Source organism: Aegilops tauschii, chromosome 5 (genome assembly GCF_002575655.3).
Source record: "Aegilops tauschii subsp. strangulata cultivar AL8/78 chromosome 5, Aet v6.0, whole genome shotgun sequence".
NCBI classification, from domain to species: Eukaryota; Viridiplantae; Streptophyta; class Magnoliopsida; order Poales; family Poaceae; genus Aegilops; species Aegilops tauschii.
Genome location: NC_053039.3, coordinates 430,917,018 through 430,989,106, shown reverse-complemented (window position 1 = coordinate 430,989,106; position 72,089 = coordinate 430,917,018). Strand labels below are relative to the sequence as shown.

At 47.1% G+C, this 72,089-nt stretch overlaps 1 protein-coding gene across 1 annotated transcript in view; it reads right to left on the bottom strand.

The window, feature by feature from the left end:
* Nucleotides 1-1,181, bottom strand: part of LOC109778138 (dolichol-phosphate mannosyltransferase subunit 1) — a 3,836-nt gene extending 2,655 nt beyond the window's left edge. Inside the window, exon 1 of the mRNA XM_020336696.4 lies at nt 716-1,181. Coding sequence (XP_020192285.3) covers nt 716-831 — 116 coding nt within the window. The 5' untranslated portion in view covers nt 832-1,181. The remainder of the gene's footprint in view (nt 1-715) is intronic.
* Between the last annotated feature and the right edge of the window lie 70,908 nt (nt 1,182-72,089).

Sequence of the window (72,089 nt, the reverse complement as noted above, 5' to 3'; positions counted from 1 at the left end):
TTCAATCTCAAAATAAGACGGTGTACTGTTATCAACCAGTTGATATGGCTAATAAAATACGGTTTGCAGCAATCGATCAAAACTAGCCACAGATGCACTATGATGAAGGTCAGCTAGGGTATAAACAGTGCTAAGTGCTACGTAACAGAAAACAGCTGCACACACTGTCAGGACCAGACATACTTTGGATAACTCTGGAAAAATGCCTTGTCTTGGAGAAATAACATGAACCGGAAACTATTTCAAAATAGACATATAACACTGTCACCTTTGATCTATGTCCTTTGAGAGATCTTGTCACAAGATCAAGTGGACAACAGGGACTGAATTCAGCTGAGCACGGCACCACTAGCATTTGGCAGCTACACATGATGAGATGCGATGGTGATCAACTGATCATATCTCATGGCCTGAATCCAACGTAATAACTAGTTCCAAAGGCGTGCTATACATTTGCATTGTGGGAGTGGAGAATTGGAGAATCCCAGAGCCATTAGCAGTAACTTGTAAACAAAGATTTCGATTGCTGTCAAGACAACGCCCAAAGTTTATCTACAAACAGGAAAATCTGAGCCGGCTCTAAACCTATCTCGAATTCTGGATCACGAACGCCCTCCGCCCTACAAAGATAACGATCTCAACTACCTACCGGGAGAAATAAAAGAGGATGAGCAGATGGGCAAGCAAAGCAGGTGGGTAAAGGCAGGGGGGTTACGGCAGGTGCTTGAAGATGAGGTAGACGATGAGGGCGACGTTCAGGCGCTCGTTGTAGGTGGGCACGATGATGCTGTACTCCGGCCTGCCGCCGCCCGCCTCCGCTCCATTCTCCATCGCCGACCGAGCAGAGCAGCGCGGCAGATCTCCCTCCCACCCAGGATTCGGGCCGCTGCGGCTGGTTGTCGCCTTCGCGGACAGGGGAGAGCTGGGGTCGAGCGAACGGCGGCGCGGCGCGGAGAAGCGGGTCGGGATCGCGCGGTGGAGGACGTGCAGGGGGGAACGGGCGGAGCGCGGAGGACGACCCCGCGGGCGCCGGACGGGAGAGTGGATGTCCGGCGGCAGAGGAGCAGTATTTTTTTTTTGGAGGGGTCGGCAGAGGAGCAGTCGAGCGGGCTAGCGAAACAGCACATCCAAACCTTACCAATTGGGCCGGCACGGCCTGGCACACGCCTAAACAACATCGCAGGCACGGCAGGGCCCGCATAGGCATGTTTATAAGTGAGCGGGCCGTGCCCTCAAGCCAGCCCGCGGCAGGGCCATTATGGCCCAAATACTTCGATTTTTTTAGGAAAAAACTGAAAATTTCAAAAAAAGAATTAAAAAAGAGGCAAAGTATCACGTGGGATAAATTTTGAGCTTTATTAGTGACTCCCTCATGAAAACGTTCCATCCTTTAAAAGAAAAAAAAGAGTACAAAGCCACGCTCTAAATTACAGAAGAAAAAGGAAATAGGAGGATAAGAAAACTACAAAAGAATAAGAAAAATACTCCCTTTTCTTCTTCGTGAATGGAAAGATTTTTCCAGTTCTTTGTTTTTTGTAATGTGTTGGGCTCTTATTCTGGCTAGTTCCCATGTTTCAGAGTCATTAGTGTTCTCATCATAACGTATTCTCCTAACTAGACTAAAAGCAGACTCCAAGACGGATACTTATAACACATCCTGTGCTGAAATCACCGGATATGTAAGCTTGTGGCCATGCCACTACTGCAACATGTTGAAGTCCTCCTCGTCCTCTTCATTGAAGCTCACTTTCTCGTTGTTGGGGTATTTCGCTAACTCCCTACCATCTGCAAGCACACGTGTTGATGCTCCTATTGAAGAGCTTGAGGCACATGAGGAAGAACCAAATATCTTGCTCTACACTCCTTTCTTTTTTCCTGGAGTTGGTGCTGATGGAGGTCGTTGCATCCGAACTCTGACATACTTTTGTTTGTATTTATCACAAGTTTCAGAAAGCTTATCACGAACATCAGTGAAATAAGCAGAATATTCGAAACTTTGGACACAACTAGTTTAGTGTGTGCATTAGCAAACCCATCAAGTTTAGCCCTAGGATCCAAGATATGTAAATGCATACAACATAGGAATTTCGTACCAATATTTCAAATATTGAAGTTTCATGCGAGCAACAACTCGAATTAATAATTCATCATTTTCGTATGCTTTCAGGTGAATAGCAATGCCTTATGCACCATTAAAGGGGATGTGGCATAATAAACCTCAGTTAAAGAAATTGTTGCGTCATAAAACATCTTCAAAAACTTAGTCAATATTTCATTAACATGCCAAGTCACATGAGTGAGTAGTTGTGATTCGTAATTTGCATTAGTGAATTCCGAGAACACATCTTTGTCTCAGAGAAGTGACTTAAGCATCATATATGTAGAGTTTCATCGTACATGCATGTCTAAATTATAATTATGAGGAGTTGCTCCTACCGCAATGCAATATCTCTTGTAGCTTGCAACTCATTGATTACAATATCTCTACATGCCAGGAGGGATTTTGGCAAGCCTTTCTTTACTGAGGTGGTGTTTACTGCTTCTTGGAACATCTGGATCATCATGAATGGAAAGTTTTTTTAGGAATGAAAGGCCTCTGTTCAGACTTTGGAGGCACAACTTTATTCATGACATGACCCTGTTAACCCATAGGATCAAATGTAAGCTTAAGGATAGTTACTTGGACTGGTTGTCTACTCTACCGTAGTTAGTTTCTTAGGCTAACTTCCTTTTGTGTAAGTATTACTTTGTAAGTATCTCTCTCTTTATTTAGTTTGCACATGAATTTGTTCTGTTTGTTTCAATAAAGAGAACCGTGAGGCTTTTTGCCTTGCAATATATAGTAAAAAAATGCGTGATTTGCATCTCTTAAAGCAAATTTAGCAATAAGATTAATTATATGACAAGCACAATGTCGATGCAGTAAAAAAGATGCAACATATACGGAAAATAGAGGAGTGGGGTCATTGTTTGCAGTAGTATTTGATTTAGTATTATCCAAAGTCAATGCAAAAAATCTTGTTGGTCAGACCAAAATCTGTCACAACTCTAACTATAGCTTCATCAATGTTCACACCAGTATGTGCTTTGTCAATTAATTCAAACCCTGATTCTATTTGTAGTTCCCACTTTTGGTTAATATAATGAGCGACCACACTAATGTAGTATTGTTTTGCTTGACTACTCCAGATATCATATGTTAAAGAGACTGAAAATGCATGTAGTAAAATTCTTTTTTTACTTTTGTTAGACCAAATTTGCATAATTTCTCATATCCCTAGTTGTAGTTTTTCTAGAAACTGGTCCGAAATTACGAGTATGAGCATCTTGAATATATTTGGAAAATCCCTCAGATCCACCAAAACTTAATGTTAAATCATTAGAAGCAATTAAATGACGAAGCGCTTCCCTGCGAACATTAGCACCATAGATGAAATTACGTACCGAACTATCAGGGTTGAACTTGAGTGTGCTCTATCTTGCCGCGGACTCTCCATCCTTCATGACACGGGAGTCTCTGTGCCTCCTCGGGTGTTTGGTTCTTCCTTTACCCTCACATCTTTTGCACTTAGCTTTAATCTCGTGGATACTGCATCAATTGTTTCTTCATTGAAGTACTCCCACACATCGGAGGTTTTTCGATGAGCCCTTTTTGCACCGGTGGTGGTGGAGGAAGCGCTGACACTAGTGGAATTGGTGTCAGCAGATTGTGAAGGTGGTGGATTGTCATCGAAGCAAGAATAGGTGGTATTGTGGGCATTGGGATCGGCATAGTTGGGTATTTCAATATCACAATCACTTTGTTGGAAGCTAATGAACTGGTTGGGATCATCCATGTTTGAGTGTGGGAAATGAGAGGGGTGAGCAGCCATTTTTATATCAAATATTGAAAATTTTGGGACCAATTTGGCCCTCCAACGGCCATATTTAAAAAAAACTGTCAAATTGACCTACACAACCCATAACCATCCCTAACCCCCGACAACACGCCCTCCCGCTCCTCCTCCCAACGGTTTTCTACACGGGTGTTGGGCCGTTAATGTGCCGACCCGCCTCCTAACAATATTATGCCGGGTCGGCAGGCGGCCTAGCCTCGTAGCACAAGCACGACCCAGAGCGTGCCGCTTGCCAGGCATGACCTACTTAGAGACGTGTCGTGTCGGCCGTCACTTTTCGAGCATGCGGGCTAGTGGTCCGGCCCGCTTGGCCCGACCTAGGTGGATAGGTTTTGACACACCAGGCCAGCAGTCTACAAGCAGCCCAACAACCCAGCTAAATAGCCATGTTCTATTCTAGCTATAAAAAGGTTGTAAATAAACTTAACACCGCAATACTTCCACTTGATTCCATTTTTTTCTTTGAAAGGCCTAAGGTTCTTACTCCTTACAAATACACTCTTAAAAAAGGAAAATACAATCAAATACTTAGGGGTGTCTGATACATCTCCATCGTATCTACTTTTCCAAACTCTTTTGCCCTTGTTTTGGACTCTAATTTGCATGATTTGAATGGAACTAACCCGGACTGACGCTGTTTTCAGCAGAATTGCCATGGTGTTATTTTTGTGCAGAAATAAAAGTTCTCGGAAAGACCTGAAACTTCACGGAGATTATTTTTGGAATAAATATGAAATATTAGCGAAAGAATCAACCGAAGGGGACCCACCACCTGTCCACAAGGGTGGAGGGCGCGCCCTCTGGTCTAGTGGGTCCCACGAGGCTCCACCGACCTCAACTCCAACTCCATATATTTACGTTCGGGGAGAAAAAAAATCAGAGAGAAGGATTCATCGCGTTTTACGATACGGAGCCGCCACCACCTCCTGTTCTTCCTCGGGAGGGCAGATCTGGAGTCCGTTTTGGGCTCCAAAGAGGGGAAATCATCGCCATCGTCATCATCAACCATCCTCCATCACCAATTTCATGATGCTCATCGCCGTGCGTGAGTAATCCCATCGTAGGCTTGCTGGACGGTGATGGGTTGGATGAGATTTATCATGTAGTCATGTTAGTTTTGTTAGGGTTTGATCCCTAGTATCCACTATGTTCTAAGATTGATGTTGCTATGACTTTGCTATGCTTAATGCTTTTCACTAGGGCCCGAGTGCCATGATTTCAGATCTGAACCTAATATGTTTTCATGAATATATTTGTATTCTTGATCCTATCTTGCAAGTTATAGTCACCTACTACGTGTTATGGTCCGGCAACCCCGGAGTGACAATAGTCGGGACACTTCCCAATGATGGCCGTAGTTTGAGGAGTTCATGTATTCACTAAGTGCTAATGCTTTGGTCCGGTACTCTATTAAAAGGAGGCCTTAATATCCCTTAGTTTCCAATAGGACCCGACTGCCACGGGAGGGTAGGACAAAAGATGTCATGCAAGTTCTTTTCCATAAGCACGTATGACTATATTCGGAATACATGCCTACATTATATTGATGAATTGGAGCTAGTTCTGTGTCACCCTATGTTATAACTGTTGCATGATGAATGCCATCCGACATAATTATCCATCACTGATCCATTGCCTATGAGCTTGTCACATATTGATCTTTGCTACGTTACTTTTCTGTTGCCACTGTTATGATTACTACAAAACTGCTACTGTTACTTTTGCCACTGTTACCGTTACTTCCATACTACTTTGCTACTAAATACCTTGCTGCAGATATTAAGTCTTCCAGGTGTGGTTGAATTGACAACTCAGCTGCTAATACTTGAGAATATTCTTTGGCTCCCCTTGTGTCGAATAAATAAATTTGGGTTGAATACCCTTGAAAACTGTTGCGATCCCCTATACTTATGGGTTATCAGTGTCGAAGTCTGCTTCCTCCCACATCCATCGGTGATTTTGTCGTGAGCAAAGCTTGTTGATAACTCAGGGATGCCATCTCAGCAGAGCAAACTTTTTTAAACCCATAACCTTGTAGACTTGAAGACTGAAGACCTGAAGACGCTGAAGGTCGTGATCCGTGTAAGAAATCGCCGCCCCAGAGAAAAAACGCCAAAAAGGACCGACAAATACTCCAAAGACCACGAGTGTCGGCCATCACCCTTACGACACGACCAAGAAACACAAAGCGCCTGCTCGGATCTGAAAGAATCCATGCGACGCAGACACTACCTCCCAGATCTAACACTAATAACAATGAGAGCCACCACATCTAACGAAGATATAGAGGAACACCATTCGTCGTCGCCACGGGCACTGCTAGAGCCAAAGCCATGGACAACCAAATACCCTAACTGAGTAAACCTAGACTATTGGATAGAGGCTGGACAAAATCCTAGAGTTCCACTCCCTCCCGCCACCGCCGGAGTAGCAGGAGGAAGTGAGGGAACCCCGGTAATGCAGGTGGTCGCGTCGCCTCTCTTTTCTCCTTTATCTAGTCAGGTCATGGCAGCTAGCTAGGGAGGTATAACGGATAGTAAACCTATCGATTTCTTATTTATGAAATGTTTTTTGTGGGAATATACGAAAATACTTTTATGACTCATACAAGAGAAACTATAACGGACTACACTAGGGTGAGATACCGTATTCTAGTCTTACCATGCAGTGGCTCCCTACCACCCATCCCTTGTGATGGCTAATTATTTTGATACTTTTTGATAGGTATTTCTTTGGTTTTCTGAAGGGATTTTGCCGCTTCTCGCCATTTTATTAACGCTAATAATATAGAACGAAGAAAGCTTGTTTTCCTACTTGATGTGCAGGATCATATACTTTTTGAAGGAAATCAATCAATACCCAAGTCCATGGAGCAAATTGGGGCAACTTTGTTTTTGGGAAATTGTTCACCTAGCGCACCAGAGAAGAAGATGATGTCTGGTACAAGCGTGAGTGCTCATACCGGCGGTCGTACCAGCCGTCGCCGCCTCCCTCTTATGAACACCGACAATTTTAATGAAGGACGAAGGAAAGTTAGAGGAAACCAGCCGCCAGAGAGAGGAAAATTCCACATCTGAAGAAGGTCAAAGAGATCCGGAAAAGAAGAGCTTCACTTAGATTCATTTCAGGCTTCTCCGATCTTCACCCCATTTCACTCATTCATTAGCAACACCACCATTGAGAGAGTTGTACCAATTTGTAAGACCGGGGTTTGAAACTCTATTGATAGTTCTTTCGAGATTGCGATCGGTTTTGATCATTCATACTATTGTGGATCTTTTGCGATATTACCGATATAGTTTCTCTCTATTTAATATCGGTGTTAATTGGTTATTCCCCACTCATGCGCGAGTAATTCCCCATGGGCGTGGGAGATGAAGGGGATTGGGGAGATTAATTTTGTGCCCATTCTATATATCGTTATTTGAGAAAGTACTCCTATGATTGATTATTAAGTTGTTTATCTATGGTGAGCACAATGTGTGTTTTCCAATTTAAGAGACCATGCAGCATGATCTATAGATCTACGCTGGTAACACATATCATTCAGTGAATTTGTGGCCTCCAGGTGACAGGTTTTGATACCTACAAGGATCAGAGACGATATGAGGATAACATGAATCCACGACACTTACATTGTTGGTTAGGTATCGCAACCTTAGTTGCTAAGCAACCATCCATATGGCAACGTTGATGCAGGACAATGAGGAGAGCAATCCCTGCATAGAGGAGTTCGACTATTCAAGGGTGAACCGCCTACCGAACATATCGACGAAGTAGAATCACTTGAAAAGGTAAGTGGTATTACTGCTACACTGACACACTTGATTTATGATACGTCCATTTTGCATCATGCTTTATATTGATATTTATTGCATTATGGGTTGTTATTACACATTATATTATAATACTTGTGTCTTTTCTCTCTTATTTTACAAGGTTTACATGAAGAGGGAGAATGTCGGCAGCTGGAATTCTGGACTGGAAAAGGAGCAAATATTAGAGACCTATTCTGCACAACTCCAAAAGTCCTAAAACTTCACGGATAATTATTTTGGAAAATATAAAAAATATTGGGCGAAGAAAGCACCAGAGGGGGCCCACCAGCCATCCACAAGGGTGGGGGGCGTGCCCTACCCCCTGGACGCGCCCCCTACCTTGTGGCCCCCCTGGCAGGCCTTCGGTGCCCATCTTCTGCTATATGGTGTGTTTTGACCTGGAAAAAAATCAGAAGGAAGCTTTGGGGACGAAGCGCCGCCGTCTCGAGGCGGAACTTGGGCAGAACCAATCTAGGGCTCCGGTGGAGCTGTTCTGCCGGGGAAACTTCCCTTTGGGAGGGGGAAATCGAAGCCATCGTCATCACCAACGGTCCTCTCATCGAGAGGGGGTCAATCTACATCAACATCTTCACCAGCACCATCTCCCCTCAAACCCTAGTTCATCTCTTGTATCCGATCTTTGTCTCAAAACCTCAGATTGGTACCTGTGGGTTGCTAGTAGTGTTGATTACTCCTTGTAGTTGATGGTAGTTGGTTTATTCGGTGGAAGATCATATGTTCGGATCCTTAATGGTAATTAATACTCCTCTGATTATGAACATGAATATGCTTTGTGAGTAGTTACGTTTGTTCCTGAGGACATGTGAGAAGTCTTGTTATAAGTAATCATGTGAATTTGGTATTTGTTCGATATTTTGATGAGATGTATGTTGTCTCTCCTCTAGTGGTGTTATGTGAACGTCGACTACATGCCACTTCACCATGATTTGGGCCTAGGGGGAGGCATTGGGAAGTAATAAGTAGATGATGGGTTTCTAGAGTGACAGGAGCTTAAACCCTAGTTTATGTGTTGCTTTGTAAGGGGCTGATTTGGATCCATATGTTTCATGCTATGGTTAGATTTAATCTTAATTCTTCTTTCGCAATTGCGGATGCTTGCGAGAGGGGTTAATCATAAGTGGGAGGCTTGTCCAAGGAAGGACAACACCCAAGAACCGGTCCACCCACATATCAAATTATCGAAGTAACGAACGTGAATCATATGAGCATGATGAAAAATAGCTTTCCCATGTGTCCTCGGGAGCGCTTTGCCTTATATAAGAGTTCGACCAGGCTTGTCCTTTGCTACAAAAAGGATTGGGCCACCTTGCTACACCTTAGTTACTCTTGTTACTTGTTACCCGTTACGAATTATCTTATCACACAACTATCTGTTACCGATAATTTCAGTGCTTGCAGAGAATACCTTGCTGAAAACCGTTTGTCATTTCCTTCTACTCCTCGTTGGGTTCGACACTCTTACTTATCAAAAGGACTACAATAGATCCCTTATACTTGTAGGTCATCAATGTACACCATGATCCAAAATTCCCCCGCACCTAACCTCTCTACTGCAGTCAAACCAACCTTTTATTTTCACTTTCAATCGTTTGCAACCAACTTCAAATACCACCCTCGTATATCAGTGTTTGTAAAAAAATACTAATCCCTGCAGGTTTTCAGACAGTTTAATCCACACAACACATGTGACAACTTGTGTGTGAAAGAAAGGACAAGATTAATACTCTCATCCGCTCCTCGTTGGGAACGATAACTAATTGGATACTTACACGAATTTTACTCGACGATTTTGTGTGTCTTGCAGGCCATCATCTTGCATGATAGTACATATCCTTTTGATTTTGTGTTAAAAAAGTTTTATCTCCCAAACCGTTATCTCGATTGATGATCCGCTTTCATCATTGGCTTTCTTGCGACGAGATCTTCGTAACTAGATCCCATTTTGGCATGTTTAGACCCATAGCATGTTGTACTGCTTTCTCCATCACCATGAACTGTTGGGGAACGTAGCATGCAACTTCAAAAAAATTCCTATGATCACGCAAGATCTATCTAGGAGATGCATAACAACGAGAGGGGAGAGTGTGTCCATGTACCCTCGTAGACCGAAAGCGGAAGCGTTAGTTTAACGCGGTTGATGTAGTCGAACGTCTTCGCGATCCAACCGATCACCGAACGTACGGCACCTCCGAGTTCAGCACACGTTCAGCTCGATGACATCCCTCGAACTCTTGATCCAGCAAAGTGTCGAGGGAGAGTTTTGTCAGCATGACAACATGATGACGGTGATGGTGAAGTGATCCGCGCAGGGCTTCGCCTAAGCACTACGACAATATGACCGGAGGAGTAAACGGTGGAGGGGGCACCGCACACGGCTAAGAAACAATTGATGTGCTTTGAGGTGCCCCCCTGCCCCTGTATATAAAGGAGGAGAGAGGAGGAGGCCGGCCTAGGGGGCGCGCCAAGTGGGGGGGGGGAAACCCACTTGGACTCCTAGTCCTATTCGACCCCCTTCCTTCTTTCGGAGGGGGAAAGGGGGAAGGAGAGGGAGAGGGAGAAGGAAAGGGGGAAGGAGAGGGAGAGGGAGAAGGAAAGGGGGTCGCGCCCCTCCCCTTGTCCAATTCGGAATCCCCATTGGGGGGGGGGGGGGCGCCACTCCCTTGTGGGCCGCCCTCTCTCTCTCCCCTATGGCCCATGTGGCCCATTATTTCCCCCGGGGGGTTCCGGTAACCTCCCAGTACTCCGATAAATACCCGAAACACTCAGGAACCATTCCGGTGTCCGAATACCATCGTCCAATATATCAATCTTTACCTCTCGACCATTTCGAGACTCCTCGTCATGTCCGCGATCTCATCCGGGACTCCGAACAATCTTCGGTCACCAAAACACATAACTCATAATACAAATCATCATCGAACGTTAAGCGTGCGGACCCTACGGGTTCGAGAACTATGTAGACATGACCGAGACACATCTCCGGTCAATAACCAATAGCGGAACCTGGATGCTCATATTGGTTCCTACATATTATACGAAGATCTTTATCGGTCAAACCGCAATGACAACATACGTTATTCCCTCGGTATGTTACTTGCCCAAGATTCGATCGTCGGTATCTTCATACCTAGTTCAATCTCGTTACCGACAAGTCTCTTTACTCGTTCCATAATACATCACCGTAACTAACTCATTAGTCACATTGCTGGCAAGGCTTATCATGATGTGTATTGCCGAGAGGGCCTAGAGATACCTCTCCGATACTCGGAGTGACAAATCGTAATCTCGATCTATGCCAACCTAACAAACACCTTCGGAGACACCTGGAGAGCATCTTTATAATCACCCCGTTATGTTGTGACGTTTGATAGCACACAAGGTGTTCCTCCGGCATTCGGGAGTTACATAATCTCATAGTCAAAGGAATATGTATAAGTCATGAAGAAAACAATAGCAATAAAACTTAACGATCATTATGCTAAGCTAACAGATGGGTCTTGTCCATCACATCATTCTCCTAATGATGTGATCCCATTCATCAAATGACAACATATGTCTATGGTTAGGAAATTTAACCATCTTTGATTAACGAGCTAGTCTAGTAGAGGCATACTAGGGACACTCAGTTTTGTCTATGTATCCACACATGTATCAAGTTTCCGGTTAATACAATTCTAGCATGAATAATAAACATTTATCATGAAATAAGGAAATATAAATAACAACTTTATTATTGCCTCTAGGGCATATTTCCTTCATGAACAACCTTTAGAGTTAGCCTTTTTCTCTCCTAAGCTTGCTCTGTGTAGGCTCTATATTCCACTGTTCATGCACAACCCTAGAGAAATTCTTCATGCTCATGTTCTCATCAGCCCCGAATGAGTGAATGTACTTCTTTGCCATGTATGGTGTTGTGGAATTCTTTACCAGACATTTCTTGCTGCAAGTGTGTTTGCCCTAATGTCTATTGACCATGAAAGATTTTGTCTTGTTATTGGAAGTCCACATATACTAGAGGCACCCCTCTTCACACTTTGCATAAAGGCTTACCTTTTAAATTGTTGGCATCTTGGTGTCAAATCTCTTCCTGCATGAATACTCTTTAATAGCCTTGCTCAATAGCTTAACACTTTTATCGGTATCAAAACCGGTAGACCTCGGGTAGGGGCCCCGAGCTGATAGATCGGATAGATGGATAATGCTACCTCTTGAGCATGCGTTGGTTTCCCCTTGAATAGGAAAGGGTGATGCAGCAAAGTAGCGTAAGTATTTCCCTCAGATTTGAGAACCAAAGTATCAATCCAGTAGGAGATAACACGCAAGTTGCCTAGTACCTGCACAAACAATCAAGAACCTTGCAACCAACACGATAAAGGGGTTGTCAATCCCTTCACGGCCACTTGCAAAAGTGAGATCTGATAAAGATAATAAGATAAATATTTTTGGTATTTTTGTTGTATAGATTGGAAAATAAAGATTGCGAAACAAAATAGATAGTAAACTAGAATTGTAGATCGGAAACTTATATGGTGTAAAATAGACCCGGGGGCCATAGGTTTCACTAGTGGCTTCTCTCGAGATTGTTGGGGATCGTAGCATAATTTTAAAATTTTCCTACGTTCACCAAGATCCATCTATGGAGTATACTAGCAACGAGGGGAAAGGAGTGCATCTACATACCCTTGTAGATCGCGAGCGGAAGCGTTCCAATGAACGTTGTTGACGGAGTCGTACTCGCCGTGATTCAAATCATCGATGACCGAGTGCCGAACGGGCGGCACCTCCGCGTTCAACACACGTACGGTGCAGCGACGTCTCCTCCTTCTTGATCCAGCAAGGGGAAAGGAGAGGTTGATGGAGATCCAGCAGCACGACGGCGTGGTGGTGGATGTAGCGGGATGTCGGCAGGGCTTCGCCGAGCTTCTGCGAGAGAGAGAGGTGTAGCAGGGGAGGAGGGAGGCGCCCAAGGCTGTAATACTACTGCCCTCCCTCCCCCCCTTTATATAGGCCCCCTGGGAGGGGGGGGGGCGCCGGCCAAGATCCCATCAAGGGAGGGGGCGGCGGCCAAGGGGGGATACTTGCCCCCCAAGGCAAGTGGGGCGCTCCCCACCCTAGGGTTTCTAACCCTAGGCGCAGGGGGGAGGCCCATGGGGGGCGCCCCAGCCCACTAAGGGCTGGTTGCCCTCCCACTTCAGCCCATGGGGCCCTCCAGGATAGGTGGCCCCACCCGGTGGACCCCCGGGACCCTTCCGGTGGTCCCGGTACAATACCGATAACCCCCGAAACTTTCCCGGTGGCCGAAACTTGACTTCCTATATATAATTCTTCACCTCCGGACCATTCCGGAACTCCTCGTGACGTCCGGGATCTCATCCGGGACTCCGAACAACTTTCGGGTCAATAACCAACAGCGGGATCTGGATACCCATGTTGGCTCCCACATGTTCCACGATGATCTCATCGGATGAACCACGATGTCGAGGATTCAATCAATCCCGTATACAATTCCCTTTGTCAATCGGTATGTTACTTGCCCGAGATTCGATCGTCGGTATCCCAATACCTTGTTCAATCTCGTTACCGGCAAGTCTCTTTACTCGTACCGCAATGCATGATCCCGTGACTAACGCCTTAGTCACATTGAGCTCATTATGATGATGCATTACTGAGTGGGCCCAGAGATACCTCTCCGTCACACGGAGTGACAAATCCCAGTCTCGATCCGTGCCAACCCAACAGACACTTTCAGAGATACCCGTAGTGTACCTTTATAGTCACCCAGTTACGTTGTGACGTTTGGTGCACCCAAAGCACTCCTACGGTATCCGGGAGTTGCACGATCTCATGGTCTAAGGAAAAGATACTTGACATTGGAAAAGCTCTAGCAAACGAAACTACACGATCTTTTATGCTATGCTTAGGATTGGGTCTTGTCCATCACATCATTCTCCTAATGATGTGATCCCGTTATCAATGACATCCAATGTCCATAGTCAGGAAACCATGACTATCTGTTGATCAACGAGCTAGTCAACTAGAGGCTTACTAGGGACACGTTGTGGTCTATGTATTCACACATGTATTACGATTTCCGGATAACACAATTATAGCATGAACAATAGACAATTATCATGAACAAAGAAATATAATAATAACCATTTATTATTGCCTCTAGGGCATATTTCCAACAGAGATAGCATATATTACGGTGGGTGAACAAATTACTGCCGAGCAATTGATAGAAAAGCACATGCTGCAAAAACAAGTTAGACGTCCTCTAATTGTTGTTGCAAGTTTTTACGTGGTTTGTAGGTTTCTAGCAAGAACGTTTCTTACCTACGTATGACCACAACGTGATTTGCCAATTTCTATTTACCCTTCATAAGGACCCTTTTCATCGAATCCGTTCCGACTAAAGTAGGAGAGACAGACACCCGCTAGCCACCTTATGCAACTAGTGCATGTCAGTCGGTGGAACCTGTCTCACGTACGCGTACGTGTAAGGTCGGTCTGGGCCGCTTCATTCCACAATACCGCCGAAACAAGATACGACTAGTAGCGGCAAGAAGAATTGGCAACATCAACGGCCACAACTGCTTTGTGTTCTACTCGTGCATAGTAACTACGCATAGGCCTGGCTCATGATGCCACTGTTGGGGATCGTAGCATAATTTTAAAATTTTCCTACGTTCACCAAGATCCATCTATGGAGTATACTAGCAACGAGGGGAAAGGAGTGCGTCTACATACCCTTGTAGATCGCGAGCGGAAGCGTTCCAATTAACGTTGTTGACGGAGTCGTACTCGCCGTGATTCAAATCACCGATGAACGAGTGCCGAACGGACGGCACCTCTGCGTTCAACACACGTACGGTGCAGCGACGTCTCCTCCTTCTTGATCCAGCAAGGGGAAAGGAGAGGTTGATGGAGATCCAGCAGCACGACGGCGTGGTGGTGGATGTAGCGGGATGTCGGCAGGGCTTCGCTGAGCTTCTGCGAGAGAGAGAGGTGTAGCAGGGGAGGAGGGAGGCGCCCAAGGCTGTAATACTACTGCCGTCCCTCCCCCCTTTATATAGGCCCCCTGGGAGGGGGGGGGGGGGCGCCGGCCAAGATCCCATCAAGGGAGGGGGCGGCGGCCAAGGGGGGATACTTGCCCCCCAAGGCAAGTGGGGCGCCCCCCACCCTAGGGTTTCTAACCCTAGGCGTAGGGGGGAGGCCCATGGGGGGCGCTCCAGCCCACTAAGGGCTGGTTGCCCTCCCACTTCAGCCCATGGGGCCCTCCGGGATAGGTGGCCCCACCCGGTGGACCCCCGGGACCCTTCCGGTGGTCCCGGTACAATACCGATAACCCCCGAAACTCCTACGTTGTGACGTTTGGTGCACCCAAAGCACTCCTACGGTATCCGGGAGTTGCACGATCTCATGGTCTAAGGAAAAGATACTTGACATTGGAAAAGCTCTAGCAAACGAAACTACACGATCTTTTATGCTATGCTTAGGATTGGGTCTTGTCCATCACATCATTCTCCTAATGATGTGATCCCGTTATCAATGACATCCAATGTCCATAGTCAGGAAACCATGACTATCTGTTGATCAACGAGCTAGTCAACTAGAGGCTTACTAGGGACACGCTGTGGTCTATGTATTCACACATGTATTACGATTTCCTGATAACACAATTATAGCATGAACAATAGACAATTATCATGAACAAAGAAATATAATAATAACCATTTATTATTGCCTCTAGGGCATATTTCCAATAGAGATAGCATATATTACGGTGGGTGAACAAATTACTGCCGAGCAATTGATAGAAAAGCGCATAGTTATGAGAATATCTAGGCATGATCATGAATATATGCATCACGTCCGTGTCAAGTAGACCGAAACGATTCTGCATCTACTACTATTACTCCACACATCGACCGCTATCCAGCATGCATCTAGAGTATTAAGTTCATAAGAACAGAGTAACGCATTAAGCAAGATGACATGATGTAGAGGGATAAACTCAAGCAATATGATATAAACCCCATCTTTTTATCCTCGATGGCAACAATACAATACGTGTCGGTTCCCTTTCTGTCACTGGGATCGAGCACCGCAAGATTGAACCCAAAGCTAAGCACTTCTCCCATTGCAAGAAAGATCAATCTAGTAGGCCAAACCAAACTGATAATTCAAAGAGACTTGCAAAGATATCAAATCATGCATATAAGAATTCAGAGAAGAATCAAATATTGTTCATAGATAATCTTGATCATAAACCCACAATTCATCGGATCTCGACAAACACACCGCAAAAAGAATTACATTGAATAGATCTCCAAAAAGATCGAGGAGAACTTTGTATTGAGATCCAAAGAGAGAGAAGAAGCCATCTAGCTAATAACTATGGACCCGAAGGTCTGTGGTAAACTACTCACACATCATCGGAGAGGCTATGGTGTTGATGTAGAAGCCCTTCATGATCGATCCCCCCTCCGGCAGAGCGCCGGAAAAGGCCCCAAGATGGGATCTCACGGGTACAGAAGGTTGCGGCGGTGGAAAAGTGGTTTCATGGCTCCCCTGGATGTTTTTAGGGTATAAGAGTATATATAGGCGAAAGAAGTAGGTCGGTGGAGCTACGAGGGGCCCACGAGGGTGGGGGCGCGCCCTCCTGCCTCGTGGCCGCCTCGTTTCTTCCTTGACGTCCACTCCAAGTCTCCTGGATTGCGTTTGTTCCAAAAAAGATCCTCGTGAAGGTTTCGTTCCGTTTGATATTCCTTTTCTGCGAAACACTAAAATAGTCAAAAAAACAACAATTTGCACTGGGCCTTCGGTTAATAGGTTAGTCCCAAAAATAATATGAAAGAGCATAATAAAGCCCATTAAACATCCAAAACAGATAATATAATAGCATGGAACAATAAAAAATTATAGATACGTTGGAGACGTATCAGATAACACGAGAGAGAACACACAACGCTTACCCAGGTTTAGGCCCTCTCTATGGAGGTAAAGCCCTACGTCCTGCTCTTGCTCATATTATGAGAGTGTCAAAGTACAGAGTTGATCTACCATGAGATCATATGTTATGGTCTAAACCCTGGGGGTACGATGACAATGAATGTATGAATGTCCTCCTACGGACTAAACCCTCGGGTTTATATACGCACCAGGGGTATCTAGGGTTACATATGGTCGGTTGCCATCTAGGGATTACATGCCGAATCTAATAGATCTTCTTGGAGTACACGCCAAGTCTTCAGTGAAGCTGGATACACATAGGTTGGAGGCCTCTGGAGTCCTTCCCCATTAACGTGCCATCAGTTTGGCCCATGGATTAGGTCAACTAGGCCAGAACCCCCTAGTCTAGGACACCATCAGTAGCCCCCGAACTTGTCTTCGAAGCCGAGGATGATAACCTTCTTCGGATACTGTCTTTGCTTGGATGGTTTTCGGCTTAGCGGACAAGTTCTGCCAAGGCCAAGCATCTGCACAAACCTTGTAGATCCTCAATCAACCAATACCACCCTTATGACAAGGGACAAAGCCAATCTAACCATGTGTTACTCAAAATGCATTTTCGTTTATCCGAAGTGCGTGGCTTGCTTAGTCTCGAAGACTATAAGTGCAGGTGAGTTCAACAATCAATTACTGACAACTTTTACTGAAGCGTCACCACCCTTGACATCACATACGTCTATCACTACTTATTCGAATCATGGCTCGAGGCAAACCTCTTATTGGCACGTCGTATTAAAACGGAGATTGTGCCCCCCATTTTAGGGGATATCATCAATCAGTTGTTTCACCCTAAGCGGACATAATGGCATGAATGGCCGAAATGTGGCGATTTTTACGGTGCAATGCGTGGGGTGGGGGACGCTTTGCCTTTTATTGTCTTATAAAGAGTAGGAGGGGACAAATCCATACTTCCACGCTCTCGTTCTGCTCCAGCGCCCAAACCCTTCGAGCTCCCACACCCTCAATCCCCTTTCCAAGCTCGAAGCTTTCTCTAGTCCTCCACTGCCTGCACCAATGCCTGAAGCGAATTTGAAGGGGGGTGGGTGGCCTCCAAGGTCACCGACACCACCATCGCCGAGATCCGCGTGACGGGATGCGTTCCCGCTGACGCCGTCTGTCGGGCCCCAGAGCTTGACCAGTGTGTCCCCACTCCCAATCCATGGGAGCGGGTTGTCTTCATCCCCCACCTCGTCCGAGGTCTAGGTTTCCCCCTGCACCCCTTTGTGAGGGGAATCTTGTTCTTCTACGGGCTAGATTTCCAAAATCTAGCCCCAAATTCCATCATGCACCTCACCACTTTCATCATAGTATGTGAGGCATTTCCGCGCGTGAAGCCGCACTTTGGCCTATGGCTGAAGACCTTCTACGCCAAGCCAAAGAGCAACATTGCTGAGTTCGTGATACGTCTCCAACGTATCTATAATTTATGAAGTATTCATGCTGTTATATTATCATTCTTGGATGTTTTACAATCATTTTATAGCAACTTTATATCATTTTTGGGACTAACCTATTGACATAGTGCCCAGTGCCAGTTGCTGTTTTTTGCTTGTTTTTTACATCGTAGAAAATCAATACCAAACGGAGTCCAAATGCAACAGAACTTTTTGGAGAATTTTTATGGACCAGAAGACACAAGTTGGGCCAAAGAAGTACCAGAGGGGTGCCCCGAGGGGGGCACGACCCACCTGGGTGCGCCCTGGTGGGTTGTGCCCACCTCGGTGGCCTCCCGCACCGCCTCTTCGCCCTATAAATTCCCAAATGTTCCAAAAACCCTAGAGGAGTTGGTAGATCAGAAATTCCAGCGCCGCAAGCCTTTGTAGCCACGAAAAACCAATCTAGACCACATTCCGGCACTCTGCCGGAGGGGGAAATCATCACTGGTGACGTACTCATCAATGAGATCATTGGGAACTCTACGCAAGCATCCGGATAGCTGCAGTGCATTTCTGATAAGAGGAGAAGCCAATCTTTCCAAGGCATCCTCCTTCCACTCGAAATACTTATGCTATCCGACCACCCCCTCCTGAATATGGTTGAAAACATGCCAAGCCACATGAAAACGGCGACAGAATTAGTGATGTTTGAAGAGTGGGTTGAGTGTCTCGAAGTAGTCCTTCCAAAGAAGGAAATGACCTATCTATCGGCTGCGATTCAACGCCGGAGTGTGCCCCGAGTTCGAGCCCCGGAACAACGACTGCTGCCTACTAAGGAGGTCATGGATGACCAACACAACAACCACCATCTCCTTGATACGTCTCCGTCGTATCTATAATTTTTGATTGTTTCATGCCAATATTATACAACTTTCACATATTTTGGCAATATTTTATATGATTTATTTTGACTAACATATTGATCCAGTGCCCTATGCCAGTTCCTGTTTGTTGCATGTTTTTTGTTTCGCAGAAAATCCATATCAAACGAAGTCCAAACGCGATAAAATTTTACGGAGAATTATTTTGGAATATATGTGATTTTTGGGAGGTGGAATCAACGCTAACGGGCCTCACGGTGACCACAACCCACCAGGGCGCGCCGGGCACCCCCTGGCGCGCCCAGGTATCTTGTGCCCTCCTCGAACGTCGGTTGGGGCCCTTCTTCTGGCACAAGAAAGATAATTTATGTGAAAAAATCGTGTAAAAATTTCAGCGCAATCGGAGTTACGGATCTCTAGAAATTTAAGAAATGGTGAAGGGCCAGATCCGGGGAGCACGAAACAGAAGAGGACAGAGAGACAGATCCAATCTCGGAGGGGCTCTCGCCCCTCCGCCGCCATGGAGGCCTTGGACCAGAGGGGGAACTCTCCTCCCATCTAGGAGGGAGGCCAAGGAAGAAGAAGAAGGAGGAGGAGGAGGGGGGGGGGTCTCTCCCCCTCTCTCCCGGTGGCGCCGGAGTGCCGCCGGGGCAAGGATCGTGACGGCGATCTACATCAACAATCTTTCTACCATCAACACCAACTTTCTCCCCCTCTATGCAGCGGTCTAACACCTCTTCCCCCCGCTGTAATCTCTACTTAAACATGGTGCTCAACTCCATATATTATTTCCCAATGATCTATGGTTATCCTATGATGTTTAAGTAGATCCGTTTTGTCCTGTGGATTAATCATGATCTTGGTTGGTATGATTGTATATTTTATTTATGGTGCTGTCCTACGGTGCCCTCCGTCTCGCGCAAATGTGAGGGGTCCCCTCTGTAGGGTGTTGCAATACGTTCATGATTTGCTTATGGTGGGTTGCGAGAGTGACAGAAGCTTAAACCCGAGTAGGTGGGTTGTTGCGTATGGGATAAAAGAGGACTTGATACTTAATGCTATGGTTGGGTTTCATGACCTTAATGATCTTTAGTAGTTGCGGATGCTTGCTAGGGGTCCAATCATAAGTGCATATGATCCAAGTAGAGGAAGTATGTTAGTTCATGCCTCTCCCTCATATAGAATTGCAAGAATGATTACCGGTACTTGTTATCGATTGCCTAGGGACAAATGACTTTCTTGTTGACAAAAGCTATCTACTTTTATTACCTTGCAATTTACTCGTAGTTTTATTCTCGAAAAGTACTCATATTTTTATTCTTGCAAAATAGTTTCATACTTGTTTTCGGTAAAGCAAACGTCAAGTGTGCGTAGAGTTGTATAGGTGGTCGATAGAACTTGAGGGAATATTTATTCTACCTTTAGCTCCTCGTTGGGTTCGACACTCTTATTTATCAAAGAAGGCTACAAACGATCCCCTATACTTGTGGGTTATCAAGACCTTTTTCTGGCACCGTTGCCGGGGAGCAATAGCGTGGGGTGAATACTCTCGTGTGTGCTTGTTTGCTTTATCACTGAGTAGTTTTTATTTTCCATTCTAAGTTATTTTTTATCTTTAGTTATGGATATGGAACATGAAACACCAAAAAAATTAGTTGTACTTGCTACTCATGGAGATGGGGAACCTCCTAAAACCCTCGATGCTCATTATGTGAAAAATATTATGCACTACTTTGATAATCCTGAGAAAACCCCATTCAACTTCAAAATGGGAGTAACGTTGGATCAACGTGAATACTTTAGGGATTATCGCTTGACACAAAAACGGAAACTCTTATGGGATCAAATTCATATGTTGCATTGGTATGCTCGGGAACTATGCTTGAGATATGATTATACTTTTTGCTCTAGGATGAACGCTCCACATCTTCCCTTTTCATGCAAATTTAGTGATAATGAAACCTTAGCTTCTTATGCTAATGGTAGATATGATTATTATGATGTGGAAAGAATAGAAGAATTTGTTGCTTTTAAGGGTGCTTATGAAATTGAATCTTTGTTTGAAAAGTTTGAAGATTTTGATGATTCAGTTTATAGACCTGAAAATTTTGCTATCCTTAAATATTGCTATGATAATTATAAATACAATTCCGATATTGATGAATTTATTGAGAAAGTCTCCGCTGTCCAAGAGGAGACTAATATTTTGCAGGAGTCTATGGAAGAAGGAATTGATGAAACTGTGAGCTCATTGGATGAAAAAGATGATGATGAGAGCGAAGAACAAAAGGAGGAAGAGCGGATTAGCTACCTGTGCCAACCTTCTAATGAGAGTAACTCTTCAACTCATACATTATTTAATTTCCCTTCGTGCTTACCGAAGGATGTATGCTATGATAATTGTTATGATCCCATTGATTCGTTTGAGATATCCCTTTTTGATGAAATTGATGCTTGCTAAGCTTGTGGCCAAGATGCCAATGAATTATGCTTATGGAGATGAACTTTCTATAGTTCTTTATATTAAGAATGAAATTGTTGCTATTGCACCCACACATGATAGTCCTATTATCTTTTTGAATTCTCCCAACTACAGTATATCGGAGAAGTTTGCACTTATTAAGGATTACATTAATGGGTTGCCTTTTACCGTTGCACATGATAATTTTGATGAATGTAATATGCATGTACTTGCTGCTCCTACTTGCAATTATTATGAGAGAGGAACTACATCTCCGCCTCTCTATGTTTCCAACACGAAAGAATTGCAAGAAACTTCTTATGCTATGTATTGCCTTTACTTGATGTGCACGAATTGTTCTTGTATGACATGCCGATGCATAGGAAGAGAGTTAGACTTCATCATTGCATGATATATGTTGCTTTGTGCTCATTACTAAATGGCAAATCATTATTAATTAAAATTGGCTTTGATATACCTTGGGATTCGGGTGGATTCATTACTTGAGCACTTTATGCCTATCTTAATGGCTTTAAAGAAAGCGCTGTCGGGGAGACAACCCGGAAGTTTTAGAGAGTCATTTATTTCTGTTGAGTGCTTTTATAAAGTTTAGAAACAAACAAAATATAGAGGGGAACTTAAAAACTTTTCAACAAAAGAGAAGCGATTGGAGGTGACACATTGGAGAAGTGAGGGTCGACCTTGAACACTTTGTTCATTCTCATGGAAACAATGTAGAACTTTTCATGAAGATTCTCACAAAAATAATTATCCACTTGTACAATTCCATTATATTATAAAAATAATGTGCCAAGATTTGCCTTTAGGATGAGTAGATTGCTTGTTGGTATGTGCGGTGCAAAAACAGAAACTTTGGCTGTAGTGCGCGATTTTACATTTTTACTGGAACGTCGAAAGTTTCTGAAACTTTTTGCACAGTCTTGCTATACAAATTGTTTATTTTTTCCTAATTTTTCAGAATTTTTGGAGTACCAGAAGTATGGTAGATGTTCAGATTACTACAGACTGTCCTGTTTAAGACAGATTCTGTTTTTGATGCATTGTTTTGCTTGTTTTGATGAAACTATCGATTCTATCAGTGGAATAAGCCATGAAAAAGCTATATTGCAGTAGGTACAATGCAAAAGCAAAATATGAATTGGTTTGCAACAGTACTTAGAGTAGTGATTTGCTTTATTATACTAACGGATCTTACCGAGCTTTCTGTTGAGTTTTGTGTGGATGAAGTGATCAAAGATGGAGGAGGTCTCGATACGAGGAGAAGGAGGAGAGGCAAGAGCTCAAGCTTGCGGATGCCCAAGGCACCCCAAGTAAATATTCAAGGAGACTCAAGTGTCTAAGCTTGGGGATGCCCCAGAAGGCATCCCATCTTTCTTCAACAAGTATCGGTATGTTTTCGTCTTTGTTTCGTTCACGTGATATGTGTAAATCTTGGAGCGTATTTTGTGTCTATTTTTCACTTTTCTTTTATGCACCATGCTGGTATGAGATAGTCCATGGTTGATTTATATAATGCTCATTGCACTTCACTTATATCTTTTGAGTATGGCTTTACAGAATGCTTCATGTGCTTCACTTATATCATTTGAAGTTTGGGTTGCCTATTTATGTTCACATAGAAAACCGTTGTTTGTAGAATGCTCTTTTGCTTCACTTATATTTGTTAGAGCATGATCTTTTTTTAGAAAGAATTAAAATCTCATGCTTCACTTATATCTATTTAGAGAGTCAACATGAATTGGTCATTTGCATGGTTAGTTATAAAATCCTACATAAAACTTATGGATCACTGAATATGATATGTTTGATTCCTTGCAATAGTTTTGCGATATAGAGATGGAATATGTGGGAGGTACTAGTAAACGGTTGTGGTTAGTAAGAATATTGGTGTTAAGGTTTGTGATTCCCGAAGCATGCACGTATAGTCTCTCGTTATGCTATGAAGTTGGAGCATGATTTATTGTTGATTGTCTTTGTTATGAGTGGCGGTCAGGGACGAGCGATGGTCTTTTCCTACCAATCTATCCACCTAGGGGCATGCATACTAGTACTTTGCTTCGAGGGCTAATAAACTTTTGCAATAAGTGTTGGGGAACGCAGTAATTTCAATAAAAATTCCTACGATCACGCAAGATCTATCTAGGAGATGCATAGCAATGAGAGGGGAGAGTGTGTCAACGTACCCTCACAGATCGAAAGCGTTTAGTAACGCGGTTGATGTAGTCGAACTTCTTTGCGATCCAACCGATCCAAGTACCGAACGTACGGCACCTCCGCGTTCAGCACACGTTCAGCTTGATGACGTCCCTCGTGCTCTTGATCCAGTTGAGGACGAGGGTGAGTTCCGTCAGCACGACGGCGTGGCGACGGTGATGATGATGTTACCGGCGCAGGGCTTCGCCTAAGCACTACGGCGATATGATCGAGGTGTGTAACTGTGGAGGGGGGCACTGATACGTCTCCAACGTATCTATAATTTTTGATTGTTCCATGCTATTATATTATCTGTTCTGGATGTTTAATGGGCTTTATTATGCACTTTTATATTATTTTTGGGACTAACCTACTAACCAAAGGCCCAGTGCAAATTGCTGTTTTTTGCCTATTTCAGTGTTTCGCAGAAAAGGAATATCAAACGGAATCCAAACGGAATGAAACCTTCGCGAGGATCGTTTTTGGAACAAACGCAATCCAGGAGACTTGGAGTGGACGTCAAGGAAGCAACGAGGCGGCCACGAGGCAGGGAGGCGCGCCCAGGGGGTAGGCGCGCCCCCACCCTCGTGGGCCCCTCGCAGCTCCACCGACCTACTTCTTTCGCCTATGTATACTCATATACCCTGAAAACATCCAGGAGCACCACGAAACCCTATTTCCACTGCCGCAACCTTCTGTACCTGTGAGATCCCATCTTGGGGCCTTTTCCGGCGCTCTGTCAGAGGGGGAATTGATCACGGAGGGCTTCTACATCAACACCATGGCCTCTCCGATGATGCGTGAGTAGTTTACCACAGATCTCCGGGTCCATAGTTATTAGCTAGATGGCTTCTTCTCTCTCTTTGGATCTCAATACAAAGTTCTCCTCGATTCTCTTGGAGATCTATTCGATGTAATTCTTTTTGCGGTGTGTTTGTCGAGATCCAATGAATTGTGGGTTTATGATCAAGTTTACCTATGAATAATATTTGAATCTTCTCTGAATTCTTATATGCATGATTTGATATTTTGCAAGTCTCTTCGAATTATCAGTTTGGTTCGGCCTACTAGATTGATCTTTCTTGCAATGGGAGAAGTGCTTAGCTTTGGGTCCAATCTTGCGGTGTCCTTTCCCAGTGACAGTAGGGGCAGCAAGGCACGTATTGTATTGTTGCCATCGAGGATAAAAAGATGGGGTTTATACCATATTGCTTGAGTTTATCCCTCTACATCATGTCATCTTGCCTAATGCGTTACTCTGTTCTTATGAACTTAATACTCTAGATGCATGCTGGATAGCGGTCGATGTTTTTAGTAATAGTAGTAGATGCAGAATCATTTCGGTCTACTTGACACGGACATGATGCCTATATACATGATCATGCCTAGATATTCTCATAACTATGCACTTATCTATCAATTGCTCGACAATAATTTGTTCACCCACCGTGAAATATGCTATCTTGAGAGAAGCCACTAGTGAAACCTTTGGCCCCCGGGTCTATTTTCCATCATATTAATTTCCTGTCCACTAGCTATTTCTGTCGCTGTTTATTTTGCAATCTTTACTTTTCAATCTATACAACTAAAATTCCAAAAATATTTATCTTATTATCTTTATCAAATCTCACTTTTGCAAGTGGCCGTGAAGGGATTGACAACCCCTTTATCGCGTTGGTTGCAAGGTTCTTAATTGTTTGCGCAGGTACTAGGGATTTGCGTGTAGTCTCCTACTGGATTGATACCTTGGTTCTCAAAAACTGAGGGAAATACTTACGCTACTTTGCTGCATCACCCTTTCCTCTTCAAGGGAAAACCAACGCATGCTGAAGAGGTAGTAGGCACCGCACACGGTTAAGAGAAACTTGTGTGTTCTAGGGTGCCCCCTTGCCCCCGTATATAAAGGAGGGAGGGGAAGGCCGTCCGGACCTAGGGGCGCGCCCATGGAGAGGGAGTCCTACTAGGACTACTAGTCTAGGATTCCTCCACAAGGAAGAGAGGGGGAAGGAAGGAGAGGGAGAGGGAGTAGGAAAGAGGGCGCCGCCCCCTTCCCTTGTCCAATTCGGACTGCTAAGGGGGGGGACCTGCCCTGGCGGCCCTCCTCTCTCTCCAATAAGGCCCATGGTGGCCCATTAGTTCCCCCGGGGGGTTCCGGTAACCCCTCCAGCACTCCGTTTTTACCCGAAACTATCCGGAACATTTCCGGTGTCCAAATAACATGGTCCAATATATCAATTTTTATTTCTTGACCATTTCGAGGCTCCTCGTCACATCCGTGATCTCATCCAGGACTTCGAACAAACTTCGGTCATCAAAACACATAACTCATAATACAAATCGTCATAGAACGTTAAGCGTGCGGACACTACGGGTTTGAGAACTATGTAGACATGACCGAGACACATCTCTGGCCAATAACCAATAGCGGAACCTGGATGCTCATATTGGTTCCTACATATTCTACGAAGATCTTTATCGGTCAAACCGCATAACAACATACGTTGTTCCCTTTGTCATCGGTATGTTACTTGCCCTAGATTCGATCATCGGTATCATCATACCTAGTTCAATCTCGTTACCGGCAAGTATCTTTACTCGTTCCGTAATACTTCATCCCGCAACTAACTCATTAGTCACATTGCTTGCAAGGCTTATAGTGATGAGCATTACCGAGAGGACCCAGAGATACCTCTCCGAAACACGGAGTGACAAATCCTAATCTCGATCTATGCCAACCCAAAAAATACCTTCAGAGACACCCGTAGAGCATCTTTATAATCACCCATTTACGTTGTGACATTTGATAGCACACAAAGTGTTCCTCCGGTATTCGGGAGTTGCATAATCTCATAGTCTGAGGAACATGTATAAGTCATGAAGAAAGCAGTAGCAATCAAACTGTAACGATCATAATGCTAAGCTAATGAATGGGTCTTGTCCATCACATCATTCTCCTAATGATGTGATCCCGTCATCAAATGACAACACATGTCTATGGTTAGGAAACATAACCATCTTTGATAAACGAGCTAGTCAAGTAGAGGCATAATGGGGTCACTTATGTTTTGTCTATGTATTCACACATGTACTAAGTTTCTGGTTAATACAATTCTAGCATGAATAATAAACATTTATCATGAAATAAGGAAATAAATGATAACTTTATTATTGCCTCTAGGGCATATTTCCTTCAGTCTCCCACTTGCACTAGAGTCAATAATCTAGATTACAAAGTAATGATTCTAACACCCATGGAGTTTTGGTGCTGATCATGTTTTGCTCATGGAAGAGGCTTAGTCAATGGGTCTGCAACATTCAAATCCGTATGTATCTTGCAAATCTCTATGTCCCCTTTCGACACTTGATGACGGATGGAATTGAAGCGTCTCTTGATGTGCTTGGTTCTCTTGTGAAATCTAGATTCCTTTGCCAAGGCAATTGCACCAGTATTGTCACAAAAGATTTTCATTGGACCCGATGCACTAGGTATGACACATAGATCGGATATGAACTCCTTCATCCAGACTCCTTCATTTGCTGCTTCCGAAGCAACTATGTACTCTGCTTCACACGTAGATCCCGCTACGACACTTTGCTTGGAACTGCACCAACTGACAGCTCCACCATTCAATAAAAAATACATATCCGGATTGTGACTTAGAGTCATCTGGATCAGTGTCAAAGCTTGCATCGATGTAACCATTTACGACGAGCTCTTTGTCACCTCCATAAACGAGAAACATATCCTTAGTCCTTTTCAGGTATTTCAGGATGTTCTTGACCGCTGTCCAGTGCTCCACTCCGGGATTACTTTGGTACCTCCCTGCTATACTTATAGCAAGGCACACATCAGGTCTGGTACACAACATTGCATACATGATAGAACCTATGGCTGAAGCATAGGAATGCCTTCCATTTTCTCTCTATCTTCTGCAGTGGTCGGGCATTGAGTCTGACTCAATTTCACACCTTGTAACACAGGCAAGAACCCTTTCTTTGACTGATCCATTTGAACTTCTTCAAAACTTTATCAAGGTATGTGCTTTGTGAAAGTCCAATTAAGCGTCTTGATCTATCTCTATAGATCTTGATGCCCAATATGTAAGCAGCTTCACCGAGGTCTTTCATAGAAAAACTCTTATTCAAGTATCCTTTTATGCTATCCAAAAATTCTATATCACTTCCAATTAACAATATGTCACCCACATATAATATTAGAAATGCTACACAGCTCCCACTCACTTTCTTGTAAATACATGCTTCTCCAAAAGTATGTATAAAACCATATGCATTGATCACACTATCAAAACGTTTATTCCAACTCCGAGAGGCTTGCACCAGTCCATAAATGGATCGCTGGAGCTTGCACACTTTGTTAGCACCCTTTGGATCGACAAAACCTTTTGGTTGTATCATGTACAACTCTTCTTCCAGAAATCCATTTAGGAATGTAGTTTTGACATCCATTTGCCAAATTTCATAATCATAAAATGCGTCAATTGCTAACATGATTCGGACAGACTTAAGCATTGCTACGGGTGAGAATGTCTCATCGTAGTCAACTCCTTGAACTTGTCGAAAACCTTTTGCAACAAGTCGAGATTTGTAGACAGTAACATTACCGTCAGCGTCAGTCTTCTTCCTGAAGATCCATTTATTTTCTACGGCTTGCCGATCATCGGGAAAATCCACCAAAGTCCACACTTTGTTCTCATACATGGATCCCATCTCAGATTTCATGGCCTCAAGCCATTTCGCGGAATCTGGGCTCATCATCGCTTCCTCATAGTTCATAGGTTCACCATGGTCTAGTAACATGACTTCCAGAACAGGATTACCGTACCACTCTGGTGCGGACCGTACTCTGGAAGACCTACGAGGTTCTGTAGTAACTTGATTTGAAGTTTCATGATCATCATCATTAGCTTCCTCACTAATTGGTGTAGGAATCACTGGAACTGATTTCTGTGGTAAACTACTTTCCAATTCGAGAGAAGGTACAATTACCTCATCAAGTTCTACTTTCCTCCCACTCACTTCTTTCGAGAGAAAACTCCTTCTCTAGAAAGGATCCATTCTTAGCAACGAATATTTTGCCTTCGGATCTGTGATAGAAGGTGTACCCAACAGTTTCCTTTGGGTATCCTATGAAGACACACTTCTCCGATTTGGGTACGAGCTTATCAGGTTGAAGCTTTTTCACATAAGCATCGCAGCCCAAACTTTCAGAAATGACAACTTTGGTTTCTTGCCAAACCATAGTTCATAAGGCGTCGTCTCAACGGATTTTGATGGTGCCCTATTTAAAGGGAATGCAGTCATCTCTAAAGCATAACCCCAAAACGATAGCTGTAAATCAGTAAGAGACATCATAGATCGCACCATATCTAATAAAGTACGGTTATGATACGTCCATTTTGCATCATGTTTTCTTATTGTTATTTATAATGTTTTTATCCATAATAATGCTTTTTGGAGTAATTCTACTGCCTTTTCTCTCATAATTTGCAAGGAACACACAAAGAGGGAGAATTCCGGCAGCTGGAAATCTGGACCTGGAAAAGCTACGTCAGGCTACCTATTCTGCACAACTCCAAATGAGCTGAAACTTGAAAGAGATTTTTATGGAATATATAAGAAATATTGGAGCCCATAACTACCAGAGGGGGGTCACCAGGTGGGCACAACCCACCTGGGAGCGCTAGGCCCACCTAGCGCGCCCTGGTGGGTTGTGGCCTCCTCGGCCCACCTCCGGTGCCCATCTTCTGGTATAGAAGTCATTTTCACCTAGAAAAAATAAGGAGAAGACTTTCGGGACGGAACACCGCCGCCTCGAGGCGGAACTTGGGCAGGAGCACTTTTGCCCTCCGGTGGAGCGATTCTGCCGGGGGAACTTCCCTCCCGGAGGGGGAAATCATCGTCATCATCATCACCAACAACTCTCCCATCTTGGGGAGGGCAATATCCATCAACATCTTCACAAGCACCATCTCATCTCAAACCCTAGTTTATCTCTTGTACTCAATCTTGTTACCGGAACTATAGATTGGTGCTAGGGGGTGACTAGTAGTGTTGATTACATCTTGTAGTTGATTACTATACGGTTTATTTGGTGGAAGATTATATGTTCAGATCCATTATGCATATTAATACCCCTCTGATCATGAGCATGTTTATTTTTTGTGAGTAGTTACTTTTGTTCTTGAGGTCACGGGAGAAATCATGTTGCAAGTAATCATGTAAATGTGATATGTGTTCGATATTTTTGTAGTATGTATGTTGTGATTCCCTTAGTGGTGTCATGTGGACGTTGACTACATGACACGTCACCATACTTGGGCCTAAGGGAATGCATTGTGGAGTAGTAAATAGATGGTGGGTTGCGAGAGTGATAGAAACTTAAACCTCAGTTTATGCACTATTCCGCAAGGGACCGTTTGGATCCTAGAGTTTAATGCTATGGTTAGAATTTATTCTTAATACTTTTCTCGTAGTTGCGGATGCTTGCGGGAGGGTTAATCATAAGTAGGAGGTTTGTTCAAGTAAGAACAGCACCTAAGCACCAGTCCACCCACATATCAAATTATCAAAGTAGCGAACACAAATCAAACCAACATGATGAAAGTGACTAGATGAAATTCCCGTGTACCCTCAAGAACGCTTTGCTTATCATAAGAGACCGTTTTGGCCTGTCCTTTGCCTCAAAAGGATTGGGCTACCTTGCTGCACTTTGGTTACTACTATCGTTACTTGCTCATTACAAATTATCTTGCTATCAAACTACTCGCTACTTACAATTTCAGCACTTGCAGACATTACCTTACTGAAAACTACTTGCCATTTCCTTCTGCTCCTCGTTGGGTTCGACACTCTTACTTATCGAAAAGAGCTACAATTAATCCCCTATACTTGTGGGTCATCAAGGCTATTTTCTGGCGCCGTTGCCGGGGAGTGAAGCGCCTTTGGTAAGTGGAATTCGGTAAGGAAACATTTATATAGTGTGCTGAAATTTATTGTCACTTGTTACTATGGAAAACAATCCTTTGAGGGGTTTGTTTGGGGTATCTTCACCTCGTCCGAAACCACAATTAGTTACCCCTCAACCTACTGCACCTACTGAAAATATTGAATATGAAATCCCTTCGGGTATGATAGAACAACTGCTAGCTAATCCTTATGCAGGAGATGGAACTGAACATCCTGATATGCACTTGATACATGTGGAACAAATTTGTGGATTTTTTAAGCTTGCAGGTTTACCCAGGGATGAAGTAATGAAAAAGGTTTTCCCTTTATCTTTGAAGGGAAAAGCATCGGCATGGTATAGGCTATGCGATGATATTGGATCATGGAATTGGAATCGTTTGAAATTGGAGTTCCACCAAAAAATTTATCCTATGCATCTAGTTCATCGTGATCGGAATTATATATACAATTTTTGGCCTCGTGAAGGAGAAAGTATCGCTCTACCTTGGGGGAGGCTTAAGTCAATGTTATATTCATGCCCCAATCATGAGCTCTCAAGAGAAATTATTATTCAGAATTTTTATGCTTGGCTTTCTCGTAATGATCAAACCATGCTATACACTTCTTGTGCTGGTTCTTTTATGAAGAAAACTATTGAATTCCGATGGGATCTTTTGGAAAGAATTAAACGCAACTTTGAAGATTGGGAACTCGACGAAGGTAAAGAGTCAGGTATTTAACTTAAGTATGATTGTGTTGTTTAGCACTAAATATGGACTTCACTCTGAGATAGTAGCCTCCTTTCGCGAATCATTTGCTACTCATGTTGAACTCCCTAAGGAGAAGTGGTTTAGATATCATCCACCTATTAAAGAAGAAATTAAAAAACCAGTACCAGTTAAAGAAGAAACTATACTTTATAATGTTGATCCAGTTGTTCCTTCTGCTTATATTGAGAAACCACCTTTCCCTGTTAGGATAAAAGAACATGCTAAAGCTTCAACTATGGTAAACAAAAGCTATATGTTAGAACACCTAAACCTGATGAACAAATTAAAGTAGAACCTAGCATTGCTATGGTTAAAGATCTCTTGGAAGAAGATATGGATGGGCATGTTATTTACTTCTGTGAAGAAGCTGCTAGAATTGCTAAACCTGATGGAAAAGATAAACATAGACCTGTTGTTGGCATACCTGTTATTTCAGTTAAAATAGGAGATCACTGTTATCATGGTTTATGTGACATGGGTGCTAGTGTGAGTGCTATTCCTTACACTCTATATCAAGAAATTATAAAAGACATATCACCTACCGAGTTAGAAGACATAGATGTTACTATTAAACTTGCAAATAGAGACACCATATCACCCTGTGGGATTATAAGAGATGTTGAAGTCTTGTGTGGGAAAATAAAATATCCTACTGATTTTCTTGTTCTTGGTACCCTGCAAGATGACTTCTATCCCATTATCTTTGGTAGACCTTTCTTGAACACAGTAAATGCTAAGATAGATTGCAAGAAACAAACTGTGGGTGTTAGCTTTGGTGATGAGTCTCATGAGTTTAATTTTTCCAAGTTTAGTAGAAATCATCATGAAAAAGAATTGCCTAGTAAGGATGAATTAATTGGTCTTGCTTCTATTGCTGTGCCACCTACTGATCCTTTAGAACAATACTTGCTAGACCATGAGAATGATTTACATATGCATGAAAGAAATGAAATAGATAAGATCTTGTTTGAACAACGTCCTCTACTTAAACACAATTTGCCTATTGAAACTCTTGGAGGTCCTCCTCCACCTAAGGGTGATCCTGTGTTTGAATTAAAACAATTGCCAGACACTTTGAAATATGCTTATCTTGATGAAAAGAAGATATATCCTGTTATTATCAGTGCTAACCTTTTAGAACATGAAGAAGAAAGATTATTGAAAGTTCTAAGGAAGCACCGAGCTACTATTGGATATACTCTTGTTGATCTAAAGGGCATTAGTCCCACTCTATGTCAGCACAAAATTAATGTGGAACCTGATGCTAAACCCGTTGTTGATCACCAACGTCGGTTAAATCCGAAGATGAAATAGGTGGTAAGAACGGAAATATTAAAACTTCTGGAAGCAGGTATAATTTATCCCATAGCTGATAGTAGATGGGTAAGTCCTTTTCATTGTGTCCCTAATAAGGGAGGTATAACTGGTGTTCCTAATGATAAGAATGAGCTTATCCCACAAAGAATTGTTACACGCTATAGAATGGTAATTGATTTCAGAAAATTAAACAAAGCAACTAGAAAAGATCATTACCCTTTGCCTTTTATTGATCAAATGCTTGAAATATTATCTAAACACACACAATTTTGCTTCCTTGATGGATATTCTGGCTTTTCACAAATACCTGTATCTCAACCTGATCAAGAAAAGACTACTTTTACTTGTCCCTTTGGAACTTATGCTTATAGACGTATGCCTTTTGGTTTATGTAATCACTACAATAAAAATACACTTCCGTGATGATACGTGTTTGTCACAGTAGGTCGCGTTTTCTGTCATGCATGTACATCCATGACAAATTTATGACAGAATCAAGATAGTCATACCTGTGCTGTCGTAGAAGTGTTCCATGACATTGCCAAAATTACCATCACGGAAGTGTCCACTTCCATGACGATAAATCGCGCGTCACAGAAGTGCTTTCGTCAAGGGTGACCGACACATGGCATCCACCGTAACGGAACGCCATTAAGCTATCGGGACGGATTTTGGATCCGATAACCCGTTAACAGCCCTGACCAATGGGAAATTTCCACGTGTAAAATTCTGATTGGCCGAAGGCAACACCTGTCAGCTTGTCAGTGGGCCAGATGTCGCCCGTCCATTGGAGGAGACATGCCTATGATACGTCGAGACGTGGCTGGGCCCAACAGAGGCCCATATAGGTTAAAAAGGCCGGCCCAGTCTAAGGCCTGTAGAACTTAATCAGGTACTAGTGGGCCATCCCAATAACGGCCTGCTTAATAAAGGCCCATTTACGGCCCGAAGCCAGATCTGGCCCGTTAATTGTTCGCCCAATATTTGGGCCCATTACCGGCCCGAAGCCAGATCTGGCCCGTTAATTGTTCGCCCAATATTTGGGCCCATTTGCGGCCTGAAGCCAGATCTGGCCTGTTAATTGTTCGTCGAATATTTGGGCCGAACTACAGCCTAGTGACTTTCGGCCTGTTAGAGGCCTGATGTAGACATGGGCCCATTTCAGCCCGGTGTGACTTTCACCCTGGGAATGGCCCGTGCTGCCCATGGGCCATATATGGTCTGACGGGACATCGGGCCCACTAACGGCCCGTGCTAAAGGTGGCAACAGTTAAGCCCAACGTGACTTTGGGCCTGTTAAAGGCTTATCGCGTAATTTGGCCCGTTGATGCCTGTGCTAAGCTTTCGGCCTCTTAAAGGCCCATGATATCAGTGGGCCAACTAAGGCCCGAGATATGTTTCGGCCTGGTAATGGCCCGTGAGCTAACTGGGCCCAAAACGACCCGGTCTACATTTCGGCGTGCTGAAGGCCCATCGACGACTAGTGAAAATTGAGGCCCAACATGCATTTTGGCCTGCTAAAGGCCCGTGGTTTCATCTCGGCCGTAACAGGCCAGTACAATATTCAGCCTGTTAATGGCCCAACGCTACCTGGGCCAAACTAAGCGCTGGGTCGACAAAAGGCCCAACTAAAATATAGGCCGGTGTAAGTTTGGGCCTGGCGCAATGTGTGAAGGCCCCAATCATTCGGGCCCAAGAAAGACGCAGGCCGGCCCAATTGTGGCCCGCTAAAAACCTGGCCCGTTAGAGTCGAATGTTTCGGTCCGGTTGACTACATCTGATTTTTTTTCAGATAGCGAATGATGGCAGTAACTAGTAGGAATTAAGAACAAACCTACTCTATACAATAAAGAAATTACGACATAGTAACTAAGAATAAACCTACACTATACAATAAAGGATTTAAGGTATATTACATCCACTGGGCATCGAAGTTCGCCACCAGTGATCATAAAGCGCAACGAAGAAGCAGATTACAAAAACTGGGCACCATTGCAGCGTAACAAAATAATACTGAACCGAGACCACTTCCAAGACAGTTCAAGAAAGGTTAGCCTTGCGGGAGAACTGCTGCGCAAGCTGCTGAGCAAGGCTGTGAGACCGGCCTAGCATGTCGGTCATAGCTTCCAGGTGTAGCTGTTTAGCGATGAGGTTCTCATTGGTGTTCTCCGCAATCTTTCTTAGAGATAGGACTTCAAGTCGAAGTTGAGTTGCAGAATGCCTTTCTGCTAGAACTTGGGATTGAAGAAGTCGAACTAATTCAGACAACGAATTCTGTGAGCTTGTCTGACTGTTAGTCTCAAGTAACTTGAACACTGCATCAAGACAAGACTTTGGGGTTGTCTCGCTATCTTCAAGATGTTTTGCCTTCTTTGCTGCAATATATGTTGGGTTTGTCTCACAACCTTCAACAGACTTGTGCATGCCATCAGGCATATCACCCTGAAACAAAGCAGAGAGATGACAGGTTTTGCACATGTATAAACAAAGATGATAACTATTCTGTCAATTCTATCCAATTTGAAATTAGAAAATAAAGAGTAAGTTCAAAATATCAATAGCATAATTTGGCATTGTTCATAATGCGGGGAGCTTCACCACACTACTGGATTACCGTGTCAACATAACAAGCATAGATGAAGGGCAAAGAAAATCATTGTATCTATTTTGGATAATGTGCACGCCATGTTGTTCATATCATCAGCCACATCAGTAAGATAAAACAGGAGATGACAAGGTGCAAATGTGGGCTGCTTCACCACATACTGGATTATAGATCCACAAAAACAAGCATACATATAGGGAGTATTAAGTAATGTGCATGGTATGAATAAGGAATTTGGTTTTACAAGTAAAACTTAGAACTTACGGTTCTTACGAACATGCATTTTGGTAGAAACAGCAAACTAAACAGCAGTAAACGATAGGGAGTATGAGCAAATTAAACAGCAGTTGAGGATAAAGGCTTTAGAAGGACTGACTTACATTAACAGTTAACACCAGCTTTATAATGCCCTTCTCCATGTCAAGGGAAGGATAACTCAAGAATTTCAGCACAGAATCTTCTTCATAAGCATTGCCTGTACTCTACATTTTGTAGAGAGTAATTATAGATATGATAATACTGGAAGGGATAGAGGATAATGAAGATAAGATGCAGATTGATGCTACATAATCAACTACCAATCCCTGGAAGTACAAGCGTTACAGGACAAAATGTACTGACAAGAGCAATGGGCTACACTTCTGCACTGGCATTGTCTGTGTATTCTACTTGTTGGTAAGATTAAATATAGATCTGATCTTTTTTAGTAAACGGTGGGCGAGGGAGATAAGATGCAGAATGCTACAAAATGAACCAATCCCTCTTCCCATAATACAAGAGTGTTTTGAACACTGGTGTACTGTACAAAACGTTCTTATATTATGGGACGGAGGGAGTAGCTGTTAATGTAAGTACAGTGATAGACCACGTTCAGTCCTTACAAGAGGACTGCAGAGCTAAACCTCTTCAAAAGCATTGGGTTGATTCTAAATTTATGTAAGAGTCCATACGGATCTTATAATGTCCACCAAATGGACGATTACGAGGCTAACATGTGAAGTGATGCTACATAATCAAACAGCTATGGAAGCAAGTATGGTCATACAGGGCAAGAGGTACTCACAAGAGCAATGCAGTGTGTAGTATAGTTGCGAGATTCTGTGGTCCCTTGAGAACGAATGTTCTTCTTCTAACAATTTTCGTACAAGTGAGACATTAAGGCAAATGCATAAATGTAGTTCAAATTGTGATGTGATATCATAGACAGTACCTTACGCTGCAGCCGAGACCAATGTGTAACAAGATTATTCCAGTCACCGTCGGATAAATGTAGCACCGGAGACTTTACAGAAATTTCGTTCAGAGGCTTGCCATCGAAGTGCGCTTGCCTCAGGTAGGAACGATACTTCATCAACGAGTGCTTGAAAAGCGCAACCAACCCTTGGTCGTCATCACAATCCAGTTTGCTCCTCGCCTATTTAAAAGAATGAAATCTTGTGTCTTCTGTCAGCAGAAACATATGCAGTAATGACCATGAATAACATTAGTACATTACTTACGCGTAAGTTGCGGAGGAAGACTGGAAATTGTTCTGTGTCTGCGGTATAATCTTTCCATGAAGGAAAGATGGCGCACAAAGTTCCTGACAACAACATAAGCTTCGTCTTCTAAACTGGGAAGAAATGGAACATGGGTTCTATTTGCTGCAATTGGGGCTCTCTCTGGTTCGAAAAGGGATTTGGCAACTGGATTTGGTGTACTCTTTGCTGGAATGGGGGTTTTGCGTCGTACAGCTGGTGCTATGTCAACTGGCATAATCATACTGTTTGCTGCAGTTGGGGTCTGCTGAGTTGGGGCATCAGAAATGACCAGTGTAGTAGGGCTAGAGTCTGCTAGAGTTGGGGTATTTTGTGGGTCAGGTGATATTGCAACTACACCTAATGGGCTATTTGATTTATCAGGTGCCACTACCTTTTCCAAATACTTTGCTTGTGCTCCTCCACGGTCAGCAATCGCCCTCTTCCTTTTGAACGTCTGATACACAAGAACAGCATTTGAATGGATAAATATGGTATGATGACAGATGGAATATGTACTGAAAATGGATAGGCAGGGCGTATTCACATACACGATGTGTAAACTAAGCTAATGGCAGTTCAACAAAGTAGAAGCATGCAAAGCATCAGTTGCAAGATATGTGCGAGCAATGTAACCTTGGAAAGTTAGAGCAAGTACCTTGATGGGTGAATAAGATAGGGCATCTTCCTCTGACTCCTCCACTAGGGAGCTACATTGACTTAGGTCTCCCTCTAGCTCAGAAGCACTGTTAGGATCATATTCTGAGCATGAATCTGTAGGTGGAGAGCGTTTGCATTGCATTGTATCCAGACTTGATTTCATTCCCTTAATGCCAAGTTTGACAGCCATGGCATTGTTCTGCTTTATTCTTTTCATGCGCGCAAGCTCATAATCATTATGATGCTATTCAGAATCTGAGATTCATGAAAACATAAAAAGTAGTCAGATTATCTATGGAATGCATTGCGGATTCAACTCGGAGAGTGTCTCCCTATAAACCCCTGCATATGCAAAGTTCACCTCCCCAACCGTGCTGACCAGACCACACACAGAAATACAAACCCCTTATGTCTCTATAACAGGCAGGCACACATTTCAAAACTGAAGTAGGAACATTAGAATCATATGAAATTCGTATTTGAACAAATAAACTAAGAAATTATGAGTGGCGTAATGTTTAGCTTTAAGGGTGGAGTGTTGGTAGTGTGACACAAAGCAAGTAGGCAGATTGTATTCCATGTAAAAGATCGAAACCTATGTAAAAGCTGGAAATGACACTTTCTTTCTATACAATGCAGTGTTCGTTACCCACACATGATGGAAGAGATCACATAGAGAAATACTATTCACTCATGTCTACGATTCCAGTATTTAGAAACAGGGTGGTCCACCCTAAAATAATATTGACAACAAATATGACAAGGCAAGCATAGATGTAGTGAATCAATCATTTACTTGTGAGCTTACTAGGACAAGTATGCAGAATTGTAACTGCAGTAAGAGACCGTCCAAAATCTGAATGAAGAAGTTTGTCTAGCACTTTTTGTTTGCAACTAATCGACGTGAATAATTGGATATTATATCGAATGAGTAAGAAAGACAAGTAAAATTGTCAACAAACCTGGCTTGCAGTAGTAATCTGGGTCAATGTCACTACGACCAACAATCCAAAATGACTAGTTTCTATTCCGAGGGCCGGAATTTTGAAAACCCTGTGAACTTTAGAGGTACTAAAGATTACCGAAATACATCTGAACCATTAAGTGTAGGTAGCACTGAGCACACAACAAACCCTAATGACAGTCCTGCCTAATGAGTAATGAATCAATTAGAAAATGGGTGATGAGGAGTGGCTGCTGAGTGTTGAGGACGTATCTCAGGATAAATCGGGTTGGCTTGGTGGGTGCTGCACGCCTGAGCCCTGAACGGACTGGGAAGGTAGGCACGGCAGCGCGCCCGGGCAGCGGTGACGCTGTTGGGCGAGCGGCTCCTGGCCTCCTGTTAGTCCGGCGTCTCCTCCTAGAGTCATGTCATCCGGGGACGGCAAGTCGCCGGCGAGGCAGGCGGCTGGGGGCGAGTAGAGATCGGAAGCGCGCAGCAGAACAGAGGGGAATCGGGGCCTGGGACGACCCAAAATCCCAGGGTGGGCCGGCCCACCGTGCGCACCCTGTAGAGATACACACCCGAGTGGCGAACATGCATTTTTGAAACTAATTTAGGAACATTTAGCTGACCAATTAAACAACTCTATTTTAATAATATCAGATTCGTATTTGAACAACTAAGCTTGTTTAGCTTGATGGGTGGAGCAGTGTTATTATGACACGAAGCACGTATTCTGATCGTATAGTGATCATAAAAGGGGGAAACTCTAAGCATATATTTTTTTAGCAAAAGAGGGTTTCCCCTCCGATTTCTATTAAAGAAACCACCACGGAACCAACATGATCAATTAAACCCTAAGCATGATCAATTAAACCGTATTATGGCTGTGCCATGGCAGATTTGAAGCTGCAAACCGGAGAAATGATATTTAGCATCCATTGTTTGCTTCGAACTAAGAACTAAATTCTAAGAGCTGAAAAGAAAGTAGAGTAACCAAGTTAAGATCTATTTTCTGGTTGAGATCAAAAAGTTGAGGAGATATGAAGTACCACCTCTCTTGCGGCGCCGTGTAGGCATCGGGGGTGCGATGGCTGTCGGTGGCGTTGAAGCAGATCTGCGACGGTAGACGGGTGCATCGGGGGATAAGTCCCGTTGCGATGGAAGAGAAGGTCGTGTGAGCGGCCCCAACAAAGAGGACGACGACGCCGATGAAGCGAGAGGACGCGATGCAAGGCTATTGGTCCGTCGCCGTGGATGAGAAACGTCCATCTCTAGCAGTGGATGACGCGGTCTTGGTAGGCGCTCCGGCATGGTGGAGGACGGTGGCGATGGATGTGGTGGAGGACGGCGGCGATGGATGGGGTGGCGGACGGAGGCTGGTGTGGGGATGGGGTGTTCTAGCGCGGACGGTGTATGAATGGGAAAATGGAGGGAGAGGTACGGGGAACCATGTTTTTGGGACGCGCCTGTCTAAAATATGGGAAAGTTATGAACTTAGCCCCCGTTTAAAATTTGGATGTCTCGTTGGTTGGGGATAGGACGGTAATCTCGCATCTCGCCAATATTTGCCCAGAGCGATTTCGGGCGAGGAGAGGGTGGTTGGCACACATGGTTGGCGCCCACGGTGTATGAACGGGGCTGACAGGTAGGGCGGTTGTGTCACGTCTGAGTGAAGTTACAAACCTGCCCCTATTGACGGTGTATGAACGGGGCTGACAGGTAGGGCGGTTGTGTCACGTCTGAGTGAAGTTACAAACCTGCCCCTATTGAAAATATTTGCCTACATCGATTTCGGCCGAGTCGAGTTTGTTTTGCCGCCCACCGTGTATGAATGGGGAATGGAGGGAGAAACAGAGGTCTTTCGGACGAGCTTGAATCAAATGAGTTTTGCCGCCCATGTTTGACGCCCACCGTGTCGGAATGGGCTCAGAGGCGATCGTGTCACGTCTAATTGAAGTTACTAACCTACCCCTATTTAGAGCAGTGGAAATCGGGCCGATGGATTGTTCGTGTAATGGGTAGACAGTAATTTCCATCTCCCAAACACTTGGCTTCGGGCAACCGACGTGGGTGTGGACATTTTGCTGCTTCTTTCGAATTTTGGGACAATAAGCATCCACGTTTACCCTGGCAACTAAATTCGAATCCATTTTGTATTCCTATATGAATCTTTATAAATCATTCTATGTGTTTTTATATATCTTCAAAAGGACGACAAAGATGTATTCCACTGTCATATATGAATATGGTTTACAAATGCCGATACTCAAATTCAGAAACTAGAATCCAGTTTAAGGTGAATTCGAATATTTGGAACACTTCATGTCCAACTCAAATGTCACACGCAGCATAATGTGTACTCCCATTTAGATATGTACACCAGCGATGTATCAAGATTCAAATACCGAGTCAATCAACCAAGAATGTACAGAACTAACAGACATATAAACACTTATAGAGTATATGGATCAATAATATCAACTAACATACATAAGCCAGGCCGCTGTACTTTTTTTGGCTACAACAGCATCCTTTTTTAGCCAGCATCTTGGCCCTTTCCAATGCGTGCCACTTATGGTCCATCTATACAACTACTATTGCTGAATGCACATTCAGCCCGATTGGCATATTTGTAGGTCTGGCACAGCAATCCAAATGAAATGTTTCCGAGCATTATCAATTAATACAGACTTATGCTCAAATAAAATTACAAAAAACAATTATTACAAGATCTCTAAAACAAATGGTTTGATTGATTACATGAACAGACAACACAAAGGTTATTCAACTATGGAAAGAACATTTTGTTGGGGAACGTAGTAATTTCAAAAAATTTCCTACGCACACGTAAGATCATGGTGATGCATAGCAACGAGAGGGGAGAGTGTTGTCCACTTACCCTCGTAGACCGAAAGCGGAAGCGTTAACACAACGCGGTTGATGTAGTCGTACGTCTTCACGATCCGACCGATCAAGTATCGAACGCACGGCACCTCCGAGTTCAGCACACGTTCAGCTCGATGACGTCCCTCGAACTTCGATCCAGCCGAGTGTTGAGGGAGAGTTTCGTCAGCACGACGGCGTGGTGACGATGATGATGTTCTACCGACGCAGGGCTTCGCCTAAGCACCGCTACGATATTATCGAGGTGTAATATGTTGGAGGGGGGCACCGCACACGGCTAAGAGATCAATGATCAATTGTTGAGTCTATGGGGTGCCCCCCTGCCCCCGTATATAAAGGAGCAAGGGGGGAGGCGGCCGGCCTAGGAGGAGGGTGCGCCAAGGGGGGAGTCCTACTCCCACTGGGAGTAGGACTCCTCCTTTCCTTGTTGGAGTAGGAAAAGGGAAGGGAGAAGGAGAAAGAAGGAAGGGGGCGCCCCCCTCCCTAGTCCAATTCGGACTAGTCCATGGGGAGGGGTGCGGCCACCCTTTGGGCCTTTCTCTCCTTTCCCGTATGGCCCATTAAGGCCCAATACGAATTCCCGTAACTCTCCGGTACTCCGAAAAATACCCGAATCACTCGGAACCTTTCCGAAGTCCGAATATAGTCGTCCAATATATCGATCTTTACGTCTCGGCCATTTCGAGACTCCTCGTCATGTCCCCGATCTCATCCGGGACTCCGAACTCCTTCGGTACATCAAAACACATAAACTCATAATATAACCGTCATCGTAACGTTAAACGTGCGGACCCTACGGGTTCGAGAACTATGTAGACATGACCGAGACACCTCTCCGGTCAATAACCAATAGCGGAACCTGTATGCTCATATTGGCTCCCACATATTCTACGAAGATCTTTATCGGTCAGACGGCATAACAACATACGTTGTTCCCTTTGTCATCGGTATGTTACTTGCCCGAGATTCGATCGTCGGTATCTCGATACCTAGTTCAATCTCGTTACCGGCAAGTCTCTTTATTCGTTCCGTAATACATCATCCCACAACTAACTCATTAGTTACAATGCTTGCAAGGCTTATAGTGATGTGCATTACCGAGTGGGCCCAGAGATACCTCTCCGACAATCGGAGTGACAAATCCTAATCTCGAAATACGCCAACCCAACAAGTACCTTTGGAGACACCTGTAGAGCACCTTTATAATCACCCAGTTACGTTGTGACGGGTAGCACACAAAGTGTTCCTCCGGTAAACGGGAGTTGCATAATCTCATAGTCATAGGAACATGTATAAGTCATGAAGAAAGCAATAGCAGCATACTAAACGATCGAGTGCTAAGCTAACGGAATGGGTCAAGTCAATCGCATCATTCTCCTAATGATGTGATCCCGTTAATCAAATGACAACTCATGTCTATGGCTAGGAAACATAACCATCTTTGATCAACGAGCTAGTCAAGTAGAGGCATACTTGTGACACTCTGTTTGTCTATGTATTCACACATGTATTATGTTTCCGGTTAATACAATTCTAGCATGAATAATAAACATTTATCATGATATAAGGAAATAAATAATAACTTTATTATTGCCTCTAGGGCATATTTCCTTCAGTCTCCCACTTGCACTAGAGTCAATAATCTAGTTCACATCACCATGTGATTTAACATCAATAGTTCACATCACCATGTGATTAACACCCATAGTTCACATCGTCATGTGACCAACACCCAAAGGGTTTACTAGAGTCAGTAATCTAGTTCACATCGCTATGTGATTAACACCCAAAGAGTACTAAGGTGTGATCATGTTTTGCTTGTGAGATAATTTTAGTCGACGGGTCTGTCACATTCAGATCCGTAAGTATTTTGCAAATTTCTATGTCTACAATGCTCTGCATGGACCTACTCTAGCTAATTGCTCCCACTTTCAATATGTATCTAGACCGAGACTTAGAGTCATCTAGATTAGTGTCAAAACTTGCATCGACGTAACCCTTTACGACGAACCTTTTGTCACTTCCATAATCGAGAAACATATCCTTATTCCACTAAGGATAATTTTGACCGCTGTCCAGTGCTCTACTCTTAGATCACTATTGTACTCCCTTGCCAAAATCAGTGTTGTCGGAGTAAATGGCCACAGGTAGCCCAACCGACTACCCCTGGTTCTTCAGAAAAATTATTGGGCCTTTGGGCCTTCAAGCACTCCAAGAATTTGGGCCGCCTTCCCTGGCCGGTTACCCCTGAAGCCGACTCCCGGAAGGCGACCCAGCCTCGAGCAACCTCTCCCCAGGACGACTACGGGGTGGCCGACTCCAAGAAGCCGGCCAAGAAGGACGCCGGCTCCTAGCAGCCGGCCGAGACCACAACCACCAAAGCTGTTCCCACATAACGACGACACGACAGGGTGTGGCCACAGTGCGGCCCACTACCCCCGAAGCCCGAGGCGGGCGTGGCTATAGGAGGCCGTACGGGACGGCCGTCTCCCGTGCGGCTCGGCACTGTAGCCATGCTAGCCTTGACGTCATCCACGACCAACTCCTGTACGGCCCAAGGACTGCGGGCCCCTTCAGCCAGAGAGAGGCGTGAAGGCGGCCCGGCCTTTCCCAGTCGGCCAAGAGCATAGCCGGCCTCCAGAAGCCGGCTACTCCCTTCCTCGAAGCAGGAGCCCCATTAATGAGACAAGACGAGGTAAGGCTACAGTGATAGCCCCCGAGGCGGCCCACTGTAGCCATGCTTACCTCGACAAAGCCCTCGTCATCACAGGCGAGGCAACAGTAAGCAGCCGCCGACAAGACCCTAGGCGGTGGGGCCGGCCTGTCGACCAAGTAGCCGGCAGCCGGCGGGACCCACCAGCCAGCGGGACCCCGCAGCCGGCGGAGAAGCCGGCGAGCGTAGACACTGACGGCTGGGACCAGCACCCAGTCGGGTTACCATTGTACCCCCGGGGGTAGGCCTATATAAACCCCCCGGAGCACCCATGCAAAGGGTTCGCACCTAAGCATACTTGGCCTCTGAGCATAGAGTTGCCTTCTAAGCATAGCACACACACCATAGACAGAGAGAAGCAAGAGCTGGCCTTGTTCTTCTTCTCCCTTGATCTCAACAGCTCTAGGAGCGATTGTAGCTACCTTTTATCGATCTAGTGATCATGCGGAGACCCCGCAGAGCAGGACTAGGGGTGTTATCTCCACGGAGAGCCCCGAACCTGGGTAAGATTCGCCGGCGTGCATGTCTTCGCCTCATCCCGTTTCCGGGCACCGGCGACGTTTTATTGGCTCCCACAATGATAAGCCATCCCTTGGCATATGTCGCACCAACCACCCGACATTTGGCGCCCATCGTGGGGCGATGTGCACCGTCGTCCGGAGGCCTGTTCTGGACGGGAACCCTCTTCCTCCCCCGCGAGCGCAGCCAGCCTGCTTCGCCCGATGGCGTTTGCCTCGACGCGCTGCAGGGCGTCGACGACGCCTGCGCAGCGAGCCGCCTCGCCGATCTGCTCGGCGAGACTCGCATCTCCGACGAGCCTGCGTCCGACGCAGGCACCGACTACCCCGAGAGCCGCCTCGTCAGCCTCCTCGGCCAGCTTCACGTCTCCAGCGAGCCTGCTGCAGATGTGGAGTCGGTCGGCTCCACCGACCCGATGCTCATCGACTCCGACACCGCGTCGCTTGACGCCTACCCCTCCGACGTGGTGGTCTTCGACGACGCCCTCCCTCGAGCTGACAGCGGCAGCAGCGCTGTCACTGAAGTGCTGGTCATCAGCCACGTCGCCAACTCGGGCGAGAATGCCCACGACGCCCTGCAAGCGGCAATGCACGACCTCTCCGTCCCCATCCCGGCCGATGCCGACGCCGAGACCCTGGAGGCACGCCGCCTTGCCCTCATCGCGGAGGGCCAGAAGATAGCCTCGATGAGACGCCTCACCGAGGCCCACCAGCGCGAAGTCGACCGCGCCGCCTTCGGTATGCCGCCGCCTAGCGGCCCGAGCCGAGCCGGCTTCGTCCAGAAGCGCGGCGCAGCCGTTGCCAGCATGCTGGGCGCGGATCGCCCCGTCTACGCCACCCCGCTCGAGAATCTGCGAGCCGCTCAGGTGGCTGCAGAGGAGCTCAATGGGCTGGGAGCCGATGAGCTCCCCTACATGACAAGACGGATCCAGCAGCTGATCGACGCGGCTGCAGAACGACACGAAGCCGGCGCCCATGCTGATAGCCATCCCCCGCGCCGGGAGCACGCCGCGACGTCCCGCTCGCCGACTGCGAGCGGCGCGCGCCAGAAGAAAGACAAGGAGCCGGCTGCCAGCCGCAACCGGACTCGCATCACCATCGAGCGCGACGCGGAGGGCCGCCCTCGAGCAGTAGAGCACCAAGGAAACCTGCCTCCTCCCCCGCCTCGAAGAGAAAGACGCCTCACTCCGCCGCCCATCACACATCCGACTCTTGGCGACCGACTCGGCCGCCGAGAAGGAGTCGGCGAGAGTGACGCCCGCCACAGGATCGACCGCCTTGCTCGATCCTTGGCGTTAGAAGAAGAAGACGATGTCGGCCCGCCATGCTTTGGCCCCCGCATCCGCGACGAGCCCTTCCCCAAAGGGTTCTCGCTCCCCAGAGACACGCCCAAGTACAACGGCTCAGTGAAGCCGGAAGATTGGCTCATCGACTACTCCACGGCCGTCAGCATCGCCAACGGCAATCGGCGCGTCGCCGTGAAGTACGCCCCCCTGATGCTGCAAGGCACGGCGCGCACATGGCTCAACAGCCTCAAGCCCTACAGCATCAACAGTTGGCTGGACTTCACCGAAGTTTTCGTCCGCAACTTCACCAGCACCTACAAGCGGCCTCCCAAGCCTTGCCAGCTCTCCCTCTGCGTCCAAGGGCCCAACGAGTCAACCCGCGACTACCTCACGCGATGGGCCGAGCTCCGCAACTCCTGCGAGGGAGTGCACGAGGTCCAGGCCATCGAGTACTTCACCGTCGGGTGCCGAGAGGGCACCCTCCTCAAGCACCGACTCCTCTGCGACGAGCCGGCTACCCTCGATGAGTTGCTGGTCATCGCCGACAAATACGCCACCGCCGACTCCTCGATGAAGACCGAGCTGCGAGTAGACGCCTCGGGGAAAGTAATTGCTCCGGCTCCCAAGACGCCGGCTGGCGACCCTAACCGGCGCCCCTACCAGAACGACCACAAGCGCAAGGGCCCCATGCTGACTTCCTCCAGTCGGCAGGTGGCCACAGTTGAAGACGAGCAGCCCGAAGAGCGGCCCGCTCCCAAGAAAAAGGGTGGCCGGCCGCCCTGGCAGCCGTCTTTCTCCTACGAGCAAGCACTCGACGCCCCTTGCAAGTTCCACAGCGGCGCGAAGCCGTCCAACCACACAACCCGGAAATGCCACTGGCTCACCCGCATCACCAAGGGCGAAGGGATGGTGCCGCCTCCGCCTCCCGGCCCGCCGCCTCCAGCTCCCCAGCAGCCGGCGGCTCGGCCGGCGGTCGGTGCCATCCAAGACGAATTCCCCGAAGAGCACGCCGCCTACGTCGTCTTCACAAGTCAAGCCGACGACAAGCGCAGCCGACGCCGACAGCACCAAGAAGTGAATGCAGTCGCCTCTAGCACCGCCGGGTTCATGCACTGGTCGGAAAAGCCAGAGGTGATGCCTTCGCCTGGCTCCTGTGCGATGGTCTTGGACGTCACCCTCGCGACGGAGAGGCGAGCTGCCAGATTTTCCCGCGTCCTGATAGACGGCGGAAGCAGTATCAACATATTGTACCGCGATACCATGGACAAGCTGAACATCAAAGCGAAGCAGCTCATGCCAAGCCGCACCGTCTTCCATGGTATCGTACCCGGCCTATCTTGCTCTCCAATCGGCAAGATCAAAATGGATGTTCTCTTCGGAGACAAAGATCATTTTCGCCGGGAAGCAATATGGTTCGAGGTAGTGGATTTGGAGAGCCCCTATCATGCACTGCTTGGCCGACCTGCTTTGGCCAAGTTCATGGCTGTGCCCCACTACGCCTACCTGAAGATGAAGATGCCGAGCTCGAAGGGGATCATCACGGTAGCCGGCGACTACAAGAAGTCCATCGAGTGTGCCATGGCCAGCAGCCGGCTGGCCGAGTCCCTCGTGGTGGCAGAAGAGAAGAAGATGTTGGAACGGGTTGTGGCCATGGCCGGCAAGCAGCCGGCCTTGTCCCCCAACCCCAAGGATTGTGATGCGCAGGGCTCCTTCCAGCCTGCCAAAGAGACGAAGAAGATACCTCTGGACCCGGAGAACCCGGAGAGGTTCGCTATGATCGGGGCGAACTTGGACAGTAAATAGGAAGGCGATCTCGTCGACTTCCTCCGTGAGAATCGAGACATCTTTGCATGGTCCCCAAAGGACATGCCGGGTGTCCCGAAGGATTTCGCCGAGCACAAATTACATGTCTGAGCCGATGCGAAGCCGGTCAAGCAACCCCTCCGCCGACTATCAGAAGAGAAGCGAAGAATCGTGGGAGAAGAGATAGCCCGGCTCCTAGCTGCCGGCTTTATCATGGAAGTGTTCTTTCCAGAATGGCTTGCCAACCCAGTTCTGGTTCTGAAGAAGAATAATAAGTGGCGTATGTGTATAGACTACACGAGTTTGAACAAGGCCTGCCCAAAAGATCCGTTTGCTCTGCCACGGATTGACCAAGTGATAGACTCCACAGCCGGATGCGAGCTGTTAAGTTTTTTGGATGCATACTCAGGGTATCACCAGATCAAGTTGGACCCGGCTGACCGCCTGAAGACTGCCTTCATCACACCCTTTGGAGCTTTCTGCTACCTGACAATGACATTCGGCTTGAGAAATGCCGGTGCCACTTTTCAGCGTTGCATGCAGAAATGTCTCTTGAAACAACTCGGCAGAAATGCCCACGTCTACGTAGACGACATTGTGGTGAAGACAGAGAAGCGCGGTACCTTGCTGGAAGACCTAAAAGAAACATTCGCCAACTTGCGCCGATTCCAGATCAAGCTCAACCCTGAGAAGTGCGTGTTCGGAGTGCCAGCCGGCCAGCTGCTAGGCTTCCTGGTCTCCGAACGCGGCATTGAGTGCAACCCCGTCAAGATCAAGGCCATCGAGAGGATGGAGATTCCCACCAAGCTGCGAGATGTGTAGAAGTTCACTGGCTGCTTAGCCTCCCTGAATCGTTTTATCAGCCGACTAGGAGAGAAGGCTCTCCCCCTGTACCGACTCATGAAGAAGTCCACTCACTTTGAGTGGAATGATCAAGCCAACTAAGCCTTCCATGAGTTGAAGAAAATGTTGACCACTCCGCCCGTCCTGGCTGCGCCGACTGAGAAGGAGCCCATGCTCCTCTACATCGCCGCAACAAGCCGAGTCGTCAGCACTGTTGTTGTGGTCCAGCGCCCGGAGGAAGGCCGAGCTCAGCTAGTCCAGAGGCCGGTCTACTATCTCAGCGAAGTACTGTCCAGCTCAAAGCAAAACTACCCGCACTACCAGAAGATGTGCTATGGGGTGTACTTCGCTGCCAAGAAATTGAAGCCCTACTTCCAAGAGCACCCCATCACGGTCGTGTGCACTGCCCCGCTCGCCGAGATCATAGGCAGCCGGGATGCATCCGGCCGGGTGGCCAAATGGGCCATTGCCTTGGCGCCCTACACGATCTTCTATCAACCCTGCACCGCCATCAAGTCGCAAGCATTGGCCGACTTCCTCGTCGACTGGGCCGAGACCCAGTACTTACCGCCGGCTCCCGACTCTACCCATTGGTGGATGCACTTTGACGGGTCCAAGATGCGCACCGGCTTGGGAGCCGGCATCGTCCTCACCTCTCCCAAAGGCGACAAGCTCAAGTACACGCTACAGATCCACTTCGCCGCCTCCAATAATGTCGCCGAGTACGAGGCGCTCGTACATGGGCTCCGGCTAGCCAAAGAACTCGGCATACGCCGGATCCTGTGCTACGGCGACTCAGACTTGGTGGTCCAGTAGTCATCTGGCGATTGGGACGCCAAGGACGCGAACATGGCGAGCTACCGTTTCCTCGTCCAGCAGATAAGCGGATACTTCGAAGGGTGCGAGTTCCTTCACGTGCCAAGGGCCGACAACGACCAAGCAGATGCCCTAGCACGGATCGGCTCCACCCGACAAGCCATACCGACTGGCGTCTCCCTCCAGCGCCTCCTCAAGCCGTCCATCAAGCCGTCTCCAGAGTCGGATTCCATCTTTGTACCGCCTGCGCCAGAAACAGCCGGATCCGACTCGAGAAATCCCGCAGGCGGCACGGGGACTTCGACGACTGGCCCGGGGACTGCCGTAGTCGCACCCGGCCCGGGGACTTCAGAACCCGGCCCGGGGACTGCAGCAGTCGGCCCGGAGACTGCAACGACACAAGAAGCGGTGGCCGACTCCAATTCAGCGCCCAACCCACCCACCCGAGTCATGGTGGCCACATTAACAGAAGAAGAAGTCACAGCTCCCTCATGGGCCCAACCCATCCTCAAGTTCCTAGTCAGCAGAGAGCTGCCGGCTGACGAGATCTCAGCAAGACTAGTGCAACGACGAGCCGCAGCATATACAATAATCAACAGAGAGCTTGTGAAGCGCAGCGTCACTGGAGTCTTCCAGCGTTGTGTCGAGCCAGAAAAAGGAGTAGCAATCCTCAAAGACATCCACCAAGGCGAATGCGGCCACCACGCAGCCTCAAGATCCCTTGTGGCCAAGGCTTTCCGTCATGGTTTCTTCTGGCCGACTGCCTTGGAGGATGCTAAAGAAATAGTCAAGAGCTGCAGAGGATGTCAAGTTTTCAGTTCCAAGCAACACCTGCCGGCTTCTGCCCTCAAGACCATTCCCCTCACCTGGCCTTTTGCCGTCTGGGGACTGGACATGGTGGGCCCTTTCAAGACAGCCCGCGGCGGCTTGACACATCTACTCGTTGCTGTGGACAAGTTCACAAAGTGGATCGAAGCCAAGCCGATTAAGAAGCTGAATGGGCCGACTGCCGTGACATTCATCACCGACATCACTACTCGGTACGGCGTGCCGCACAGCATCATCACCGACAACGACACAAACTTCGCCAAAGGTGCACTAGCACGTTTCTGCGCGACGCAGGGCATCCGACTGGACTTAGCGTCCGTTGCCCACCCGCAGTCAAACGGCCAAGTCGAGCGAGCAAATGGACTCATCCTCTCCGGCATCAAGCCCCGACTGGTTGTACCACTGGAGCGATCGGCCGGCTGCTGGCTCGAAGAGCTGCCGGCTGTCCTCTAGAGTCTGCGCACTACACCCAACAAGTCAACCGGCTTCACTCCATTCTTCCTTGTGTACGGTGCCGAGGCTGTCATCCCAACAGACATCGAGTTCGACTCGCCTCGGATCACCATGTACACGGAGGAGGAAGCCAAAGAAGCAAGAGAAGACGGCGTCGACCTACTGGAAGAAGGCCGGCTGTTAGCCCTTAGCCGGTCCGCCATCTACCAGCAAGGGCTGCGCCGCTACTACAACCGCAAGGTCAAGCCAAGATCCTTCCAAGAGGGCGACCTTGTGCTCCGGCTGATCCAGCGAACAGCCGGCCAGCACAAGCTCTCGGCCCCTTGGGAAGGCCCCTTCGTCGTCAGCAAGGCACTCGGCAACGACTCCTACTACTTGATCGACGCGCAAAAACCAAGAGCACGCAAGAGAGACGACTCCGGCAAGGAGTCGGAGCGACCATGGAACGCAAACCTCCTAAGACGATTTTACAGCTGAAAAGCAGTATGTATCACGCTCCCCTTTTTGTATTAAGTACAAACCAACAGGCCCCCCGAACAGTACTCGGGGACTGCCTTTTATTTATCTATGAATGACGAGTGTCATATCCATGAATGTATTATTACATTTTGAATTTTTGTCCGGCACCGGGTTCGACTAGTCGGCCCGGGGACTGGCCGCCTTGAGCTATATCGAAAGTTTCTCCTAAAGTCAGAAAAGTAGTGCGCCGGCTCCCAAGTCCTCTCTTGTTGAAAGTCGCAGCTCAAAGAACTGACTGCCCGACTAGCAAGAGAGAAGACAGAAAGGACGCCCACACGAAAAATGGCTAAGGAACAACTAACCTATATAGCAAAGAGACGGCCTCCAAATATGCCTGCCGGCTGTCAAAGCAGCCGGCTGGCCGGCTTCCTAAAAAACTTAGCTTTAGTCCAGCAGAGCTAAAGTACTTCCCCCTCCCCAACCGGCCAGGCACTCCCCGGCTACAGATTGCAGAGCAACTGTTTGACTGGGGAGGCGGCAACCAAGGGAGGGCGGCAAAGGAAAAAGCAGAAGGACAAAAAGCAAAAGTACAAGGAAAGACCAAATGCATAAGTTATATATACATAAAGCCGCCAACAGGCCGGCACCAGACTTAAGTTCGAATACACCCAGTGGGTGGAATTGTGCAGACTTAACCAAACATTGTTCAAAAGTAACAAGACAGGAAAACAAAAGAAAGAAGACTAGGGCGCGACATGAAGGCCGAGCTGGTCGGTAAAGGCGGCCTCGCCGGCTGAAGGAGTGGCCGCCTAGCGAGTCCCGGCTTGACCACCTCCTGCGGCAGGAGACGCACTCGCGCGCGACGTAGTGCTGGAGGCGCGGTCAGGCTGAGGCTGGCCGGCTACTCCACCAGCCGGCTCGGCGTCTTCACCCTCCTCCTCCTCCTCTTCGCCCTCGTCGCTGGAGTCGATCTCCTCCGCCGAGTCCTCACCGTACGCCGGGTCCAGCCCGAACCACTCTTCCGGCTGGGCGACTCCATTGTCGTCCACCTCAGGGGCGAAGACGTTGGTGTCGGTGTAGTCGGCGATCGCCGAAGCCCGCCGAATGATGGCCGGCCGCGCCGGCTCCAGCTCCGTGTCAGCTTGCTGCCGCCAGGTAGCCAGCTGGTCCAGGTTCAGGCCGGGATACCAGGCCTTGACGAACTCCAGCACCCGCCTGGCACCGGAGCGAGCCGCCGACGCCTTCCAAGCCTCGAAGCGGCCGATGGCCACCTCCAGCTAGTCGGCGGTCCGACTCGGGGTGCGAGGGACCACCTGGCCAGGCCAGAGGGTGGCCAAGACCTGTGACCCGGCACGCTGAAGCCGGCGGAGCAGCCGGTGAGCCGGCTGGATGCGAGCCTGGATCGCCAGGAGCTGTTCCTCCAGCGAGCGGCCGGCGGTCGGCGAGATCTCAAAGCCGGCTTGCCTCTTCGCTTGGCGACGGGCCTCGATGGCCTGGTTGGCGGCAGTTGAGTAGCCAGGGAAATACTCTGCGCGAAGAGAAGAAGAAGAAAGGAAGAGAAGAACACCAAAATCAGAAAACAAGCCAAAGTGGCAGATGGCAAGAAAGGACGAAGAGGTAGACGGCTTACCGTCAACCAGATCCTCGATCTGGCCATAGCCGGAGACCAGAGTCTGCTTGGCCTCTGCCCAGCCGGCCGCCTCCGTCTCGAACTCGGCCTGGAGGGTGGCTTCGCGATCCTGCGCAGCCTTTAGCGCCGCCTTGTGGCCTTCCTCCTGGTCGGCCAGCTTCTTGACCAGGCGGTCGCGCTCCTGCACCAAGGCGGCGAGCTCGGCGTCCTTGACATGAAGAGCAGTCTGGGACTCCCCCAGCTGTGCCCTCAGACTGGCGTTGGCCGCTGCAGAGACGGCAGAAGAAGAAGAACAATAAGAAATCGTCAAGGAAGATCCGAGCCGACTGCTCAGCAGTCGGCCCGAATCTCGGGGACTACACCCGGTGGGTGCGCTGACGCGCCCCCACATGAGATAAAGATCAAGCCACGTACCTCGGCTCTCAGTAAGGTTGGCAGTCTTCTGAGTCAGCTCCCGAGCCTGGGAGTTGAAGGCGGCTGCTCGAAGGTTGTGGTAGTCCTGCAAGATGGACAGAAGACCAAAGTAAGAACAAAAACAGCAAAGGCAAATCCTCCAAGAAGTTTCAAGCCGCCTGCTCAACAGCCGACTCGGAACTTGGGGACTACACCCAGTGGGTGCGCTGACGCGCCCCCACGGAAGAAATCAAGATCAAGGGAAGAAATCAAGTTCAAGAAGAAACAAGACGGGAATACTAACCCGGATGGCTGCCCGCGTTGCGAGGAATTCGTCGGTGAACTGCCTCAGCGCCGCGGCTTGGCTTTGGAGCCGGGTCCGGACGTCTTGTGCAGCCACGTTCACTACGGCTGTCCTTCCGCCTGGCGTCCACCCCGAGGTAGCACTGGCCGCCTCCGCGTCTCGGGCCGACGAGCTGGAGCCCACGGCCGGCTGTGGCTCCGACGCGGCCTTCCCCGCACGCCGGCTTGGCGGAACCCGGACCGCCACCTCAGCCCCCGCGGCCGGCTCGCCCTCCGCCGACTGTGCAGGCGGCGAATCAGGCCGGCCGCCTTGGGCCGCCCCAGTTGGCTGGGTCGGCTCCGGCCCCTTCTCTAAAATGATGACGTCGTCGCCGCTTCCTCCCAGCCCCGGCTGGGAGCCGCTGGCTCCCCCTGGCGAGGGATCCACGTCCCCAGGCGCCATGACGCGCAGGGGGGTGACCATCAAAGCCTCCCCTGCCGCCGCCGCGGCCTCAGCCTCTGCCTGGGCCTTGGCTGCAGCCTCGGCGAGTGCCTTCGCCGCCTCCTCCTCCCGAGCCGCCTGGGCGGCGGCTGCCTTCCGTGCCTCCGCCTCCCGTGCCTCCTGCTCCTCCCGCACCTCCCGCGCGTTCCTTTCCGTCGCCTCCTGGAGGTCGGCGCGGGGGTCCACGCGGCGGGTGGTGCTCCCAGAGCCCCTTGGCGACTCGACGACGGAGCCGGCGGCCGCCCGCTCAAGAGACAACGGAGCTCTGATCGTTGAAGAAAAAGACGAGAGTTCAAGAACCACCAAAGAAAAGAAAGAAAGAGAGTACATAGAGAAAGAGAACTTACGCCGACACGGTCTGCGGCTGCTTCACCACTTTGCGGAAGCGAGCCGCCTTCGCGGCCGCCTCTTCCCGCCTGGTGGCTGCCGCCCTGCCCCTGGGCTTCTTCGTTCGGCTGCCGAACAAGCCTTGGGCGGCGCGACGCTTCTGGCCTCCACCCCGAGCAGGCTGCGCGCCGGAGGAGCCCGCGCCGCGTCCGGATGCCGGCTGGCGGCGCGGGACGGCTTCGGCTTCATCCTCGTCCGGCCAGTCGTCGAAGGTAGCAGTGAACCCGGAGCCGCCTGCTTCGCCGCCGGCTTGGCCACCGGCCGGCTCGACGGCGTCGTCCATATGGACTGCCCCCAGGTCGGGGTCCTCCAGGTCGTGTTCGGTCCGGTCGGGTACGAAGCAGCGCTGCAACATCCCAAATTTTCAATTTGGAATGTTATACATAGATCATCATTGCATATCATGTTTTGTTGCATTTTGACAAATCCTCGATAATCCTAAGCAACTCAAGGACCCTCGGAGAGAGTTGGGGATTTCTCGAATTTTCAAATTTGATTTTTCAAACGAGGATTGTGGTTTTAATTATTTTTCTCTCCGGAAAAAATATATTTCATTTTAAATAAACGAGAGGAGAAAATATGACTTCTCCAAAACAAATGAAATACTGGAGGAAAAATGTTAAAAACATTATTTGGAATTTATTTGCAATTTTTATTGCATTAAAAATATTGCATGTTTTCAAAATACTTATTTTTGATTTTAAAAATGTTCACCCTATTCTAGATTTTCTAACTAGACGGGGAAAATTTATTTCATATTTTTCTGATTTTTATTTCTTTTTCTACGTATTATTTTCCGCGGAACTTATTTTAAAAAAAAAAACAAAACCGCCCGCGCGCCGACTGGGCCAAAGGCCCAGCCGACGGCCCGCCTCGCGCCTTCCTCTTCCCGCACGGGAGCTCACCGCCCGAGTCCGTCCCGGGCACGGGAGCCGCCGCCTCGGGTGCCCCCTTGCCCAAGCCGCCGCACACCCCCCCTCCTTAAATACCGCGCCCCCCACTCTTTCCTCACCTCGAGCCGCCGCCGGAGCCCCTCATCGCCGCCGCCGCAACTCGCCCCGCCGCCGCCGCCGTTTGCCCCGCCGCCGCCGCCGGGAGCCGCCGGAGCTGCCGCCCCCGCACCCCCGAGCCCCGCCCCCGCCGGAGCCCCTCGCCGGAGCCCGCCGTCGAGGTACCGCCGCTGCCCCGATTCCCGTCGTTGCCGGTTTTCTGTAAAAAAAAACCCCCTTCGTTAAAAAAACCATAGATCGGTTTTTTTCGGTTTTATTATTTTACGAGCGTTCACCGAACCGTTCATTTTAACGAACACGTTCGTCGGTTTTTCTCTGTTAACGAACGTCCGTTCTTTAACTGTTCGTTCGTTTTTCTTTTTCATCGGATTTTTTCTGCGATTTTCTCAGATTCGATTTCTGATCGAATCTTCGATTCTGTTTAACTTCTCGCTCGTTTATCGGAATTAGGCGATTCAAGCGCCTAGAGTTCCGTCTCGAAATTCTTTTTCCGTTTAACCTACTCAAACAAGTTTTTGCTACAGTAAAATTGGACCTAGATCCAGATTAGCAAACGAAGTTTCTTTCTTTCGCCGTTTGACTTTCGTTGCTTCTTTCGAGTTGATTCTTTTTGCAAACCGGAGTTCTTAAGTTGAACTTTCTGGTTGGATCTTTCATTCGAGTTTTACCTGTGCATTAGATGAGTACTGATTGTATGCTTGTTTGTTTGCGATAGAGTACCCGGAGTGTGCCGCTTGTTACTTCGACTCGCTAGGTTTTGCGGATCATCAGCAAGGCAAGTAACACTTTGATCATACCCCGTTCATACCCAGTTTTTATTGCATTAGATCTATTCCTCAAACATTGCATGATTAGGATCTAATTAAACTGTGGGTATTGGGAAGTAGTTGAGGTAGTACCTATTACCTGTTTTCTTATCAAGCCCTTGGGAGTTACTTCTACGTTGCTATTTTATTGCCATGCTATGCTCGTAGACGTGGATTGGGTTTGAGTGAAATTCATGACAGATGTGAGATTGTTAATAATGGTTCAACTTAAGGTGGCAACTAAAACTCACATCTGGGTGGATTGAGGCACCTGGAGAACCCAGTGTTGTCTGTATGTATAAGGTCCGCCACCCAGGCTCAAAGGGATCATAAGATTATTCATGCTAGAAACTTCCGTGTGCAGCCACAAGCTATTATGGGCTCTAGCATAGCTGAGTAGGTTACAGGATCTCTTGAAGAGGTGGACTAGCAGATGTAGGGGAAAGTAGGTGTACCGGTCCATCCAGAGTAAAGAGTGATTGTTTCTGAAAGACTGTGTCTCGGTCATCCGTTTCTCAAACATCATGCAGTGCGAGAATCAAGCGGAGGCGATCGAGTCTTGTGGGGAAAAGTGCGCAAACCTCTGCAGAGTGTACAAACTAATCATGGTTAGCCGTGTCCCCGGTTATGGACAACTTGAGTATCTAGTACCTGGATTATCGATTGAATCTCATCACCGTGATACTTATAATTAATTTTGTTGGGTTAATGATGATACTTAATTGGGATTGAGTTGGAGGTACCTTCTCAATGTTTCAACCACCATGATAGTTAAATAAAATTTATTCCTTTTGAAGTAGGATAAAATTGGCTTTTCGCAAAACTGTAACCATAGAGCTTTCCACCAGCCATAAATGCATATAGTATAGCATAATTATTGTTCATTGTTCTCTATGTGTTACATTGCCAGCATATTCTATGTGCTGACCCGTTTTCGGGCTGCAACGTTTCATGTTGCAGACTTTTCAGACGACGAGTAAGGTGCCTTAGGTCGTGGTCTTATACTCAGTGATGCCGCTGGAGTTGATGGACTCACTTATCTTCCAAGTCTTCCGCTGTTATCGTTGTTAGATGGCCTTAAGCCATGTTTATCATACTTAATCTCTTCGGAGATATTCGATGTAATAAGTGTGTGATTGCTACTCTGTTATAAATCCTCCATTTGTACTATGCGTGTCAGCATTACTGATCCAGGGATGACACTGGTGCACAGCAGCACAGGCCATTTGAGGTCTGGTCGCTACAAAGTTGGTATCAGAGCACACGCTGACTGTAGGACACGACCACTAAGCTTAAGCCCTAGAAAACTTCTCTCTTCTCATTTCTGACCCCTCTCCACTTTATACTCTTTTAGGAATGGCGAATGCAAGGAGCAAGTTCATGCAACCAGATGAAGACACGCCGTTTGGTCGACATTTGAAGGAAGTCACCAAGTACTTGAATATAGGAATACCAAGCGTCACTGGAACCTACAACGCCACATTTCCTGAAGAGGAGAGCTGGAAGATTCAAGTTATCATTCCAGGAAGGACGTTTGTGCCAATTACTGAACCCATGAGATTAGTTTTCGAAGCACCAACTTGGAGTTTAGGGAAGAGCATGGCCGCACACATCGCCATGGGACGCATTGGAGAAGTCTATCACCAGGAGCTTAAGGATACAATTTACCAAATTTGTGGACGTCGAGACGCGCAATGGGAGATGATCAAGACCAAGAAGGATGGATCAATTGCAGCTTTCATCCAGGAGCAGAACCAACATATTCGTCGCCAGGAGAACCAGATTGCACGGACAAGGAAGAACTGAAGAAGGCATTCACGAAGATCAAGGAACTCCAAGAATAACTCAAGACTACACGCGAAGATTACTTGGAGGAAATCAACGCACTAGTAGGGAAGATTGACGACCTGGAGAATAAGGTTGGAGCATTCGTGGGAAATCCAGTGCCAAAAGCAGAAGTCGACGAATGCACTTGTCCGGATAACTACATCATCATCGACGACACCGACTCGGAACCAAGTGAAGACGAATGGATTGATGAAGCTGGAGCAGACATCATGGAGTCTTCCACGGATCAGAATTTCTAGTAGACCACCATATCAGTAGTAGTTTTCCCCCATTTAATATTATAGTTCAAGCACTTTGTAACGCTAGTTAGATCGATTGTTTTGCCTGGTTTGGATTGATTTAGTGATATTGATTGAATTTGTCTCATGAGCATATGGGTAGTGTTTTCTCTCTAGACCTCATTCTATTCTAAACTCTCATCTTTTCTAAACCTATCAGATGCCTCCGAGACGCCACACCGGATTTGTTTTCCCGCCAGAGATCACCCAGTTGATTCAGCAACAGAATGCCCTGATGCAAGTGTTAGTTTAGAACCAAGGCAACAACAACAACAACAACCCACCGCCACCACCACCTGTTGATCACTTAGCCCGTTTCTTAAGGCTAAACCCGCCGGTGTTTTCCAGTAGCACCGAGCCGATTGTTGCAGATGATTGGCTCCGCAAAGTTGGAAGGGAGTTGACCACTGCAGGATGCACAGATGCGGAAAGAGTGCGTTTTGCCGCACATCAGCTTGATGGACCCGCAGCATCATGGTGGGAGAATTACACGGCCACGCATCCTATTGACACTGTCACATGGGACCAGTTTCAGCAAGCCTTCCGTACAGCCCATGTTTCAACAGGAGCTATGGCTATGAAGAAGCGTGAGTTTCGCAACCTACGCCAAGGAGGACGCACCGTAGGCCAGTATGTGGAGGATTTCAGTAAGTTAGCACGTTATGCACCAGATGACGTTACTACAGATGCAGCCAAGCAGGAGAAGTTTCTGGAAGGATTGAATGATGAACTGAGTATGCAGTTGATGGTAGCAACTTTCAACAACTACCAGGAGCTGGTAGATAGAGCTCTCATGATTGAAGGGAAGCAACAGCAGATTGAAAACCGTAAGAGGAAGTATGGACAAGGGAAGTACAATTCTGGAGAGCAGAAGCCACGATTTACCCCGAAGCCGGGAGGACAGTTTCAGCATACCCATGGAGGAGGTAGTTCACACAACCATAATGGCTCCAAGAATGGTAATGGGAATGGAGGAGGAAACGGACAGAACCGCACCAACCCATCTACCCCAACCAAGAGAGATCTAAGTCACATTACTTGTTTCAAGTGCCAAAAGCCGGGACATTATGCTACTGATTGTCCCGAAGCCCAAAATGGAACTGGCAATGGAAGCTCTGGGAAGAAGCCGAACCCGTTCAACAAAGGACATGTGAACCACGTGAGCGTGGAGGAGGTTGAAGCTCAGCCTGATGCAGTAATAGGTAAGTTTTTGGTTAAGTCATTTACTGCAACCGTTCTTTTCGATACTGGTGCATCGCATTCATACATATCAAGGGGATTCGTAAACAAGTTTAAGATGTCCACGCAAGTTCTCAAAAGCCCCATGTTAGTAACCTCGCCAGGAGCAGAGTATATGGCCACCCAAGGATGTTTTCAGATACCGTTGGCCATTGGTAGGCATGTTTTCCCCTCAGACCTCATTGTTTTGGAATCGCAAGGTTTGGATGTGATTTTGGGAATGGATTGGCTATCGTTGTATGGAGGAAACATCGATTGTGCCAGGAAGACGATTTTGCTTACCACCCCAGAAGGAAAAAGGATCAAGTATGTATCCCGGCATATGCCGAAGAGGACTCAAGTGAATTCCTTATCAGGAGTTGTACAGGAGGAAGTACCAGTGGTGAAGGATTATCCGGATGTATTTCCAGAAGAGTTGCCAGGCATGCCACCAGACAGAGGCATTGAGTTTTTGATTGAACTTTTGCCAGACACAGGGCCAATATCTAAGAGACCGTACAGGATGCCCGCAAAGGATTTGGAGGAAATAAAGAAGCAGATCAAGGAGTTACTGGATAAAGGCTATATTCGCCCAAGTTCGTCACCTTGGGGATCACCAGTACTTCTAGTGGAGAAGAAAGATGGATCACTAAGGATGGTTGTTGATTACCGAGGACTGAATGAAGTGACCATCAAAAACAAGTACCCACTGCCGATGATAAATGATTTGTTTGACCGCTTGCAAGGAGCTAAAGTATTTTCCAAGATCGATCTACAATCAGGATACCATCAGTTAAAGATTCGAGAGCAGGATATACCCAAGACGGCATTTACCACCAGATATGGATTGTATGAGTATACCGTTATGTCATTTGGACTGACTAACGCACCGGCCTATTTCATGAACCTGATGAACAAAGTGTTTATGGAGTTTTTGGATAAGTTCGTCGTGGTGTTCATTGATGATATTTTAATCTTTTCCAAGGATGAAGAAGAGCATGAGGAGCATTTACGATTGGTACTTGAGAAGCTCAGAGAACATCAGTTATATGCCAAGTTCAGCAAGTGTGAATTTTGGCTGAAGGAAGTTGGATTCCTTGGACATGTTATTTCTGGAGAAGGAATAGCAGTAGACCCTGCCAAGGTTGACACAGTGACAAGTTGGGAATCACCCGCGACAGTTGGAGAAATCCGGAGTTTTCTTGGACTTGCAGGATACTACCGAAGATTCATCGAGAATTTCTCAAGGATTGCTAAGCCCATGACTGAGCTATTGAAGAAGGACACCAAATTCAATTGGACTGAGGAATGTGAAGCTAGTTTCCAAGAGTTGAAGAAACGATTGGTTACATCACCAGTGTTGATTCTGCCAGATCAGCGCAAGGACTATGAAGTTTATTGCGACGCTTCTCGTCGAGGACTTGGAGCGGTGCTTATGCAGGAAGGAAGAGTTGTGTTGTATGCTTCACGACAACTTAAACCCCATGAGAAGAATTACGCTACGCATGATTTGGAATTAGCAGCCGTGGTGCATGCATTGAAGACATGGAGACATTTTCTCATTGGAAACCATTGTGAGGTGTACACGGATCACAAGAGTTTGAAGTACATTTTCACGCAGAAGGAGTTAAATCTCAGACAGAGGAGATGGTTGGAGCTCATTAAAGATTATGATATGAGATTGCATTATCACCCTGGAAAGGCTAATGTAGTAGCAGACGCGTTGAGCCGCAAGAGTCATGTTAACACCCTCATGACAGGAGAGTTACCTCAGGAGTTAGCCGAGGACCTTCGCGAGCTATGTTTGGAGATAGTCCCAAGAGGCTATTTAGCGTCATTGGATATTCAGTCTACCTTGATGGAAAGGATCAGAGAAGCTCAGAAAACAGACAAGGAGATTGAAGAGATAAAGGAGAAGATGAGCAAAGGAAAAGCCAAGGGATTTCGTGAGGATGAGCACGATACCTTATGGTTCGAGGACCGCGTATATGTACCAAATGATCCGGAGATCAGGAAGTTGATTTTGCAAGAAGCCCATGATTCACCATACTCGATTCACCCAGGGAATACCAAGATGTATTTGGATTTGAAGAATACTTTCTGGTGGACCGGAATGAAAAAGGATATTGCGGAGTATGTAGCAGTTTGTGATGTATGTCAGAGAGTGAAGGCAGAGCATCAGAAGCCAGCAGGATTGCTACAGCCATTGCCGATACCCGAATGGAAGTGGGATAAAATAGGCATGGATTTTATCACGGGATTACCCAGGACTCGTTCAGGCTATGACTCGATATGGGTTGTAGTCGATCGTTTGACGAAAGTGGCTCATTTCATTCCAGTGAAGACCACTTACACCAGTGCTAAGTTGGCAAAGATATACATGACCAGGATAGTATGTTTGCATGGAGTGCCGAGGACCATTGTATCAGACAGAGGAACCCAATTTACCTCGAAGTTTTGGAAGCAGTTACATGAAACATTGGGAACCAGGCTGGAATTTAGTACAACTTTCCACCCACAGACAGATGGACAGACCGAGAGAGTCAACCAGATTTTGGAGGACATGTTGAGAGCATGTGCACTAGATTATGGATCTAGTTGGGACGACAATTTGCCATATGCGGAGTTTTCGTATAACAACAGTTATCAAACCAGTTTGAAGATGGCCCCTTTCGAAGCTTTGTACGGAAGGAGGTGTAGAACACCGTTGTTATGGGACGAAGTTGGAGATCGTCAGTTGTTTGGACCAGATTTGATTAAGGAGTCTAAACAGAAAGTAAGGTTGATTCGCGATAGGCTCAAAGTAGCCCAGTCCAGGCAGAAGAGTTATGCTGATTCTAAACGAAAGGAGACAGTTCACGAAGTCGGAGACAGAGTGTATCTTCGAGTATCACCACTTCGAGGAGTGAAGCGTTTTGGAATTAAAGGAAAGTTAGCGCCCCGTTTTATCGGACCATACAGAGTGTTGGAACGTATGGGAGAAGTTGCTTACAAGCTGGAATTGCCCGAAGGATTGTCTGGAGTACATGATGTATTTCATGTTTCTCAGTTGAAGAAGTGCCACGTAGAAATGGCTGAGATACCGCTGAGAGATACTGTGCCACTGGAAGCAATTCAGTTGGAAAGTGATTTGACCTATGAGGAGAAGCCGGTTAAGATTCTCGAATATGCCAGCCGAGTTACCCGCAGCAAGGTTATCAAGTTTTGCAAAGTTCAGTGGAGTCACCACACGGAGGATGAAGCCACCTGGGAGCGAGAGGAAGATCTACGGAAAAACCACTCCCACCTGTTTTCTAGCCAACCCGAATCTCGAGGGCGAGATTCATCTTAAGGGGGGTAGGTTTGTAACATCCCAAATTTTCAATTTGGAATGTTATACATAGATCATCATTGCATATCATGTTTTGTTGCATTTTGACAAATCCTCGATAATCCTAAGCAACTCAAGGACCCTCGGAGAGAGTTGGGGATTTCTCGAATTTTCAAATTTGATTTTTCAAACGAGGATTGTGGTTTTAATTATTTTTCTCTCCGGAAAAAATATTTCATTTTAAATAAACGAGAGGAGAAAATATGACTTCTCCAAAACAAATGAAATACTGGAGGAAAAATGTTAAAAATATTATTTGGAATTTATTTGGATTTTATTTGCAATTCTTATTGCATTAAAAATATTGCATGTTTTCAAAATATTTATTTTTGATTTTAAGAATGTTCACCCTATTCTAGATTTTCTAACTAGACGGGGAAAATTTATTTCATATTTTTCTGATTTTTATTTATTTTTCTACGTATTATTTTCCGCGGAACTTATTTAAAAAAAAACAAAAAAACAAAACCGCCCGCGCGCCGACTGGGCCAAAGGCCCAGCCGACGGCCCGCCTCGCGCCTTCCTCTTCCCGCACGGGAGCTCGCCGCCGGAGTCCGTCCCGGGCACGGGAGCCGCCGCCGCCTCGGGTGCCCCCTTGCCCAAGCCGCCGCACACCCCCCTCCTTAAATACCGCGCCCCCCTCTCTTTCCTCACCTCGAGCCGCCGCCGGAGCCCCTCATCGCCGCCGCCGCAACACGCCCCGCCGCCGCCGCCGTTTTCCCCCCCCCCCCCCCCGCCGCCGCCGGAGCCGCCGCCCCCGCACCCCCGAGCCCCGCCCCCGCCGGAGCCCCTCGCCGGAGCCCGCCGTCGAGGTACCGCCGCTGCCCCGATTCCCGTCGTTGCCGGTTTTCTGTAAAAAAAACTCCCTTCGTTAAAAAAAAACCTAGATCGGTTTTTTTCGGTTTTATTATTTTACGAGCGTTCACCGAACCGTTCATTTTAACGAACACGTTCGTCGGTTTTTCTCTGTTAACGAACGTCCGTTCTTTAACTGTTCGTTCGTTTTTCTTTTTCATCGGATTTTTTCTGCGATTTTCTCAGATTCGATTTCTGATCGAATCTTCGATTCTGTTTAACTTCTCGCTCGTTTATCGGAATCAGGCGATTCAAGCGCCTAGAGTTCCGTCTCGAAATTCTTTTTCCGTTTAACCTACTCAAACAAGTTTTTGCTACAGTAAAATTCGACCTAGATCCAGATTAGCAAACGAAGTTTCTTTCTTTCGCCGTTTGACTTTCGTTGCTTCTTTCGAGTTGATTCTTTTTGCAAACCGGAGTTCTTAAGTTGAACTTTCTGGTTGGATCTTTCATTCGAGTTTTACCTGTGCATTAGATGAGTACTGATTGTATGCTTGTTTGTTTGCGATAGAGTACCCGGAGTGTGCCGCTTGTTACTTCGACTCGCTAGGTTTTGCGGATCATCAGCAAGGCAAGTAACACTTTGATCATACCCCGTTCATACCCAGTTTTTATTGCATTAGATCTATTCCTCAAACATTGCATGATTAGGATCTAATTAAACTGTGGGTATTGGGAAGTAGTTGAGGTAGTACCTATTACCTGTTTTCTTATCAAGCCCTTGGGAGTTACTTCTACGTTGCTATTTTATTGCCATGCTATGCTCGTAGACGTGGATTGGGTTTGAGTGAAATTCATGACAGATGTGAGATTGTTAATAATGGTTCAACTTAAGGTGGCAACTAAAACTCACATCTGGGTGGATTGAGGCACCTGGAGAACCCAGTGTTGTCTGTATGTATAAGGTCCGCCACCCAGGCTCAAAGGGATCATAAGATTATTCATGCTAGAAACTTCCGTGTGCAGCCACAAGCTATTATGGGCTCTAGCATAGCTGAGTAGGTTACAGGATCTCTTGAAGAGGTGGACTAGCAGATGTAGGGGAAAGTAGGTGTACCGGTCCATCCAGAGTAAAGAGTGATTGTTTCTGAAAGACTGTGTCTCGGTCATCCGTTTCTCAAACATCATGCAGTGCGAGAATCAAGCGGAGGCGGTCGAGTCTTGTGGGGAAAAGTGCGCAAACCTCTGCAGAGTGTACAAACTAATCATGGTTAGCCGTGTCCCCGGTTATGGACAACTTGAGTATCTAGTACCTGGATTATCGATTGAATCTCATCACCGTGATACTTATAATTAATTTTGTTGGGTTAATGATGATACTTAATTGGGATTGAGTTGGAGGTACCTTCTCAATGTTTCAACCACCATGATAGTTAAATAAAATTTATTCCTTTTGAAGTAGGATAAAATTGGCTTTTCGCAAAACTGTAACCATAGAGCTTTCCACCAGCCATAAATGCATATAGTATAGCATAATTATTGTTCATTGTTCTCTATGTGTTACATTGCCAGCATATTCTATGTGCTGACCCGTTTTCGGGCTGCAACGTTTCATGTTGCAGACTTTTTAGACGACGAGTAAGGTGCCATAGGTCGTGGTCTTATACTCAGTGATGCCGCTGGAGTTGATGGACTCACTTATCTTCCAAGTCTTCCGCTGTTATCGTTGTTAGATGGCCTTAAGCCATGTTTATCATACTTAATCTCTTCGGAGATATTCGATGTAATAAGTGTGTGATTGCTACTCTGTTATAAATCCTCCATTTGTACTGTGCGTGTCAGCATTACTGATCCAGGGATGACACTGGTGCACAGCAGCACATGCCATTTGAGGTCTGGTCGCTACAGGCGCTCCACGTCTGTCCCACTGGCCGGCCGAAGCAGAGGACTCTGTCAAAAGAACAAGCCGACTAAGTTAGAGTCGGCCCAGAGGAACCCGGCAACAAGGCTGAGAGAGAGAGAGAGAAAAAGAGACAAGGGGAGCGTACCGTAGGCGGAGGATTGGCACGGCTATATGGCTCCTTGCCGAATTGCCACTCTTCAGAGAGTTGGCAGTTGGCGAGGTAGTTCGCCATGTAGGCGACCTCGTGGCGCGGCATCTCCTTGGTGCACATTCGGCTCGGATCGAGCTGGCCGCTCATCTGACAGATCAGATGAGGCCGGCTCTGGAGCGGAAGAACCCGGCGCGTGACGAACGCGGCCAGGAGGTCGGGCCCTGTCAGGCCCTCCGACTGGACCATCACCCGCAGTCGGGCGATGGCGGCGTTTCCTGCCTGCGACAGCGTCACAGCCCGGAAGGACCACTGGGGCAGCCTGCCCGCCGGTGGGCCGGCTACGTAAGCCGGCAGGTTGATGTAGTCGCCCCGTGGAGCGATGTTCCGCACGTAGAAGTACGACTTCTGCCACTTCTTCACCGATTGGATTAGCGTGATGACGGGGAAGGGGTTGTCGGCGCCCGATCTCCGCGACGCGATGAAGGCGCCAGTATGAGCCGGCACGCCCTTGCTGCGCGTGCCCAGCTTCGACTGGAAAAGCTCCCCCCAGAGCTCAAGGGTGGGGAGGACGCCGAGATAGCCCTCGCACAGGGTGACGAAGGCAGACAGCAGCACCACCGCATTGGGGGTGAGATGGTGCGGCTGGAGCTGATAGAATTCGAGCCAGGAGTGGAAGAAGGCGCTCACTGGCAGGCCGAAGCCGCGCAAGAAGTGCGAGCGGAAGACCACCCGCTCGCCCTCCTGCGGCCTCGGCGAGATTTCCTTCGCCGGCGCGAGGCGGAACTCCACTTTGTCCGCGCCGGGCAGCCGCCACGTATCGCGGAGGAAGTCGACGTGGTCGTCATGGACGATGGAGCCGTCCCAATCCCCGCCAAGCTGCTCTACGTGGGGAGGCATGGCGAGAGCTAGCACGGCGGCGGAGGAGCGTGCGGTGGAAGAGCGCGGCGGCGAGGCGCTGTCGCGAGAACGAGCGAGGGAAGAAGACGGTGGAAGTAGGAGGAGCGTGCGAGGGCCTGCCGCCCTCCACCTCCCCCTACTTATAGCCTCACGAGGCCGAAGAGGCCGAACGTGGGGGGGAGACATGGGATTAACTGCGCCCACTCCCCCCACATCTCGCGTTTATTGCGCATAAGTGCGAGCCGAAACTGCCGCACGGAACGTGCAGGCGGTTTCGGGATACAAAGGATCTGCGCCTGGGCCGGGGCACGGACGTGGCGGGCCCCCTCCCTGCGGCGACGTCCCATCACGCGCGTGGGCTGGCAGGCTTTCCGGCCACGTGGTTCGCCGACGGCCCGTGGCCGGCCCGCGGCCCGGTGCACGTGCCTGTGGGCTCCCGCCCTCCAATTCCAGAAGATTTCGACTCAGGCGGCGCGCCTGACCAAGGCCGGCTCCCAGCTGCCGGCTTGTGAAGATAGGAAGCTGATCGAGCTTCTCAACCCCTACTCCACCTCGAAGCTGATCGAGCTTCTCAACCCCTACTCCACCTCGGAGTAAATGGCCACAGGTAGCCCAACCGACTACCCCTGGTTCTTCAGAAAAATTATCGGGCCTTTGGGCCTTCAAGCACTCCAAGCATTTGGGCCGCCTTCCCTGGCCGGTTACCCCTGAAGCCGACTCCCGGAAGGCGACCCAGCCTCGAGCAACCTCTCCCCAGGACGACTACGGGGTGGCCGACTCCAAGAAGCCGGCCAAGAAGGACGCCGGCTCCTAGCAGCCGGCCGAGACCACAACCGCCAAAGCTGTTCCCACATAACGACGACACGACAGGGTGTGGCCACAGTGCGGCCCACTACCCCCGAAGCCCGAGGCGGGCGTGGCTACAGGAGGCCGTACGGGACGGCCGTCTCCCGTGCGGCTCGGCACTGTAACCATGCTAGCCTCGACGTCATCCACAACCAACTCCTATACGGCCCAAGGACTGCGGGCCCCTTCAGCCAGAGAGAGGCGTGAAGGCGGCCCGGCCTTTCCCAGTCGGCCAAGAGCATAGCCGGCCTCCAGAAGCCGGCTACTCCCTTCCTCGAAGCAGGAGCCCCATTAATGAGACAAGACGAGGTAAGGCTACAGTGATAGCCCCCGAGGCGGCCCACTGTAGCCATGCTTACCTCGACAAAGCCCTCGTCATCACAGGCGAGGCAACAGTAAGCAGCCGCCGACAAGACCCTAGGCGGTGGGGCCGGCCTGTCGACCAAGTAGCCGGCAGCCGGCGGGACCCACCAGCCGGCGGGACCCAGCAGCCGGCGGAGAAGCCGGCGAGCGTAGACACTGACGGCTGGGACCGGCACCCAGTCGGGTTACCATTGTACCCCCGGGGGGTAGGCGTATATAAACCCCCCGGAGCACCCATGCAAAGGGTTCGCACCTAAGCATAGTTGGCCTCTGAGCATAGAGTTGCCTTCTAAGCATAGCACACACACCATAGACAGAGAGAAGCAAGAGCTGGCCTTGTTCTTCTTCTCCCTTGATCTCAACAGCTCTAGGAGCGATTGTAGCTACCTTTTATCGATCTAGTGATCATGCGGAGACCCCGCAGAGCAGGACTAGGGGTGTTATCTCCACGGAGAGCCCCGAACCTGGGTAAGATTCGCCGGCGTGCATGTCTTCGCCTCATCCCGTTTCCGGGCACCGGCGACGTTTTATTGGCTCCCACAATGATAAGCCATCCCTTGGCATATGTCGCACCAACCACCCGACAAGTGTAGGGTATACAATAGACCTGGTACACAGCATGGCATACTTTATAGAACCTATGGCCGAGGCATAGGGAATGACTTTCATTCTCTTTCTATCTTCTGCCGTGGTCAGGCTTTGAGTCTTACTCAATTTCACACCTTGTAACACAGGCAAGAAACTCTTTCTTTGACTGTTCCATTTTGAACCACTTCAAAATCTTGTTAAGGTATGTACTCATTGAAAAAACTTATCAAGCGTCTTGATCTATCTCTATAGATCTTGATGCTCAATATGTAAGCAGCTTCACCGAGGTCTTTCTTTGAAAAACTCCTTTCAAACACTCCTTTATGCTTTGCAGAATAATTCTACATTATTTCTGATCAACAATATGTCATTCACATATACTTATCAGAAATGCTGTAGTGCTCCCACTCATTTTCTTGTAAATACAGGCTTCACCGCAAGTCTGTATAAAACTATATCCTTTGATCAACTTATCAAAGCGTATATTCCAACTCCGAGATGCTTGCACCAGTCCACAGATGGATCGCTGGAGCTTGCATATTTTGTTAGCACCTTTAGGATTGACAAAACCTTCTGGTTGCATCATATACAACTCTTCTTTAATAAATCCATTAAGGAATGCAGTTTTGTTTATCCATTTGCCAGATTTCATAAAATGCGGCAGTTGCTAACATGATTCAGACAGACTTAAGCATAGATACGAGTGAGAAACTCTCATCGTAGTCAACACCTTAAACTTGTCGAAAACCTTTTGCGACAATTCTAGTTTTGTAGATAGTAACACTACTATCAGCGTCCGTCTTCCTCTTGAAGATCCATTTATTTTCTATGGCTTGCCGATCATCGGGCAAGTCAACCAAAGTCCACACTTTGTTCTCATACATGGATCCCATCTCAGATTTCATGGCCTCAAGCCATTTTGCGGAATCTGGGCTCATCATCGCTTCCTCATAGTTCGTAGGTTCGTTATGGTCAAGTAACATGACCTCCAGAACAGGATTACCGTACCACTCTGGTGCGGATATCACTCTGGTTTACCTACGAGGTTCGGTAGTAACTTGATCTGAAGTTACATGATCATCATCATTAGCTTCCTCACTAATTGGTGTAGAAGTCACAGGAACAGATTTCTGTGATGAACTACTTTCCAATAAGGGAGCAGGTAATATTACCTCATCAAGTTCTACTTTCCTCCCACTCACTTCTTTCGAGAGAAACTCCTTCTCTAGAAAGGATCCATTCTTAGCAACGAATGTCTTGCCTTCGGATCTGTGATAGAAGGTGTACCCAACTGTCTCCTTTGGGTATCCTATGAAGACACATTTCTCCGATTTGGGTTTGAGCTTATCAGGAAGAAACCTTTTCACATAAGCATCGCAACCCCAAACTTTAAGAAATGACAACTTTGGTTTCTTGCCAAACCACAGTTCATAAGATGTCGTCTCAACGGATTTAGATGGTAACCTATTTAACGTGAATGCAGCTGTCTCTAATGCATAACCCCAAAACGATAGTGGTAGATCGGTAAGAAACATCATATATCGCACCATATCTAATAAAGTACGGTTACGATGTTCGGACACACCATTACACCGTGGTGTTCCAGGTGGCGTGAGTAGTGAAACTATTTCACATTGTTTTTACTGAAGGCCAAACTCGTAACTCAAATACTCTTCTCCACGATTAGATCGTAGAAACTTTATTTTCTTGTTACGATGATTTTCCGCTTCACTCTGAAATTATATGAACTTTTCAAATGTTTCAGACTTCTGTTTCATTAAGTAGATATACCCATATCTGCTCAAATCATCTGTGAAGGTCAGAAAATAATGATACTTGCTACGAGCCTCAATATTCATCGGACCACATACATCTGTATGTATGATTTCCAACAAATCTATTGCTCTCTCCATAGTTCCGAAGAACGGCGTTTTAGTCATCTTGCCCATGAGGCACAGTTCGCAAGCATCAAGTTATTCATAATCAAGTGATTCCAAAATCCCATCAGTATGGAGTTTCTTCATGCGCTTTACACCAATATGACCTAAACGGCAGTGCCACAAATAAGTTGCACTATCATTATTAACTTTGCATCTTTTGGCTTCATTATTATGAATATGTGTATCACTACGATCGAGATCCAACAAACCATTTTATTGGGTGTATGACCATAGAAGGTTTTATTCATGTAAACAGAACAACAATTATTCTCTAATTTAAATGAATAACCGTATTGCAACAAACATGATCAAATCATATTCATGCTCAACGCAAACACCAAATAACACTTATTTAGTTTCAACACTAATCCCGAAAGTATAGGGAGTGTGCGATGATGATCATATCAATCTTGGAACTACTTCCAACACACATCGTCACCTCGCCTTTTACTAGTCTTTGTTTATTCTGCAACTCCCGTTTCAAGTTACTACTCTTAGCAACTGAACCAGTATCAAATACCGAGGGGTTTCTATAAACACTAGTAAAGTACACATCAATAACATGTATATCCAATATACCTTTGTTCACTTTGCCATCCTTCTTATCCACCAAATAGTTGGGGTAGTTCCGCTTCCAGTGAGCAGTCCCTTTGCAGTAGAAGCACTTAGTCTCAGGCTTAGGACCAGACTTAGGCTTCTTCACTTGAGCAGCAATTTGCTTGCCGTTCTTCTTGAAGTTCCCCTTCTTCCCTTTGCCCTTTTCTTGAAACTAGTGGTCTCGTCAACCATCAACACTTGATGTTTTTCTTCATTTCTACCTTCGTCGATTTCAGCATCACGAAGAGCTCGGGAATTACTTTCGTCATCCCTTGCATACTATAGTTCATCACGAAGTTCTACTAACTTGGTGATGGTGACTAGAGAATTCTGTCAATCACTATTTTATCTGGAAGATTAACTCCCACTTGATTCAAGCGATTGTAGTACCCAGACAATCTGAGCACATGCTCACTGCTTGAGCTATTCTCCTCCATCTTTTAGCTATGGAACTTGTTGGAGACTTCATATCTCTCAACTCGGGTATTTGCTTGAAATATTAACTTCAACTCCTGGAACATCTCATATGGTCCATGACGTTCAAAACGTCTTTGAAGTCCCGATTCTAAGCCATTAAGCATGGTGCACTAAACTATCAAGTAGTCATCATATTGAGCTAGCCAAACGTTCATAACGTCTGCATCTGCTCCTGCAATAGGTCTGTCACCTAGCGGTGCATCAAGGACATAATTTTTCTGTGCAGCAATGAGGATAATCCTCAGATCACGGATCCAATCCGCATCTTTTGCTACTAACATCTTTCAACATAATTTTCTCTAGGAACATATCAAAAATAAACACAGGGAAGCAACAACGCGAGCTATTGATCTACAACATAATATGCAAAAATACTGTCAGGACTAAGGTCATGATAAATTTAAGTTCAATTAATCATATTACTTAAGAACTCCCACTTAGATAGACATCCCTCTAATCCTCTAAGTGATCACGTGATCCATATCGACTAAACCATGTCCGATCATCACGTGAGATGGAGTAGTTTCAATGGTGAACATCACTATGTTGATCATATCTACTATATGATTCACGCTCGACCTTTCGGTCTCCGTGTTCCGAGGCCATATCTGCATATGCTAGGCTCGTCAAGTTTAACTTGAGTATTCCGCGTGTGCAACTGTTTTGCACCCGTTGTATTTGAACGTAGAGCCTATCACACCCGATCATCACGTGGTGTCTCA